This window comes from Cygnus olor, chromosome 1 (assembly GCF_009769625.2).
Source record: "Cygnus olor isolate bCygOlo1 chromosome 1, bCygOlo1.pri.v2, whole genome shotgun sequence".
Taxonomy (NCBI): domain Eukaryota; kingdom Metazoa; phylum Chordata; class Aves; order Anseriformes; family Anatidae; genus Cygnus; species Cygnus olor.
Window position 1 is genome coordinate 64,082,676 of NC_049169.1, and position 55,335 is coordinate 64,138,010.

The 55,335-nt window shown below is 38.5% G+C and overlaps 1 protein-coding gene across 1 annotated transcript; it reads left to right on the forward strand.

The window, feature by feature from the left end:
* The first annotated feature begins 3,762 nt into the window (after positions 1-3,762).
* Positions 3,763-55,109, forward strand: IPO8 (importin 8). The gene is made up of 25 exons (XM_040561881.1): positions 3,763-3,972; positions 11,884-11,965; positions 14,139-14,295; positions 16,523-16,681; positions 17,619-17,775; positions 18,841-18,930; positions 19,822-19,916; positions 20,565-20,649; positions 23,235-23,369; positions 24,180-24,279; positions 25,940-26,016; positions 26,881-26,997; positions 30,062-30,151; positions 30,752-30,917; positions 31,518-31,678; positions 32,094-32,219; positions 34,116-34,182; positions 34,768-34,893; positions 35,371-35,468; positions 36,508-36,603; positions 37,873-38,093; positions 45,657-45,862; positions 47,322-47,555; positions 48,033-48,149; positions 48,847-55,109. Exons 1-25 carry the CDS (start codon positions 3,889-3,891, stop codon positions 48,939-48,941), a joined length of 3,141 nt encoding a protein of 1,046 aa, XP_040417815.1. The 5' UTR covers positions 3,763-3,888; the 3' UTR covers positions 48,942-55,109.
* Positions 55,110-55,335: the final 226 nt, after the last annotated feature.

The following is a 55,335-nucleotide window of genomic DNA, read 5'->3' on the forward strand; positions in this document are numbered from 1 at the left end:
AAATATGATTGCTTGTTATAAATCCTTCATAAAGCTGTTGTTACAGTGCACCTGAAGAGTTTTGGAGCTTTAAAGATACTTGCTTTCTCTTATCTCCTCACCCCCCTTTTATTCACATCCTTTTTTTTTTCTTCTTTCTGTATTTGCATACTGGTGCAACTTGAATTTAATTTATTTGGTTTTAATTTCTTGGTATATTCCTTGCTTCTTTCGCATTGTGTCTTCTCTCAGCAGCAGTGTTAGGTAGTTGCCAAGAAAATCTCAGAATCTGAACTCAGGTTCCTAGATTTTTCAGAGTAGCAAAACTAGAATGTTTTTCAATCATTGTAAGCCAGTTCCAGATCCATTATTTTGAAGTAGATGACACCCAAAAAATTAACAGACTCTTCGCAATAATAAAAAGGCACATGAGTTCATAGAATCATAGACTATCTGGTGTTGGACGGAAACCACGAGAATTATTGTGTCCAACTCCTGGCTCTGCACATGACCACCCAAAAACCAGACCCTATGTCTGAGAGTGTTGTCCAAATGCTTAGTGAATTCCAGCAGGCTCGGTGCCATGACCACTGCCCTGGGGAGCCTGTCCCAGTGCCCGACCACCCTCTGGGTGCAGAACCTTTCCCTAACCCCCAGCCTGACCCTCCCCTGTCCCAGCTCTATGCCGTTCCCTCGGGTCCTGTCGCTGTCCCCAGAGAGCAGAGCTCAGCGCCTGCCCCTCCGCTCCCCTCCTGAGGGAGCTGCAGGCTGCCATGAGGCCTCCCCTCAGCCTGCTCTGCTCTGGGCTGAACAAACCAAGGGACCTCAGCCGCTCCTCATACGTCTTGCCCTCCAGATCCCTCACAATCTGTAGCTCTCCTTTGGACACTCTGATAGTTTAATGCCCTTATATTGTGGTGCCCCAGACTATAAACTGTACTCGAGGCGAGGCTGCCCCAGCGCAGAGTAGAGCGGGACAATCCCTTCCCTTGACCGACTAGCAATGCCGTGCCTGGTGCACCCCAGGATACGGTTGGCCCTCCTGACTGCCAGGGCACACTGCTGGCTTGTGTTCAAGTTGCTGTCAGCCACGACCCCCAGATTCCTTACTGCAGGGCTGCTCTCCAGCCTCTCATCCCCCAGTCTGTATGTATAGCCAGCGTTGCCCCATCCCAAGTACAGAATCTGTCACTTGCTCATGTTTAAATTTCATGCAGTTTGTGACTGCCTGGCCCTCCAGTCTGCCAAGATCTCTGCAAGGCCTCTCCACACTCAAGGAAGGGAGTCAACAGTTCCTCTCAATTTAGTGTCATCTGTAAACTTACTTAGCATGCATATGAGTCCTGCATCCAGATCATTTATAAAAGCATTAAAGAGAACTGGTCCTAAAATGGAGCCCGGGGGAACCCCACTAGCAACTGGACACCAGCCTGATGTAACCCAATTTACTAGAACCCTTTGATCCCGAGCCATCAGTCAACTGTTCACTCATTGTATTATCTACTTGTTAGCTGTATGCTGGACATTTTGTCCAGAAGGATACTGTGAGAGACAGTATTGAAAGCTCTACTAAAATAATAAAAAAAAAAGACATCTACTGGCTTCCATTGATCAACTTGATGGGCTACATTATTGTAAAAGGAAATTAAGTTCTTGATTTATATAAGATGGTACTTGCTCTCTGAAGTTCTTAATGTTATATAAGAACATTTCAACTAATAACATCATTTTTAGAACAACTGCCACTTGTTTTATGGTGGTTCATGTTTTGCAGAAAGAAGTATCAGGCATACATCAAACTCAGTGCACAGGTAGATGACAATGTTTGCAACAATAGTATCTGCAACTAAATCACTTGTGACATATTATAAAGGAACCAAGCATTATTGAACTGGATGTCACTTGATTTAGAGGCTTGGGGCATTGCCTCATTGATGGCCGTGGGCACAAAAACTGTCTAAAAAGTGAAATCTTAGGTGTAAAGTCTTTCCTTCTTTTTTTTTTTTCTTTCTAGTGAATGTTGTGTGGTAAAGTGTGCAGTTTTAAATAGCTTATAAGCAGTAAGTGTAAAAAAATCTGAAAAATATTTTCAGAGAATGTTAAAATAACATTTGAGTATATTTTGTTCATTGGTATGTTTTACGTTACCAGCTCCACAAGACTGAAGTCCTTTAAACATTTAAGTTCTTGTACCATGGATGAATACACAGAAACAGAATAAATCAGAACTACTTTTAAACTATTCATAACATGCCTATTTTGGAAAAGGAAGTAGAGCTGTAACATTCTAGTATTTCTTTTTTTTTTTTTTTAGTATGATAAATGATTCAAGATCTTTAAAAGGAGCAGTTTTCATTGTAGTCTTATTTACTATCTTAACCAAAATGCCAAAATGATGAATAATTCCCATAGTTAATAATACATACTTTTTACAATCACATTGGTTTTGTTTGATATATTTTGTAATTACTGATCACACTCTCCCCTGCTTTGAAGAGGAAATGGGAAGCTTGAAAGTACCTACAATTTCTTGTTAGAAGCTGTAGTTAGATGCATTACTGGAGAACAGAAAGTTCTTGAGCAACACCGATAAGGTGTTATACAACACTTCATGTGAAGAGCATCACAAGAGCACAGTGTCTGATTGTCTCTGAATGCTTGCTTGGTGTAACTCATTCTTACAGGTAGCTTCTTTTTTGATTCTAGGCAGATATATTATGAAACTCTTTTTTTTTCCTTTAAAATCCTTATAGTGTCAGATGTTTCAGCATTTTCCTTGTAACTAGTTTAGAACTTAAGTTATTTAGGGGCAGTAAAAGTGTTTTGGCAACTATTACCATATAGTAAACTTTGTTAGAGATTGGTATCTCCACTTTAACCAGCACTCCTGTGTATTCACCATTGTTAAGAATATTCTTTAGTGTGGGTCAGGTAGTACTTCCCCAATTGAGGGATGTACTGCTGCTTTCTTAATTGAGGAACAGTAATAAGAAATGGCATTTTATGCTGTAATTGCAATGAGCAAATGACATGCTGTCAAATTGTGTTCTTAAGGCATCTCTATGCAGCTATGGCAGGATCTTGTAATTGCCTTAGCATTTCACTCTTCCAAACCACAGGAAGCAGCCTTTCTGTTCTTTCCATCAGATAACAGCACATCTCTGTCTTGTAAATGCCACGTAAAACTTCACCTGCAGAAGAAACTGGACGACTTGACTCACTCAGTAAGATTGGATTAGTCATGAAGCTTGTTCAGCATGCTGTGGGGCTGTGAACTGCCCCTTCAGGAGCTATCTTACACCCGCACATATGTTTACATCTTCCTTGGCTTCACCTGTTCTAGGATTTAGGGGGAGGAACAGGAGGACAGAGGTGAAGAACCAGAGGGCAAATGCTCCTAGTTGGTGTGGTTTGAATATTCCTGAGCGGTTTTACACACAAACCGCAGTAACGCATGGCAAGCTGGGGTTCACCCGCTGACACAATGAGGACAGGGGCCAGAAGCACATAGCCGGGGGCACGGTTTGTACCCCAGCCGCACGTTTTGGGAAGCCCCTTGCAGCAAACTGCCCCTGCAGAGGCTTTGTCGTGCAGCACAACGCACCTCGGCGACCGCACCGCAACATGGCCGCCCCTTGCGGGCTCCGCATCTGGCTTCCGTCCGTACAACAACATGGCAGCCCCCGCGCGAAGCCAGAAGGCGGCGCGGCGGCCGTAAAGCAGCGCCCGCTTCCCGATGCCCAGCTGTCGCAAACCGGTGAATGGCTGTGAGCGGCGGCGGGGGGCGGGGGACGCCAGCTCGGTCGTGGTCGCGGTCGCGGTGCGGGGGGGGCGGCGGCGGCGGCGGCCCCGCTCCCTCCTCCCGCCCGCGGAGAAAGGGGCCGGGAGGGGGGCGAGCAGCGGGCCGACATGGACCCCAACAGGATCATCCAGGCGCTCAAGGGCACCATAGACCCCAAGCTGCGCATCGCGGCCGAGAACGAGCTCAACCAGGTGAGAGAGGGGCGGGCGACACGGCTCGGCTCGGTACCGCACGGCTCAGCACGGCACGGCCCGGGCCCGCCCCCGCCGCCGCCGCCGCCGCCGCCCCCCGGCCGCGGCTCCGCACGGGGCTGCCCGGCCCCCCCGCGAGGGGCAGGGGCTGAGGGGGTCGGGGGCGCCCCCTCCTCGGCGGCCGGGGACATCCCCGGGGTCCCTTCTCGGCTCCTCCCCCGACCCCACCGCTGCCCCCCGGGGGCTGGGTCGGCCGGGGGGGGGAGGGCAAGCCCCCCGGAGGCGGTGGGGGTGGGTTTGGGCGGCGGTGCGGCCGTGCCGGGGGCTGTGGGTGCCCCCCGTGAGGTGCCTCAGCAGGACAGCGGGGGGCGGCTGGCAGGGCTGGCTGCTGCGGCACGGCGGCTCTCCTGGCTGAGGTCAGGGTTTGGGCAGCTGAGTGCAGGGTTTGGGCAACTCCAGGCTCCTCGTGAAGCAGCCAGTCCTCCCCGCAGCCCTTGGGCAGCTCGGTTAGCTGGTCAACGGGCGTCGGGAACGCTCGTGCCCGCAGCTAGATACAACTGCAAAACTTCTTTCTTACTCGCCTGGTGGAGTTGCTGTAAAAATCCCACAGCGCTTACTTTTGTCCCTGTCGTTGAGGAGTGGCAGGGGAATTAATATCTGCCAGCAGCCTGTTGCACGGGGATCAAAACTAGGGGAATAAACCCCTGCGTGGCTGGCAGAGGTAGGACAAAGGAGCAGCTGTCTGCGTGCCTGGGTCCTGCTCCTAACGTTGCTGCTTTGCCATCACTGTTTCACACCGTGAAGCTCATCAAAAGTTAGAAAGTGTTTGGAGATGGTGATCCATAAAACCTTTCAATTACAAGCGATGGATAATGCAGTTTTCATGAAACACCCAGGTTTTACTTTCAGGGTTTATCAAGAATGGGTTGAAATACAGATTTTTATTTAAAATAGCTGACACGTTTCCTCTCTTCTGTTATAAAGAGCAAGTCCTGAAATTCAGATGTGCCTATTGCTGCACAGGCTTCCTGTTGCTAAATGAAGCGTGATGTATGTGACTGATAAAGCGCACCGATGCGGTGTTGGGGTTGATACGACTCTTGGAGGAGTGGAACAAAAGTGCACCTGAGGAATGTTGCTAACGTGGGCCTTTGGCATCTTGAACCCTTTCAGTGCTTTTGAAGCAAGACTGCAAAGTGACGTGTCAAGACTTCCACATATGTAATGGTAGTGCTGACACATAGCTGTGTTCCTGCGTGTACGGGAATCCAGATGCTGGTCTAGTTTTTCTCTTGTTCTAGCAAAGAAACTAACCAACCAGCCAACCAAAAAACCCCCCTTCCAACAATAAGCACTCGAAGTAGTAATACACTGCTTGTCCAAAGAGAACAGGGGTCACCTTCATTCTGTGCAATAACGTGATGCTGCTCCTGATAAACGCTAAAGGATACTGAAGTAAAACATCTTCTGTGCCACCCTGTCTGCAGTGTGCATTTGCTTTCAAGCTTGAGTCAAGGTAGTGACTGGAGTTTCCCACAGAGTTGAAACCCTTCTGTTACTGTTCTACCAAAATAGTGTCTCAGTGTAGATGCTTCATTGCTTGTACTGATAGAGAGCCCTTTAGCAACGATCTCCTAATGGTCCTGACTCTGTAATTCACTTACGTGCAGAATGGAGTTAAAATGAATGAAAACTTGTGTACCTGTCAAAAGCCCTGGGATGCCTGAAAGTGCTTCTTTCTCTTCTGTGTGTTCCTGCACCTGTATAAAGACAGAGCTAAATCAATGAAGTTGCTCTCTGCCTTCTGGATTATCATCTAATTGCATTTAGAAATGAAATCAAGGCTACATTTAAAAGTTACTATTTTTTTTTGCCTTTATTATTTTTACTGGAAGGCTGTTTGTGAGCTTTCTTCCTCCAGGAGCTAGAAACAAATGTCAGTTTCCAGCCTAAACTAAATTATGGCCCATTTAAGATCAATTTGTGCCAATGTTGGTTCTTAACTAGAACAGGTTTCTTGGTACCTACTCTGACATATTTGTCAGTGGCTGACCCCTACCAGCTTGTTTTCCTTTGCCTCAACAAGTTATATTTTCTTTGCCTTATCATAAAACTGGATTTTTGAAGTCTAATAACGAGAGAGCACAGCTCTTCTCTGTACTTCCCTTTGAAGTAATCTTTCTTGTGTAATCTGGTCATCTGTGTTTGCAGCGTGCCAGAAAGTCTCACACTCAATGCCATTAATACCTCATTTTATACATCCTAAAGCTACAATTATCTTCATGTTCAACGCTTAACATCCCTCTTATCATGTAATATACCAAGGCCCTTTTATCCCGTGGTTGTTCCTCACTAACAAGCCTCAAGCTTTTAGGAGAAATTCCTATTATGCCTTAGTGCATGGCCGTGTACTTTGTCCTATTACTCCATTGCATTTTTGTTGCAGCAGTTGTAAAGATAATTCAGTTCTTTGTAGGATTTTTCTGATCTTTCTCCTCTATTGATGTATGCTACTTCTGAGTCATCAACAAATTCCATTTCTCTCGGTGCCCTGAGCACAAAGCTAAGTGTGAGATTGGTCTAAAATGTGATTCTGGATAAACTGGAGCAGTAATTTCCTGCCAGGTCAGTCATGTCTATCACGTACCTACTGTCACTTCCCTGTTAACCTGTTATTTCTCTTAGTGTACACATCTCTCCAGCTCACTCTTTTTCTTTCTTTTTTATTTTCCATTTTTTTTTCCGTCAGCTCTGTCGCGGCATAATCGGCCTGCACTTTGGGATCATATTTTTCAATCACACTGTATTTATTAGAACAGTCAATTTTCACACCAAAGAAAGATACTCAATTTCTACACACCCTCTTGTTTGCAATGAGATTTTTTCATATCAGTTTTAGGCTCTTATTCTTTTTAGGTCTGTCTCATGAACTTTAGGGACTTTAATGACTAATTACTGCTTTCATGTGCCAGTTCTTGGTATAGCTACCTGCAGGGGGCCTACAAGAAAGCTGGAGAGGCACTTCTTACCAGGGAATGTAGTGATAGGACAAGGGGTAATGGCTTTAAACTAAAAGAGGGGAGACTGAGATTAGATGTTAGGAGGAAATTCTTCACTCTGAGGGTGGTGAGGCAGTGGCACAGGCTGCCCAGAGAAGCTGTGGCTGCCCAATCCCTGGAGGTGCTCAAGGCCAGGCTGGATGGGGCTTTGGGCAGCCTGGGCTGGTGGGAGATGTCCCTGCCCATGGTAAGGGGGTGGGACTGGGTGGGATTTAAGGTCCCTTCCAACCCAAATCCTTCTGTGACTCTGATTCTACGTTGTGGAATGTTGTTGTCTGATTATATGAGCATGTGGTATCATTTCTGACTGATTTCTGTTTATATAGGATCACCAGTACAATTCTTACGCATTAATCTTAATCGGCTCAATTTGCCGTAATACATTTATTTGGTCTGTGACAAAGTGGACAACGTGAATAGAACTGCAGGCATACAAGTGCTTGTTTAAATATTGAGGAAGAGTTGCAGAATTTGACTTTGACAGGAACTGAGAAGCGGTGCAGGGAGAAGAAAAAGAAGTGTGAGAAGATTGCCCAAAAGCAGAGAAGTCCTGACTAATGTTTGGCTTCCTTTCATTTCTTCCCTATCTTTGGTGAGTTGGCTGTCAAAGTATGCAGGGATCTTAAAGCAGTTGGCATTGAGCACCGTGTTATCAAGGGAGGAATCTCAGGTATTTTTATTGAGGAGCAATTTGATGAGGAAGTTGACTTGCATGAAGGCATGAGCCTTTCTGTGGAAAGTGGTTGACACTGGATGAATTTGGCAGTGGGACCAGCAGAGGAAAGCAGCTCGGGTAGGTGTTCTTGTACGTGTTTCTTTTCACTTTGTGTGGAGAACCCTGTGTTTTCCCCTCCCTAAACGAGGGCTTTGCATGTAGGTAAGGAAAGAAGAAAGTGTCTTTTGCAGTTCTAGTTTGCTTTAACAACCTGTGATTGCCAGCATAAAAAAAAAAAAAAAGGAAAGTACTATTAGCAACAGCAAAAATATGCCCAAGTGTGACAAATACTGATGGAGTTTCTAAGTAACGCATTTTAAGTGCAGAGCAAACAAAAAATAAAGCTTAGATAACTGAGCATTCAAATCAAATGCGTGGAAGCCTTAAAATAATCTTTGCAAACAGTTAATTGCATACATATTCAAGCTACAATTTTTTTTCTGCGTGTTTATCTTGCGAACAAAGATGTAGTGCCTTGATTTCTCAGTTGAAGGGATGAAAAGCAATTATTTCGTGCCATACTTGCATTCAGAGGAGCCGAGAAGGACGTGCTGTTTGCCACTGGTGGAGAAGGACAGCTCGCCTTGCAGAACCCGAGGGAAGGCTTGGTTTCTCCATGTCTCTTGTTCCAGAGCATCCCCCTGTTGTTCTGCAGGGGAAGAAATACCTTCCCATGCCACTCTGCACTCAGCTACTCTGGCTGCTCTCAGTGCAGCAGGAAGATTTACTGAAAAATGTGGCTATGGGGTTATTGCTTGTTGTGGGCTTTAAATGTGATGGCAAGCAAGACACAAGGGTGATGTTTATTGTAGTAAGTTTAATAACATGTAACGCACGATAACCTGGGGTCCCACGTGAAAGCTAGGTGTGAAGAGTACTTGCTTCAGTAGGGTCCATTTGGGGAAATCTTAATGCGTTTTTCCTGCTTATCTCTCCTTGTATTCTGGTTCTGTGAATGTAACTGTGTTCATCTTGCTGTTTTTCAGTGGCTTTTCTGAGGCTTTCTTGGGTGCCTTCTGTTCTATACCTAATCAAAAGGAGGAGGAAAAAGGCAAGAAAGGATGTGTCCTCTGATGGTTTGAGGAGTGGAGCAGTGATGCTGAGGTGGGGAAGAAATGCATGTTAGGGCAAAGGAGAAAGGACAAACAGGGGGCAGGTGGATGTACAGCTGCAGCGCGTGGATCCCGAGACTGGGCTCAGGTGGAACGAGGCGTATGGGGACGTGCACGTCTCCTTCCTTGGTCATTGCTGGAAGTTTACCCAGCTGTATCTTACCAGTGCTTAGCTGTATGCCTCTTCTGGTTAAGCTGCTAGCCTTGCACATCGTTGTGTCCCATCTTCTTAATCCCAATGGAAATGAAATGTGGGTAGCTGTTTGTGGTGTTTTTTTTTTTTAGTGACCTGTGATTAATGCAAAGGCTGTCAGTATGTTTTACACAGCTTTAAAATAGTCGTTGTTCTTTGTATTTAGTGAAAGTTTACTTTTCAAAAACTTCCTTTTACTTTACTCAGTTTGTAAAAGTTCACGTGCAGCTCTCACAAGTGTCTTGCTGAACCCGTCCAGCTCTGCGGACTCTTCATCTCCTTCCATTTACACAGAGCCCATCTAACAGTAGCTCTGCCCCAGCACACAGAGCACCTGCAGCTTCACCTGCTGCTTCCAGGGGCCTGCTGGATGGTTTTCCAGAGCAAGGGAGCGAAAGGATCGATCCCAAGATCACAGTTAGCATGACAATGAAACCAATGGGAATGTGCTGGTATAGGAAAAATGTTGCTGCGTGCGGCTTTTTCAAAAGTCCTCTGTTCCCAAAACTGCAAGCAGAGTGTTGTTTTCCTGACCGGTTTGCTGCTGCGCAAGTGAGCAGCGTGGTATTTGAGCCTCACAAATGTAACACAAGCAGGTGCCTTGTTTCTAAAAGGGACACACAATCTCTGTTCATCTCTAACATGTTCGTGTCTCTGATACCAAAGAGAAAACGAAGCTGTGTAAAAATGTGAATTGTGGGGTGCAGTGAGGAAACGAGCGTTTTTAATTGTCGCAATATAAAGGTAGTAGTATAGAACAGAAGGATTTGGTGGGGACTGGATGCTGTGCTCCTGTGATCTCTGGGGGGTGTCAGTATTTCGGGTGGCAGGAAGCTCCACAGCGTTGTGCCGGTGGGAGCGGGGCCTCCTCAGAGACCCTGCGCGGCCTGTCTGCGTAACGCGCCTCGTGTCGCGCCCAGCGCTGCAGGCCGCTCGCCGTGCGGGCCAAATGACCCTATTTGTGGATATCCTGGCCCCGTTTCAAGGCTAGCGGTTGTGTGCCAGCATAAGTGGTACCAATAAAGCTTCCTGGAGTAGCTGCGACTTCAGTGTAAATTCAGCAAAAGCTGTTTGTGCAGGGAAAGAGAAATAATTTGTGCTGTTATCACTGCGTCCATCCCAAATGTGATACCAGTGGGATTACTGCCGGAAAATGCAGCAACGACAACAAAACAACCCCCCAGAAGGCTGCATTCCTAGTCAATGTATTTTTAGTGGTACAAGCTGCATGTAGACTCCCGCTGCATGTAGACTCCCTCTGAGGACAACATATCAGCACTATTTAGAGGAAAAAAGCCTCTCGGAGCTCGCACGCGTTCTTGGTTTTCTGTGCTGCTGCGAGGCCTCGTGCTCTCCTCACGTCCCTGGAGCTTCCCTCAGCCCCGTGGTCAGAGCTCCCCGGCGCTGTGAGGGGCTGTCTGCTGGCAGTTAAAGGCCAGCCTTTGGCCTCCGGTGTACACTTAATACAAAAGGTGATTTTTGGAATCTGGTGTGCTTCAACCAGTTGGCATCAAAAGCTGGCGTTTCAGTGTGCCTGTAGATAAATGGAGCTCCTGTGCTGCCTGTTAACAGCTTTTGCTTTACTTCGAGCATTGCTTATGGGTAATTAAAGTTTACAGAGAAGGCGACTGCAGCAGAGTATGTTTCTGATTTGCCATTACTGCTTTTATTTGAGTGCTCAGATTGCTCTATAAACATCAAATGAGGCTCTGAACACAGAGTGGGTTAGAATTACACTACAATTACAATGAGTAAAACGAGGGCCACAAAGTTAAGTGATTTGGCAAAATTGTTGAGTTGTGCTGCTGCTGTTGCACTTAGGCATCGTGAAAGCACTGTAGTTTTACCTCATTATGGAGATGTCAGATCAAGGAATTGGGTACATGCACTGCAGAACGTACCACTTACTTCACAGCTTTCGAATGAGGCAAAGTTTCTGGGAGGTTGTAGTATACTTGCACTGAAAGCACTGCTCTGGAAATAACCACAGGACTGCTAGACGTAATCTGGTTGGAAAGAAATACTATAAAAGGTAAAATAAGAAAGTGTATGTCATCTAGCCCCCAAGAAACATCTCTCTTTGAACATCAAACATGGATCTGAGTGACGAAAGATCAGACCTACCAGTAACTACTGATGTTGCCAAGGCTTAGCGGTAACTGCACCATGCTGAGTCAACGATTCTTCACGTTGGAGGACCCCTGTCGAATGACAGCAGTATAATGCTATCAGATTTTCACATCTTTTAAATCTGACGTGCTTTGCTCAGAAGTGCAGTGAGCATTGTTTTCTCTTTGAATTTTTTTCAGCTGTGTGGTTGATGTAGTGTTTGAAAAGTTCCCAGGAAAGCTGTGGGTTTTGAAATGTTATCTGTCTACACTTGATTTTAATTAAAAATGGTTATTCCACTGTTTATCCTCAGTTGGTATTTTTCTGTTATGATGCACTATGCATCTAGTCTGTTAAAATATAGCTGTATAATAATACATGCCTTGTTTGACTTATGAGGCTAAGTTAAAGAATTCACTAGATGTATAGTGATTCTCATTATGCATTCTCAGAATGATTTAAATATTCATTATCACTAATATCTGTTAGAGAGCCTTGTCACATTATTTATTCCTCCCATGTGCCATTATTTGCTCAGCTTTTTCAAGTAATTCTGTAGAACACCGCTGATTTGGGTAAATCCGTGTGCTAAAACCTTTCATGCTTCATGAAGAGAGTCAAAGATTTCTACAAAAACCTTGGTTTCTGTTCTTATTCAGCTTTTGCTAATACAGTCTTCTTTAAACATAGTGACTTGCTAACTGTGTTTTATATGTATTTCAGTCCTATAAGATCATCAATTTTGCTCCAAGTCTACTGCAAATCATAGTATCAGATCAAGTTGAATTTCCGGTGCGTCAAGCAGGTGAGATAAAGTCCTTGTTTCATTTTCTTTCAATAGAAAGTCAGTCTGTTAGTTATTTCAACAGAGTATTGAGCTGCTGGAAAGTAAGAAAGTTCACATTTGTTCTGAACATGGAGATGGAAAAGTGCAGCAGGGAAACCTTTCTGTCTTTGCCACCTCTCTCCTGTATGAAGATCAGATAAAAGCATGGGTATAGGGTTGAGTCCTACTTTGGCTTCCTTGTGTTTATAGTGATCCCTACTGGAATGTTGGAATACTGATACTGAAAGAGAATGACTTTTGCTCAAAACTGAGTACCCAGGGAGCCTTAGATATTCTTTCTTCTGGTGGTGAAGAGATATTGAAGCCAAGACATCAAAGTATTCAAACAAAAAAGCGGATCTCATTTGAGTAGTGTTTCTGTATTTGAATCCCTTTTCCTGGAAAAGTCAAAGTTTCTGAAAATGAAAACAGTTTGTAGGTCAAAGGTAGCCACATATGCTTATTTGGTATCTATGGTGCCCACTCACAAAAATAAATGTGAAGGAAGGTCACGTTACTGCTAAGTTATAAATTTGTAGTCTGAGCATGTCTAGAAGGATTGCTTAATTGTATATGTAATTTTGGGTGCGGTGATGCAGTTAACTTTAGGGTATACATTTGTGTAAGATCAGTTTCTAAATTCTCATAATCTATTTTAACTACTCCTATACAATGTTTTCTTTTTTCTTTTTTTTTTTTTTTACAGAGTTGTAAAATACTTAGCTTTTTCCATAAATTGATGAATACTGTTTCATTCACTGCTCTGTTTCTATCCTATGGAACAGCATTTCCCATTGAAGCACAGTGGTGTTTTTTTTTTTTTGTACAGGTCCTATTAATCCCCTGAGTGTGTTGAGGCATGCTGACATACGCTGTTTGTCATGCTGGCGTGTATATTTTCAAAGATAATCCAACTTTGAATGGCATTGTTAAACCATTCTATGGTAAAGTGTGATGCTTAATCTAGGCTCCATAAGGTCATTTTCATAAATTAATCTCTCATTTTATTATCATTCAGGGAAAAAAAAAAACCAACAACCAAAACAACAAAAAAACACAAGTATGTAGAGTTTTTGTTGTTGTTGTTCCAGAATGGAGTTATAAAATAGAAAACATTTGAATTTAGTTTCTAAATCAACAGATTTCCCTGAAATTTTGTAAAAAGCCAAGAATTTGTACACTCTTAAGATCTATGGACAAAGTAAATTGAAGTCTTTGGTCTTTCTGGAGCTGTATTATATTTGAATGTTCTGGCGTTTCACAGTCAAATAATTGTTTTTCCTCTTGTTCCTATAAAATATTTTACAAACTGCATGCTTTCCTACTTTGTAACTTGTTATGACAAAAAAATTGTACCCAAGAATATCTTATTTATACTTTAAAACCCTAGTCAGTAATCAACCTAAATAATAAAGGGATAAGAGTCTATTAAGAACATTACTTTAATGTCTTACACCATATTTCCTATGTTTTCTAAAGAGTGCCTACAGGCATTTCAATACTGAGGCATAAATACTGCTTATTTTCAGTGGAAGATTAACTTTATTTTTCATGTTTTTCCATGTGAGACAGAAGGGAACAATTCTAAGGGATTATGGGAAATCCTAGTGGTGAGATAAAGCTTAGGGAATTCACAACACACGTTTCTGTCTGAATAGAAGGAAGGCCATATGCCAGTTTCATACTGGGCATTTCCCCAAGCAGAGGATTCTCTCTGCGTGCACAATGATTCGTTTACACGAGCCTTACAAAACTTCCCTTACTGAGCTTGAGTTGTTATTTTAGAGATGAGTAAAAATGAAGATGATGTTTGCTTGTTTAGAATGATAGTGTATTATGCCCATACACAAGACTGTTGTAGTAAGGAATGTACTCCAGTAGAAGTTGACTGAAATACTATCCTGCTCTGTTTGGGACCAGACACTTGAGCCCAGTCTTGTCTGTTATGATTAAAAAAATATATATATATAAATGTTTTTTTGTTTCACCTGTGCTTAGTGCTTAAAATTGTTACAAACCCATGCAGGAGGTTTTCAGTTGTCCTTTCTGGTCTTTGTTGTACTTTCAACTGTACTACATATTGAGCACAGAGTAATGTGAGGATACTTCAGAATTAAATTGAATTTATTATTTCCACATGGCTTATTTGCAGCTGCCATTTACCTGAAGAACATGGTGACACAGTACTGGCCAGACCGTGAACCACCTCCTGGAGAAGCAGTATTTCCATTCAACATTCATGAAAATGATCGTCAGCAGATTCGTGATAACATTGTAGAAGGAATAATTCGCTCTCCTGACTTAGTGAGGTATTTTTCTGCTATGTAGAGATATTTCTATAGCTCACGTTTTCAGATTTACCAGTCCAGATGTGTGAGAATCTCAATTTCTTGGGAAATGAAGTGAATACTTCTTTTGAAAATGTGATAATAATCAACTTTACCATATGTATGTGCACTTGTTTCTCAGAAATGTATTTACCTGGCTAAGAGCACTGTGATGTGATTTACTCGCTTACAGTGTAGTTTAAAGCATCTTCTAAAACTTGCTGTAGTGACAGCCTGTCTATATGGCCGATTCAGGGCAGATGTTATAGAGGGCTGTCTATAATACCGAATTACCTGTTGAGGCAAATACTTCTCAAAATCCATTTTTTTCTAATACCTCTTTTCTCAGTTACTTTTCCAATTTTTGTGCGTCATTCCAGCATTTAAATGCGTGTTGTTATTATTGGTTGTAAGATGTTAAAAGAATGAAAAGATGTTCTCTGTTTTTTCTGGAAGAATAAGTAAGTTTCACAGATTTATTACAATCCGTGATTGTTCATGGCTTTAATTAAAATGAATCTGGTAAGAGTAGGTTACACTATAGCGTATAGATGTGCGTCTTTGAAAAACAGATGAAATTCTTCCTCTCCTCTCCTTCTTTCAACTGGCTACGTGCCCGAAGATGTGTTTTTGGCCAGTCATCCTACCAAGAAGAGGAGTGATTGACTATAGATTGAAATTATGGTTAGGGAAAACATTTTATTAAAACAAACAAACAAACACTGGAATACATTAGGATGCTCTAGCGTTGCTCTCAGTGAATATCTTGATGAATAGATTAGACAAACACTTGACAGGTATCCTAGTATCTTGTATCCTGCACCAATACAAGCAAATGAACTAAAGCATTGTTTCCAGTTCAGCTTTTCTAAGTCTCTGACTTAGGTGATTAGAATCCCTCCTTAGAGAGCTCCTTGCAAGGGTTGTGCCACAGTGTAAGGAAGCTTATGTTGATTCTGTGATTGTGTAATAAGGGCGTGTAGTTGCCCACCTCATCATGTTGTAATTACCAAGGCTAGGTTTATACAAAAGAGCACAAAATAATGGAGCTTTGAGGAGTTTTTTTGCAAACTAGTTCAGGCATCTTTTCATAACATGATATTCAAAATATCTTGTCATTACAATGACCATGTACTTCTGAAAGGACTGTTGAAACTCCTCAGAAAAACACCTTGGATAACGTAGAGGGTTTCTAAATACTGACTAAGAACTTGTAAATTTGTCAAAGGTTAAAAATGTCAAAGACATTTACTAGAACTTTACAGACTTTAATGGAACTATTCTGATGCTGTGATACTGGTATTTTTCACTGTTTGCTTGTGAGAATAAGGGAGGAGAAGGAACCAAATCAGTAACAAGGACAAACTTCAAGGGCTTGAGGGGGAAGGTAAATTTGTACAAAGGTCAAAATATCAAAGGATTGAGAGCCCCTTATTGAACTACTTGGTGATAGTGGCTCCTTATGTATTGGACTGCAAGGAGCACCAAATATAAAAGAAACAATATTTACTGCAGACTTTTTCTTTCATTCCTTAGCAGAGTCAAGAGCAATTACAGTTTCTAGTTTAGTGCCTCTCAATCTTTTTAGTCACACCTCACATCAGGCAGTTAACAATCCTGTCTTGCCACACCATTTTGAGTGGCTTCAAAGACTGTGTGGAAGGAGAGGAATGATACAACATTTTACCGCATTTGCTTTGCCGTATGCTTCAGAGGTTGCGAGGTGCTGTTTGGGAAGATACCAGGAAAATTATCATTTGATGAGGACCCTCTGGCTTGGATCATAACACAAACCAGTTTTGTTTAATAAAAATGTTCAAATCTGTTCTTTTGTGGTTGCTTTCAACCTTGTAATTATTTAGAAGTATAACCACTCACTTTCAAAGTACAAAGCTAGCTGGTTTTCATGAACAATTAATTGCTTTCAAATATTGTCTGATGGCTGTAGAGAGTGAGGAGGAGCAGAGAAAATTAGTTAAAATATTCTGAAATTAGTTTCTTCCTTAAATACCATGAGATTTTTTTTCCTTGCTTTTCTTCTATCATCTTCCAGAACTCTTTCAGTGTTACCAAAATATGTATGAAGGTTATGATGCAATATGCATATTGTAGCCATTAAACTAAGATTTGGGATCTGTCCTTTAATGTTAAAGACTGTGCCATGACCTTATTTACTTTCTAAGGTGTTTCTTTTTCTCTCCTGCTATAGAGCCCAGCTGACGATGTGCCTCCGCGCTATCATTAAACATGACTTTCCTGGCCATTGGACAGCTGTTGTAGACAAGATAGGCTACTACTTGCAGTCTCAGAACAGTGGGAGTTGGCTCGGGAGCCTCCTGTGCCTATATCAGCTGGTGAAGACTTACGAGTAAGTTGACATCCAGAAGTAGACAAGGACTCAGTACTTTTGTTCTCAGTTGATTACTGAGAATGACCTTCTTAAGAGCACTGGCAGTTCTACAAGGAATTCAGCTAGAGGATGAGAATTAATAATTGTCGTATGCTTCCTTTGCTGTAAATAATTGAAAACTATTCATCATCTTTATATAATCAGTGAATTGAAAGCAGAGATTTCAGCAATAAATTGTATGAGTTTACTGATACTTTTTTCTTGAGGCTTTGTACTTCTGATCTGATTTAACCCATCTGTGGAAAAACTTCTTAGATGCTTATAACTTCTTTTGTTCGAAGATTCCCCAAATGCTGGAAATATGAATGTAAATTACTTTCCACTTTTATGTCATAATACAGTACCCTCTGTCACGTACTCCTATTGCATATTGTTATCTGTACCGTCCTCCTGATCATCTAAATCCAGAAAGCATAAATTAGCAGAAGTGTAGTGAACTGTCTCGTTTAGAAAAAAGTATCTGGTGTTAGGAACATATTTATAAACCACACAAAAGAAATGTAAATAGAAAAAGAGAGAATCTTACCAAAAGATTGGAGTTGTCTTTCCCTTTCAATGGCTGTTCACTCCTGTTTGTTCAGCATCCAACTTGGGTTTGGCATTGATACAAACGTCAGAGAAATCCAAGTCCCTGCTGCTGTGACCTTACAACTCAGTAGCAAAGAACATTTCTGTAAGATTCTATAACATTTGTTGTTTTTCACTTCTCTATTTATATATGTTAGAGATTTTCTGTAAATTATTTGAACTACAAGATGGGTGCTGGAGGAGGGACAGTGAATGAGTGAGTGCTGGATATTTTTTTCAGAGTACAGTAATTAAATTGCTGGTGAGGAGAAGGCATTAGAATCTCTGGTGTGTAGATCCTTGACCCACATTTTTGTTTCCTTTGCAGATACAAAAAAGCAGAGGAGCGAGATCCCCTCATAGCAGCAATGCAGATATTTTTGCCCCGGATTCAGCAGCAAATGATCCAGCTTCTGCCTGATAATTCCCATTACTCTGTACTTCTTCAGAAACAAATCTTAAAAATCTTCTATGCTCTTGTTCAGGTTGGCATTTGTGTATAAGAAAAACAGAATTTTTACGTTGCTTAGCACAGCAGTCCCCTTCAGTGCACTCATGGATGTAAACTCATTGAGTAAAAATACTAATTTGGTTGTGAAAAGTCATTTTCAATAAATAGCTTTTATAAAAATGTGATTTTTATAATCACATTAAGTAGATCTGTCTGCTTAAAAACTGGTCACATGATCCCCAGGATTACATTTTTAATGAACCTAAGTACTTCTGTGCATCCTGTATGTAAGCATGTTGGAGAAATATTTCTGTATTTATAAAGTCACACATAATTGATATAAACTGAGTGTCTTAACTGTGCTGTTTAGCCTCTGAAAGTGGCAGTAGTGCATATTGTGGTATGCCTATCAAATAGTGCACTTCAGGTGGTGTTTCTCACTTTCTTTCTTCATCATTTGGCAGAAATTATTTGCATTTATTATGCATTTTCAGAGAATATGAGTTTGGTGAAGAAGTACTTTCAGAGTATGAGAAACAAACTAAGATCCTACATTGTTACAGCCTGAAAGATCTTACTGAGCATTAAAAAGCTTGTTATTTTGTTATTAGATTGGGGGGGAGAAGGGAAGGATAAAAAATGATCCCAAGATCCTATTTTATTTTTCAAAAAAGTGCCTGAATATTGTCACTTTGCTTTGGATTTTATAGAGAGGTAGGATTTACTAGATAGTAATTAAAAGTACATTTCTCTTACTAAAATGCTCTTGGTTTCCCCACATCCTCTAATATAGCCATTGTTGTGGTCTGTAAAACTCAGCTGGACTATTTTGAAGAACAGGAGGAAACAAAAAGAATTAGCAAGTTCTCGAGCCAAGGAACTTTCCTCAAATAGTGTCCAATCAGAAGTTTCTCTGTCAATGATACCAAGAAGGTTGCAGTTTTAGTAGTAACGATATCTAACATAATTTAAATTTTACTTAGAACCTCATCTTCCTGGGAGTGTAACAACTATAGAAACATCTTCTGCCTTCTTCAGGAAAAAAAAAAAAATCAGTATTTAATGACCATGATGTTGTTGGTTTTTTTCCTTATTTCAGTACGCATTGCCACTCCAGTTGGTGAATAACCAGACTATGACCCAGTGGATGGAGGTCTTCCGTACCATCATTGATAGAAATGTGCCTCCCGTAAGGTTTAGTAGTGTAAAGATCTCTGATATTTGTGTGTTGGCATTTGAGGAACAGTCAGCGTAAAGATTTTCTCAGTGGTCTTTTTTTTAATACGTCATCTCATCTATTTGAGATTCTTATCCTTAGAATAGGTGTTGTTCTGACAGAAATGCAGGAGAGTCTTGTAAGCTATCAGAGTTTTGCTGTCTGAGGTAGTATTATTATGTGAACTCCAATCTGAGATATTTTGGAAGTTTCCAAATATTTTAGCCATTTTCTCTCAAGAAGAAAAAGCTCATCACAAATCTATCATTTGTTTCCGTTTCTCTTTTTCTTTCTTCTATCTTCCACGTCTCATGAAGAAAAGATGAAAAAAGTAATTAAATATGTGTGCATGCATGGGTGTCTGTACAACAACAACTGGCATTTCTAAAATTTTTTGATATTTATTTCACAAGTGTAACATTGCAATGCAAAAGCTATTAAAAATATGGTTAGGTTATATAAATTTGGAGGAGTAGTGTTAATTTTGCTTAATTTTTAAGCAAAAGTGCACACTACTGTGTGTTATCCAAGTATATATGAGAGTTTCATTTTTTTAAACATGCATAATTTTGAAAGTTAAAGTACAGGCATAATACAGCTATTGCACATACACAGTTTATATTGACCAATTAAGGTATTTTTAAGTTTCTGATTGTTATATAACTGTTAACAGAACCAAAGCTTTAGTCAATGCTGTGAATTTGTATTATTATGTATTATTTGTATTATTATTATTATTATTTGTATTATGTATTATTTGTATTATTTGTATTATATTAGCTTACTGGGTGAGGAATGTGTAAAACATTATTTTTCTCTCAACACTACACAGAGCTAATTCAAAATACATGTATTTATTTATAGGAGACTTTGCAAATTGATGAAGATGATAGACCAGAGTTGGTGTGGTGGAAATGCAAGAAGTGGGCATTACATATTGTAGCTCGTCTTTTTGAACGGTAACAAACTAATTAAAAATGGAGTTGGGTTTACAAATCTTGTTAACATTGCTTATGGTACTGTTAGACAAGACAGTGGAGCTGATTTAGCAATTGATTTAATGTGTTCACCAAAGAGATGTTTCTGCTGCTGTTCTCCACCTTGCACTGACACATGCAATGGTTTGAGGTTTTAGTGAGATGATTTGGCTTTCTAAGCCAGCAGGAAACTAGCCTGAAAAAGTATATACACATATATATATATATATATATGTGTGTGTGTGTGTGTGTGTGTATAATATATATATATATATATTGTTTTTGTACTGCGTTCAGCTACAACTGCGTGTATTCTTGAATACAGAGGCAGAGAAAGATTTGAAAAGAAGTCCAAAAACATGGAAGTTATAGAGCTTATGACAAAATGCATCTTTATTTACTTGACTATAATATTGTACCACCTGAGAATCTAAGAAAAGAAAAGGGAAGTGAGGCATTATATGAGGAAGCATTAAGTGAGGAAATAATGACTTAGTAGGATATCTGTGGAAAAGGATTTTTTGGGGATGGGAGGCTACTCAGAGTCCTTGGTGTTGTAGAAAGTACTCTGTTTTCTTGACACAGAAGACTCTTCACAATGTAAATATCTGTCTTCTCTTTGTTTTAAAGGTATGGAAGTCCGGGAAATGTGACAAAAGAATATTTTGAATTCTCAGAGTTTTTTTTAAAAACGTATGCTGTGGGCATACAACAGGTAAGCACAGTTCGTTTGTTTCTGAATTAGATCATTTTGGCTGAACACAAAGGTATTACTTTTCAATAAACAGTGTGTTCACAACGAAGTTCAGGAAACAAAACTGAACAGAGTAAGGCCAATTTTTCATTGTAGTGTTTGAGAAATTCTTTAGAACTCTTCTTAGTGTCATCTTTAACTGAGGTATAATAACACAAATTTTCAGCAATTCAAAAAAACCCTGCAGGAAAACTCTCATAAAAGGTGAGTGCTTATAAAACAGTGTTACCATCATGTATAAATATTCTCTGTGTAACTGAGAGAAAAGAAATGATGCATGGGTTTCACATCACAAAGGGATGTATTTTCAGGTCGCTCTTTAGAAAGTGATTTTGCAGCAGACAGCTTAGGAACACTAGAGTCTGTCCTATTTTATGTTAGGAAGATGTAATCAGATTAGAAGGCGTCTGGAGAATATCAGTAGAAGTTATTTTATACCTGGTAAGCATATTTTATGAAAACAGGGCAAAAATTCGCAGTTTACAAGAAAACTATTTTTGTTGGGGAATGCTTAGTATTTGTATTTAATGTGGCTTTCTGGAGACAGTTCAGTTTTGGTAAAGTTGCGCAGAAGAGAGGAAGTTCCTGTCAGAGTTTTTGCAATTTTTTGCCAGCTTAATTGTGGACATCTGGGAACATGGGCTTCCAGACTTCTAACATCTCCCTGGTTTGGTGGAATGGCTATAGCAATTGGGTGCTTGGAAGCCCCGCATGTGGCGGTTCACAAGATCAGATGTTTCTGGTACAGCTCCTGTTTCTCATCCAGCCTGCTATATACTGGATGACTGGGGGTGGTATTTCCCAGGCCTTCAACTTTTCAAATAAATCTCTTGAGTGTCCAGGCTTTCGGGTTGCATATTCCAGACAGACTTCTAAGAAGTCAGGAGAGTGCAGTACACTCTCCTGCTCATAGAACCATAGAATCTTTAAGGTTGGAAAAAAGCTACAAATGAGGAGGTATCGAAGACCTTACAAAAATCCAGAAAGACTACGTCCACCACCTTCTTTTTGTCCACCGAAAGGTTGACTTCATCATAGAAGGAGATCAAATTACCAAGGCAAGATTCTCCCTTTATGAACCCATGTTGACTATGCCTGATAATCAAGTCAGATTTAAACTAGCTTTCAAAATACAAGGATTGTCTGTAAAACAAAATTACTTTTCTCAATCCAGTTTGATGGAAAAAAAAAAACCACAAACCAGCCAAACAACCAAACAAAAACAAATAACAGTTTATCCATCAGTGTATCAATGCTGTATAAATACGTGAATGATAAGAACTAAAGGATGGTTTTGGTGAGAGTGTAAATATTAAATAAAAAGGAGGGGGAAGCAATCTAATATAAATTCTAAGCTCTTTGCAATGATTAATTTTTGAGTGGAGAAATAGCTTTCCATGGGCAGCTGTCATTTGTGATAGTTAAAGCTTATGTTTGATGAAAGACTACGACATGTAGCAGAGAGCCGTTTAGCTTGAAAGATAAATGGTCTGGAAGATCTGCAGATTTCTTCAATTTCTCTCTCATAAATGCTGATTTGCCACATTCCACTGCATAGTTAGTCTGAATGCTATTGTGAATATTACATTACTATGCTTTTGTTACTTATTTATCAGTTGTTCCGTTGTTAAATGTTGATATTGTGCTAGATTCCATATGAAATATAGACAATCTTTGCCCAAGGAGATTATTGTTTAACAAAAAAAAAAAAGACTAAGGTCAGACTTAGTTCCCCTAAGGGAAGGAATTATGTTCAAAATAAGATTTATTGTAGTGTTGTTGTTGTAAAGAATTCTGAAGTTGAGTTGTCCTTCTGAAAATACGATTCAAATATTTTGTCATGCATTTTACTTGATTTTTATTGTTATTCATGTATGTGCCAAGTCTTTACACTTACTAACATTCAGTAGTTCATTTGCCATTAGTCCAGATTAGTGGCTTTGTACTGTAAGATTTTCTTCGTGGATGAAGGCTTTATAACGAAGAAGCATTGTGTAATAGAGTTTGTAATAGCATGCGACATGACTCTGAGTGTTAAAACAGGCAATTGAAGTTAAGGTTTTTGCATCTCTTCCAATTAACAGGTTTAGGTGTTAAAATCTTACCACTCTTCTTCTAAAGTCATTTGTCTTCTTCAGGGGCCTGTCTGTTACAAATGAACACAGACACCATTTGATTTAGAAGCCAAACAGTTTGAAACTCTCACTGTTGTTTTACTGTATCTATTCCAAATTTTGCTCAGGCCTGTGTAAGCTGTGAGTCTGTGAATACTGAAGTATGTCTTTGTTTTACAGTCACAAGTGATCACATCTAGTGATCTAGTCTAGTGGTAAAATGTACATAAATGCTTGCATGATCAGGCCCTTAATGTTTAAATGATTTCTGACTTTTGAGTAAAAGGCCTTACAGCAATTACTAACACTAGAACTTCTGTTGTAAAACTGTTCTGTCCATGCTGGAATTCACTGAAAAGGTGCTTTGCATATCTGTGCAAGAGGGCTAATTTTCCGTCTTCATTTAAAAATATCAATTCATTATTTCCTTAGGTTCTCTTAAGAATCTTAGACCAATACAGACAAAAAGACTATGTTGCACCACGTGTTCTTCAGCAGACCTTAAATTATCTGAACCAAGGGGTGATACACTCTGTAACATGGAAGCAAATGAAGCCACACATACAGGTCAGTGCATAAAATCCAGCCATAAGCACTGCGTGTCGTCAGAGTGATAAAAGTATATATTTTTTTCAGTTTTAAATGTTTCATAAATCTTTCATGCAGTGATCAGCCTCGATGAAAAATAGCATTTCTACACTAATGCGGTTGTTTTTTACAGTATTATGACTAACTTTTATTGCAGATATTGTGAACTCAAAGATACTGTTCTGTAAGTTCTTATTTTGCTGAATTCTGCCAGAAAGTCTTAATGTTCTGGCTTTTATTTGTTATTAATGTTCAGAAATGACTATAAGTTTGGAAATTAATAATTGATTGCAGTACAAAGTCACCAAAGAGAACATCAACTACGAGGAGCTGAACTCTGTTTTAAGAGCATGTTTTATAAATATATGTAAGAACAAGTGAAAAGTGATTTTCATACTTTTTTTTTCATGTTGTAAGCTCCACTGTTTTAGTCACGTAATATCATGAACATTATGGGAAGGATGCTGAAACCCAGTCTCACATTAAATGTTGCACTGGTGAGATCCTTCTGTAGAAATCAGTGCTCTGCTATTTACAGACTATGTCCTGAAGTATATTTTGTGTGGTGCTGGATTATTATAAAGCTAGATTATATAATTACTTCTATCTTGTCGGTTGCAAAAGGAAAGTACGTGTATTGTAAGTTTATTTCTGTTAACCAAAATAAAAGAGTAAAAGAATTTTACTCTTCAGAAAAATAGGTCTATTAAGCTAGTGCACAATGGAGGGAAGCTATACTGGAATTTGATTTTCTATGTACTTATGTGTATTTGACTCCTCTAATATTAGAGTATAACAGAAGAAGTGATATTCTCCCTAATGTGCTACAAAGACGAGGATGAAGAGCTGTGGCAAGAGGATCCATATGAATATATCCGCATGAAATTTGGTAACTGTCTTTAGTTAGAATTTATTTTCTGCTTTCATCACAATTGTACACTATAGTCCCAAATATACCATGGCCACTATGATGTCTCTGTCTTCACCAGTGTCCTGAACAGTAGGAAGAAGAGATTTTTTTTTTTTCTTAAATCCCATGAATCTATAACTAAGAGGAAGGCAGATCAAATGAGTTTTGGCCATCTGCCTGATGCTCTTAAACTAATTCTCTTGACATCTTTTTCTACTTCAGATTTGCTCAGTGCAGCCAGATCGGCTTGCTCACCTTTTAATGCCAATTTCAGAATCCTGAAATGGAGATGTTGACAGCTGTCTGCAAGTTCTTGCAGCTCACACTTTGACCAGAAGAGGCCTGACTTGCTCTTTCTTTACTGAAAATTGTTCTTGTTTTCAGTATCTTTTGCCAATTGTTATTACTAAATTGTAAAACAATTAGGTACAAGTATTCTTTCAAAATAATTAGCGAAAAATCTTGGGAACTACACATTGGACCAAATTATGAGTAATAATTTGTATTAAAAGAGTCATCTCATTGAAAAAGGGAAGGGTGCTTAAAAATACAGCAATTTTAGCTGGAAAATTCCAGTAAGACAGGCACCACAGCGACATTTAGCATTTGGAAATTTTTAATTAGTTGCCTTCTTGTTAGCATATCTAAAAACAGAATATGAAAGATCCTAGAATACTTTAAAAAAAATAAAATAAAAGACACACAAAAAACTGGAAGAGTTGTTATACAGAAAATGGACCGTGATATAGCGCTGATCACTGGGGTACAAATACGTAGCTGATTTTTGGTATCTAAATTCAGTTCTTTCTTTGTAAGCAGTGAAGCCTTTTTTAATCTGTGACTGAGAGTTAAATACAGATTTGAAATGTATTGTGGAAGGTAGGAAAATAAAAGCATAGAAGTACATTTACTTTAAATTTTGTGAGAAGCATTTGCATTTGGAACAAGAATTCCAGTAGTCTGGTAGTATTTCTTAATCATGATTTATCTTTAAAATCTCAGGAAAGTTAATGTGTAATTTTAACCACGTTTTAAGATTACTTTACTTTTCTAGACCTTTACTTAATTCAATCTGTGTAGGGATGTTTGGATTAGAACATGTTTGGCAGCACAGATTTTTTTTTCAATATATAAATTATATTTTCAATATGATTAAAGGAGGTTTACTTGTAATGAAAGAAGTTAAAAAGCTTCAGCTTTCAGCAGATTTAAAACTACCCCCAGATCCAAGTATTTTTTACATTCAAAGAGTTCCCATGAGGTTTTAATAAAATCAAGCCAAAATTGTGTACATATGGTATACAGATGGCACTGGAATGCATTGTTGTTCTTCTTATAGTAGTTTTAATTAAAAAAAAAAAAAAAAAAAGGCACAATTTCTCATCTCTTAAATACATGGTCTCAAAAGAATTAATGAATAAATAATGCATTCTTAATAAAGAGAGTGGTGAGTGCTTAGTAGACTAGGAAGGCAAGAAGTAAATGACCTCGTAGGTGACATGAGCTTGGGTCTGACTCTTTAACCACGAAGTGAAGACAGCCATGAACAGTTTTGTGTCCCACAAACTCTAACCACTTTATTAAAATTTAATTATTATGTTGTATTCAGAAAGTGAGTTTATTTCTTTTTTAATATTAGATGTATTTGAAGATTATGCATCCACTACAACAGCAGCACAGAATCTTCTTTATACAGCAGCAAAGAAGAGAAAAGAGGTATGGTACTAGTGTTTTTTAATTTTTATTTGAAATTTTCTTAAAAACATTATTTTCCCTTAAAATTGAAGATGCTACAGGAAGCTAGTCTTGAAAAATCTACTTGCTGATGCATAATCGACCTCTTTCCTGGCTGAGTGCTATGAATTTGGGGAAAATTAAAATATGTATGTATTAATAAATAAATAAATGATTTCCTCTTGCAGATATAAAATTAACCTGCTAGATAAAAACTGGGTCAGAGAATAGATGTAGTGATATTTTCTCAAGTTTATGAACAGCCTCTGTCATGGCTGTTAAGAGCTTCTCAAATTGTAGCACGAGGAAAAGTGAACCTGATCCTTACTAATTTTCACTGACGCAATTTAAAATCCTGTTGACAACAATGAAATCAGGAAGAATGAAATTAATTTCATACAGCTGCTCTTTAAATAGGGAGGTAACTTTTCTGTGGACACTTTCCTTTCTATACTTAACACTGATATATGCAAAAAAAAGGATTTAGCCTAGCCCTGGAAAGCATGCATGTTTGCTAAAACTACTGTGAAATACTGTTTGAGCCTCTTTTCTCCTCACCTTTTTTGATTTGCCTCAAAACAACAAAAATGCCTTATTTACTATTACTAATATGAAATTTCAAATAAACTAATTCCGTTTTGTCAAGTTTAGGTGAAAAGCTGGACATGAACTTTCTAAATTTTAAACATGGAAAGATGCTACATGTAGTACCTCCCAGTTACTTTGGTCAGGATGAGATTTCTTCTTATAAAAGTCATGATTTTTTTTAAACTTCAACAATGCTATTGAAATAATTTGATTTAGATACCTCACTGACAGAAGGAGATTGTTTTTTGTCTTGTGTAGGTATTACCAAAAATGATGGCATATTGCTACCAGATTCTGACAGAGCCAAACATTGATCCAAGGAAAAAAGATGGAGCTTTGCATGTTATAGGATCCCTAGCAGATATTTTACTGAAGGTAAGTGGGTGAGGAAGTAAAACAGGTTTATATTTGTAATTCTTATTATGAACTCCCTTTTCCAATGGAATATGTTAGCTTTTTAAAGTATGGTTAGTTCATAACCATATTAACGAAGTCCGAGAGATTGCGTTGTGCAGTAAGGTTTGTTTCTTTAAAAATATTAACATTCTTTCCTTTTTTTTAATATTCCCATTTTATACACTGATTTTTGTTCCCAAGTTTCTCCAAAGCTCTGCTTGTTTGCTACTGCACCATCCTTTGTTCCTCTCATGCTTTACTAGTAAAATGGAAGAGCTTTAAAAAAAAAAATATACATTCCACCAGTAACGTTGCTTATGATTCTTCATCAAAATCCCCAACAGCTTGCACTATTGTGGGTTTCTGCTGGTTCCAGAAAAATGTTTACTAAACGTGTTGTAAGAATGTTCTGTCTAGCTTTATAGCCTTTAGACCCTAAAATACATTACTTTAAGTCTCATTTCATCAGCCCGTTGGGAGTTTTGCAAATAAGTGGAAAGAGTACAGGGTTTCTATCCTTCCTCCATGTTTTATGTGCGGTATGTTTACAATTTGAAGTTTTTCCCCCGAATTTGAGTGCACATTTAACCCACAGTGTTGCTGTCTAATATAGTAGTTGTTACAGTTTCCCTTACATTTTGGTAGACTGTGGAGTCCAAGTACGCCCTGTCTCCACATCAAAACTAACTGCCAAAAAGTTATAACTTTTAGAATGAAAATGGGGGTCTTGTGCTGGAGGCTTCCTTTTCAAGTATGCAAAAATGTATTTTATGCAAGTTGTCTCTATGTGCAGGATGTTTCTTCATACATAGCCTTGCATTCAACAAGGCTGAATGCTGGGTGCTGCACTTGGGTCATAACAACCACATACAGCAGTATAGGCTTGCAGATGGAGTGGCTGGAAAGTTACCCAGCAAAAAAGGATCTGGAGGTGCTGGTCAGCAGCTTGCTGAACAAGAGCCAGCAGTGTGCCCGAGAAGGCCAATGGCATCCTGGCCTGCATCAGGTATAGTGTGGCTAGCAGGGGTAGGGAAGTTCTTGTCCCTCTGTACTCACCGCTGGTGAGACCGCACCTCAAATACTGTGCTTGGTTTTGGGCCCCTCACTGCAGGAAGGTTATTGAGTTGCTGGAACATGTTCAGAGAAGAGAGCAACAAAGCTGGTGAAGGGCCTAGAAAATAAGAACTCCAAGGAGCGGCTGAGGGAACTGGGGCAGTTTAGTCTGGAGAACAGGAGGCTGAGGGGAGACCTTGTCGCTCTCTACAACTACCTGAAAGGAGGCTGTGGGGATATGGGGGTCGGTCTCTTTTCTCAGGTGTCAAGTGATAGGACATGAGGAAATGACCTCAAGTTGCACTTCAGGAGGTTTAGGTTGGATATCAGGAAGAATTTCTTCAGAGAAAGGGTTGTTAGGCATTGGAACAGGCTGCCCAGGGAAGTGGTGGAGCCCCCATCCCTGGAGATATTTAAGAGATATGTGTGTGGTGCTTAGGGACATGACTTGGTAGTGTTAGGTGATGGTTGGACTTGACAATCTTAAGGGTCTTTTCTAATGTAAATGATTCTATGGTTCATGTTACAAGGAACATTTTATCAACATACACCAATCTGATCCAAAATCCTGAAACATCAATAACTTCTGCAAAATTTTTGTAGATACAGTGGATTATAAACACTCTCCCTCATGTTGGAATATAACAGTGAAAGAGGAGGATATTTTCTGTGTTGTGGAAAACCTTTCGTATTGAATGGGGTTTCATTTATCTCTGTTCTGAGGAAGAAAATAAAGGATTTATTACACTCTACTGCTAGTATTTGAAATTTTCAGTCATGAAACTTAAAGTTACAAGGTATTTTATAAAAGAGTAGTAATCCCCAAACACTGTAGTCTCATCTCTACTCTGAATTTCTTGTGTTTGGCATTTAGCAGATGGAAAAATTCCATGAACTGTTTCTGCATAAAATACTTGATTTGTAAGTGTCTTCTGGCTGATGAGTTGACTGAGATATAGATTGTAAGTAGCTCATAGACATGATGACCCTGACTTATCCACATGGATCTCCACAGATGCTCCAGTTCAGTGCATGCAAACCTCTGACCTGTGTATACAAGGGAAAATTCTTTTCCCTTCTCTGTGTTTTTTTCCTCTCCTTAGTTCTTCATCTGCCTCTCTGAAGGTTTGGGAAACTGGGGGGGGAAAAATGATGAATGGATTAGTGAAGTAGGAGTCTGATCAGTTAAGATATATTTTGTATTGTACGTTCCCTTTCCCCACTTCTCACCTTAGCCACTCAACCATTCGTTTAGGTCGTAACACAGTCCCCAGTGTGTATCTTTTCTCATATGCTGGGATTATAGGTTGTAGGAAAGTCCCCAGTGTCCATGCTGGTGGTTCTAGCTTTCTGTAAATGTCTTGTGATTTGCCAAATTTGGAATATTGAAGAATATTTTAAATTAAATCTCTCTTGCCAAAGAGATTTCTTTCACTAAAGACTTACCTTTTTCCACTGATAACAACATTATTAGCAACATTAATAAACATATAAAACGATGTGAGTTGTAGCATGTAAAAGAATCAGCTTTAATGTTTATAGTAATGACAGGTCATTTGATACTCAAATCTATTTCATGCTAAGCTTACATTTATCTTAAGCTATGTACGTACTTCTTTGTGGGAAGACTGGAGGGAGGTACAAGGTTCTTCATCCTAATTATTTTTTAGGAATACAAGTCAGCTGGAACTAGTGCTTTAGAAACGAAGAAAATTCCAGGTATAGTATTGTAAACAGTAGTGTAGAGTTGAATATTATATGTATGATTTTTTTTTTTTACTTAAATGGCTTTGAACTTGCAACGCTCATTAGGTTTGCTCAGTTTAAGACACATGATTCAGATCTCTTCATGAGACAGAGTATATCTGTATTACTTGGACAAATAATTGCATTTTTCCATGGACTTCAAGATAGTTAAAATGGATTGCTGGCTAAAATGGAGTATATAAAGTGAATGGTCTCAAAAATTAATTTTTATTTTCACCAACAGAAGAGTGTATTCAAGGATCAAATGGAGCTGATGTTACAGAACCACGTATTTCCCTTGTTCATGTCTAACCTGGGGTACCTCAGAGCTAGAGTAAGTTCGCCAATTATATCAATTTCAGTATTTGGTATGATTCTTTCCTTTGCAGTTTAACTTCTTTCTGAATGTCAATGAAAGCAATAAAGCAAATACGTAGTAGAATTTGTAATAACTATCTTGTACAGTAATTTTTCAGCATTTTGATTTTAAAAATGATTTGTCACTTAAATGAATTGATGAAAGATCTCTGTTACGTTATTGTTTATTACCTCAATCAGACAGGGGAATTTGAGCAGTGGTTGTGACCATTTTTCATTAGCAGATCTCAGTAACTAGAGCTGTTGGACAGCTGTGAAGAATAGGTAGGATTTCCACAGGTAGGTAATGAGACTTTGAATGTAGTGTGAACAAAATTCAAGTGCCCATATGAGTCATAAACAAACAGTTAATTTTCTTCAAATTCTTTTCTGATTTTTTTTTGTCCCTAGGAGGACCAAAACTGTGAATACCGATTATGTACATACTGGATTTATTGGAATTTGAGAAAGGAAAATACAAAAATCTTGAGTGCAAAAACTGTGTCATGTGTTACTGTATGAACACACTGTAATCAAGAAAAAAAATAGCCCTAAGTTGCTTTTTTTTTTCATGCAGTCCTGTTGGGTACTTCATTCATTCAGTGCTTTGAAGTTTCACAATGAGCTGAACTTGAGGAATGCAGTAGAGTTGGCAAAGAAGAGCCTGATTGATGATAAGGAAATGCCTGTTAAAGTAGAAGCTGCCATAGCTCTTCAGACGTTAATAAGCAACCAGGAGCAAGGTATGCTACAGTGATTCATCAGTTGTATATACTGATTTATTTATTTATTGATAGAGATGAGGAGGTTTGTGCAGATTTATCTGAACATTTCTGCCATTTAAAGACACAGATTTCAGAACACTTCATCATCTTTTGACAGCTTCACTCACTTATTAGATACTGTATACATCGCAGAATTCTGACTTCAAGCTTTATGGAAGGTTTCTTGCACAAGAGTCAGTATCAACATATTTCATTTAATAAAGTGCATAGTATCTGTCTTTCATTTTGTTTAATGAAGTGAAATAGTGAATAGCTTAAGAATTAATGCTGCTGATGTATGAGGGCATGTATTACCCTAAAACAGTGGATAATTTTTGTAAATCGCTTTTCGTTATTGGAATGAATGACATGGTGGTGAATGTACATTTGATTTACTTAGCCTACTAGTTACAGGCTGTAAAAGTGCCGTGGGTAGGGTTTTTAGTGCATGTATACGTGAATTAAACTTTTAAAAAATATTTCATTCAAAAGTAGTCAGTTATCTAGTAGTTTTCAGCTATTATATATTTATGTTTAAGGATAGTTAATTCCACCTAATTTCAATATTATTTTTTTTAGCCAAGGAATATGTGAAGCCATATGTAAGGCCAGTTATGCAAGAGCTCTTGCACATTGTTAGAGAGACAGAAAATGATGATCTTACTAACGTAATCCAGAAGATGATCTGTGAATACAGTCAGGAAGTAGCTACCATTGCTGTTGACATGACACAACACCTGGTAAGAGACAATATTAAAATCACAGTCCAGTCACAAGCACGTGTGTGGTTTGTTAAACATCTTAAGAACTTTACTTGAAGTGCACACTGTTTAAAGTAGTCCCTACAGAATTCATCTATAGTGTTCATAATACTATATTTTTTTTCAGTCTGAAGCATCTTTAAAACCTTTTAAGCTTTTCTGAGATACTGAATTTTGTCAATGATTTTAATGAGTCAAGCTCTGACTATTTAACATTTCAAATGTCTTAACATAACCAGACTTCACAAAAAAAAGCCTAGAAAGACCTCCAAACTTTCAAAACTAAGTAGCATATTTTTCATCAATGATGGCTCTTACAGATAGGGCAGATTGCTGTTTTTGCACTAGCTATCTTGGTTTTGCACAGAAAAATTAAAAATGTCTTTTTTCATAGGCAGAAATATTTGGTAAAGTACTTCAGAGTGAGGAGTATGAGGAAGTGGAGGACAAAACAGTTATGGCCATGGGCATCTTGCACACAATTGACACTATCCTGACAGTTGTGGAAGATCACAAGGAGGTGAGATACATACATACATCTTACATACATCTTCTGCTTTCCCTGATGCCTTTCCTTCATGATGACAAGCAGTTCTATGTATGTGTTGCATCACTTGATGGACATGAGTGTGTATTTACTATAGCAGGATGGTGAATTAGTACCAAGTGACCTCTGACAAATCTGAATTTAAAGCCCAGTTTACTTTTGTGATTTCTTAATTATTTAGCTCTTAAATTTGCAGGGTATTTCTATCATGAGGGTAAAATATTGACCCCTTACTGTGGTGAACACTTCATTGGATAATTATTACAGACTATTAAAAGTAGATTTTGAGGAGTAATATTTTGTATAAGCATGATTTTTTTTATAATGGTGACTGTGTTTTGTTGTTTACCTAGCAGTTTCTTGGATAGAATTCCTAGGAACTGGTCTTTCTGTTGTAATGCAAGTCTACGTTTCACGTATTCAGAGAAAAAGAGATTCTTTATGCTCATAGAACCTGAGCTGGCTGAGGTAGGAAGGAGTTCAGTGACTGAAGAAAGGGGCAAAGTCTGCCAGTAACTTTGAACTCAGTTGACATAAAGCACAAAAATGCTTTGCCCTAGATGGCTTTGCTTCCTTTTGATTTACAATGAGAAGGTTTCATTGCAAAAGTGGAATCTTAATATTCTAATTAATGTATTCTAAGATTATAAGCTTCATAATATTTTCTTGTATGACCATTGTGTGTTCGAATTTGAAAACATCTTTCATTCCTTTATAAGAACCCCTTTCATCTTTTGAAAGCTAACATGATGTCTGTTACCTCTCTTGATGCTCGGTTTAGCTTATCTGAAGTAGATCTTCAGGTTTTACCCTTGGGGTTTGGGGGTATTTTGGACATAAATTTAGTAGCTTGTTTTTCTGTTATGTGAAGCACAAACTGAAATACTGTGCAGAATACTCTTCATCTCAGAATCTCATGTGATTTTAGAAGTGATATAAATTATACACAAATGATACACAAGGCTGAAAACTCCTTAGAAATTCCTTTCCTTTTCACCATTAACTATGTAGAGCTTAGGGGATGATCAGCTTTAAGCCATGTGTCTGAATGTTTTGCTTGAGGGTACATGGATGAATCTGTGATCACATACTTAAGCCCTTTGCTGGAAGAAACCCAGGAAGCCTGACATCCTGCAAGACTTTGAGTTTAATGAATGACCAGTGGTAATAACGTGAAATGCCTATGTCTGATGGTTTTACTTAGACTTGCAATGTGTCCATATAAGTCTCCTTGCAATTTGGTTTCCTTCATAAATGTCATCTCTCTGACCAACATCGCAAGGCTGAATAAATTATCCTCTCCCTTGCCCACCTCAACAGATAGCCACACAACAACTTTTGTCTGACTTTTTAGCACAGTTGTATTCTCCTAAATTTTACACGTGGTCTTCTTGCTGGGCCTGTTTTGGGAAGCTCTTCACAGATCTTAAGCAAAAGCATCTCTTTCTTTCTTTCTTTCTTTCTTTCTTTCTTTCTTTCTTTCTTTCTTTCAACCCATTCTACTTCAGAGATTTTGTACTGAGGCCTTACCTCAAAGTACAGTGTTAGCATCACCTTTTGCTTTATATCCAGAAAGGACAACAGAAACAGTTTTTCACAGGATCTGCAGAATAACTCTGGAATAAGAATTTTTAAAATAAACAAAAATGCTGCAAGTGACATGTTTTAAAAAGCAATACTGTTTATTGAAAATTTGGATACTTAAATTGGTGAGACCTTATTTCATAATCTTGTGGTCATTAAATCAGAATTTAGAAAGTGATAAAAATACCTGTTTGCTTCGAAGAACTTAAACTGAATTAATCAAGTACATTGATCAAATTACTGTCTTTCTAAATTTTTAAATAAACTTTGTTTTTTTAATTTCAGATAACTCAACAGCTGGAGAGCATCTGTTTGCAGATCATCGGCCTTGTTTTGCAGAAACATGTTATAGGTATCTCTTGGAGCTAATTTTTAGAAACACATTACAGGTTTTTGCATGAAAAATTCTTGAATTATTACAAACAATACTGTCTTCCTGGACAGAACTTCATCTTCTGTTGTTGTTGTTCGCTTCTTTAAGAATTAAAAACAGAGGATGCAGTTCCTTATAGTTCTAGCACCGTATTAAAGGACAAAATCTATATTTACTATTTTATGGACTTGATGTGCAATTAAATTACCTCTTTATCAGTTTCCTGCATTAAAGAGCTGCACAGCTTTGTGCTAAGGCATTTTAAGAAAAAACAAAATTTGAGAAAGTAAAAATATTTTGCAGTAAGTCATTAGAAGCAATGCCTTTGATGCACAGGTAATGCATTTTTCCAGTGCGTGTTTATTATAAAAAGCAATGTATATTGTTGCAACTGTAGCCAACATAAGACCTTAAACAGTCTTTTCCAGTTTGTATTATTTTTATTCATCTTGATATAATTAGTAATTGCCGTCTTCTAGTTGTTTTATAACTCAGGACTTGAGTTTCAGATTTCAAGATCTTTGCAAGCGATTTTTTTTTTAAACAAACTTTTCTTCTTTCCAGAGTTTTATGAAGAAATTCTTTCCTTGGCATACAGCTTGACATGCCAGATGATTTCACCTCAAATGTGGCAGCTTTTAGGTGTTCTGTATGAGGTTTTCCAGCAGGATTGCTTTGAATACTTTGCAGGTATTACCACTTCTATTCTCTTGATGTTTCAGCTGTTTGGGAATTCATCTCCAGAGCCCGTCTTACAAAGGTCACTTCCATTTAGTGTCTTGGTGTAAAATGATCGTGTACTTTAGTCATGCCCTGACCATCTGTTTAGTGTGGGAGTGTAACAGGAGCGTATTTAGCTAGAGAAGCATGTTCAAATCTGTCAGTATGATCAGTTATCATTGGAGGTCCTGAACTCAAAGAAAGTTGAAATATACAAAGTTAATGGGAAACTACAAATTCCTAAATTAAACTGTTGTTCTATTCTGTTTCTTCTCCTGAGAATGCATTGTGCATGGTGCACTTTATGAAGTAGACTTTTGCAAAGTTTCAATTTCTAACCATGTCCAGGAATCTGTGCTAATGAATCCCATTACAGGACTACAGCCTCACTGGATAGCACTTTAAGGATTGGTTTGCTTTTTTTCTCTTTATTTCTCTCCTCTGCAGATATGATGCCTCTCTTGCATAATTATGTGACCATTGACACTGATACTTTACTGTCTAATCCAAAGCATTTAGAAATCATTTATGCTATGTGTAAAAAGGTAAGCATTCTGATTCTTACTGTTATGCTTATCACGGGTACCTAACAAACAGGTTAAAAGTGACCTGAACATGCCAGGTGGTAGCCAGTCATTGCAGAATAAAATGAAGTTTGGTCTCATCTCAGTTCCAAGTAGTCATAGCACCTTCACACTTTCAAGTGATATACTTTTTAAAAAAACTGTGCACAAATGTGTGGGAGAAAGTTGCTGTGCCGTTGTTTGCCTTGACTCTCTTCTATGAACAGCTATTTTGGTAAGCAGAGGAATTAATGAAGCCTGATTTCCTTGGGTTGTATATCTTGTGATTGGGTTCTTTAGTTCTCAGCTAAGGTGTAAACTCATTGGAAGTACTTCCCACATTTTCCTGTTTCCCTTTTATACAGATTCTGTCACGTATAATAAAGGACAAGATCACACTGCAGCCTGTGTCTGATTTGGGGCATTATTAAGTCTTAGGAACCTATCTACTTGCTTATTTTTAAGAGACTTATGGGGATTTAATGTGTTTGTGAATTCTACTTCTTTGTCAAGTTTGATTGACACTAGCTGTAGGGTTGAAACATACTGAGAAGAAACAGTCAGTTTCGTGCATATGTGCATGTACATAGAGTGATTACATACATCTCGGTTTTAATCTGAAACTAGCCTGGAGATAGGACCTCACTTTGCCAGGCTGTTAATCTGCCAGTGTTTATTAGAATTGAAGTCAGAAAATGGAAACAGGATGTGGAAAACATCAGTGATTCTTCCAAGTAACATTACCTTTGAAAAAGGGAAAGTGATAAAGGACGTATAGAGGATACTAACATTAATAAAGAACAATAGCAATTTCTTCTGAATTTTTAGATTCATTGTTAGTCACCTATCCTGATTTATATCCTGTAGAGGTAAGTTTTTTATCTTTCTTAATTCATCAGAAAATACAGCAGTAAGGGACTGAAAAAATGTAGAGTTTTGATGTATGCAGGTACAAGAGCACTTGCTTTCATAGTTGACAGTGATTAATACTGATAAATTAAATTGCCTTTTTGATTGTTAGGTATTAACAGGAGATGCAGGAGAAGATGCAGAGTGTCATGCAGCCAAACTCCTAGAAGTAATTGTTCTTCAGTGCAAAGGACGGGGTATTGACCAGGTGATACACACTTAACAGGTTTTCCCTTGTAAAGGTTTCCAATGCTATGTGTATGATTCCTGAGAAAAGCAATTGGAATTGGAGAACCTGGGGGAAGATGCAAAATGTAGGAATGGGGAGAAGTACGGAATTGTGGTTGAGAGGTTAATTACACAAACACAGCTGTTGAAGTTTTTTTCTCCAAGCCCTGTCCTTTTTATGAACTTGGTCCTTTTTGAACCACACACTATACTTGTGAATAAAGAATTTATAAGTGCAGCTAGATTGTGATTGGCAGGAAGACCATAATTGCAGTTTTCTGTAATTGTGTACAACACATTTGTAGAACGTGATTTTTTTCTCTTTTTTCTTTTTCCCCCCATATTAAAAGATAAATTCTGGTCTCACATTTTACATAATACTCCAGCCTCTAAATTACTTTGTCTTATCGTGTTTGATGTTTGCGCAGTGCAATCCATGGACTTCAGTGAATAATTTTCAGTTAATTTCACTGAAATCAATATAACTTTACCATTGTAAATCTGAAGTAATTGAAGATAAAAGTGTTCCCTTCCAGATTTTATTTTTAAAAGGAATCTGGAAGGGATTAAAGTGAATTATATGCATTTACATTGAAATAAGGGTGTGGTGGAAGGCTGAAATGAGCACCACAACTCTGGGAATTAAAATAGTTGTACTCTGAACTGAAACTCATAAACTGAAACATTCATAATGCTCCCCAAGTTAATATAAAGCATAAACCTGCATATTGAAATATATGCAGATGTTTATTTCATTGTGTAGAAATATGTGCATACTGTTAGCTGAATAAACTCACTCATTGCAAACTTCTTAAAGAAATTTATCACTTTACATTTATTAGGAAAAACTTTTTTTTCTTGCAGATTTAGGTCCTCTCAGTTTTTAATACCTGTTAGTTTTTTAAGTTGTTGGATATCTTTATTCAAAGATGAGAAAGTCCTTGAGTTCTTTTCAAAACCTTTTATTCACACCAAAACAAATTCTGCCCAGCTAGCTCCAAATATTCTCCTCTGTGCTGAGAATAACATTGGCAATTTTTAGCTCATAGAATAGTTGTTTTGGGGAAGGTTTGTAAGCATGTAAGCAGAGGCTTAAAATGCTTTTATATTAATCTAACGTATTCTTAGGATATACCTGGACTTCAGTTAGCTCCGGGGATCAGTTCTGGTAAATGTGTTTTAAACCTGTGCATAATACGGCAACATGTATAATAATACTTGCTTTTTTTCTTCTTCATTATATGCCCAGTGTATTCCACTCTTTGTGGAGGCTGTTCTGGAGAGGTTAACAAGAGGAGTTAAAACAAGTGAACTTCGTACCATGTGTCTTCAGGTTGCCATAGCTGCACTCTACTACAATCCTGACCTACTTCTGCACACCTTAGAGAACATCAGGTTTCCACACAATCCTGAGCCCATCACTGCACAGTTCATAAACCAATGGATGAATGACACAGACTGTTTTCTTGGGCAAGTATTGTCTTTTTGTCTTTCAAAAGTCCCTGTTTTTTTCTTTTTCGCTTCTAATTGTATCTCTAGTCATGTTGAAGCAAGTGATTTAATTCCTTGGTTATTCCATACAACAGTAATCCACACCACGTCTAATTGCAGTGATACTAATGAAGGTGGGTTATGTATATTTAATTTTTCTCAGTCTGTTAAGCTATATGCTGAGTCTTCTGTGTTGTAACAGTACAAGAGTACAATACATATCATATTTCAGAATGCTTTAGTTTTTTTAATCACAGACTATCAGAGTAGATATTAGCAAAAATACAGACAAGATATTAGGAAAAATATCTTTACCGTGTTGGTGGTCAAACACTGGAACAAGCTTCCTGATGAGGTGGTTGATGCCCTATGCATGTCAGTGTTGAAGGTACTTGGATAATTCCCTTGCTAATATGCTTTAACTTTTGGTTAGCCCTGAAGTGATCAGGTAGTTGGAATAGATGATCTTTGAAAGTCCCTTCCAATTGAATTATTCCATTCCCTTTCAAACTCTTTTCTTCTCCAAGAGATGGCACAGTTTGCACTGAGGGTAATACTTGGAGCTGACCAGCGGGATTTCAGGGAGATGTTAACTTTTTTTCCTCAGATACAATGTGTATGTATTTTCTGTTCTGTATTTTATAAAGTGTTTAACTGCTTCATTTAATGTTCAAAAAACATTATTCTGTCCAATGAATCCCATACTTTGATTTTCATTTCTGCCAGTTATTCATGATCAGCTTTGCTTATTTAACATTGTGCTACTGATGTACTCCTTAACTTAAACTTCATTCAGACCTGCCTGTAACATGCATGTATGCTACACGAGGGTGCGCTAAGGCAGAAGCTGAACATTTATAAATGAAGGTAAATGGAAGTGGACAAAACCTGTCATCACATAACAAAGTATGCGCTTGATGCTGTGGGGATGTGAAGTTCAGTACAAAACAGCCAGTGCTTGCCTCTCAGCTGAGATGTGGTGTCTGGCTGTGAGATTCAAATCCACTTAAGGGCAAAGCAGACACTCAGATGTTGTTAACAGCTACTGCTCACCTTCCTGCTGTGAGTTACGTTTTGTCATTGAAGGCATGACTTCTGACTCCAGATGTACAGATAGGATTAGAACATGTCTTCTCTGTGCATAATATGTGCCAACAGACTAAGTGAAGTATCAATGTGCTAGGAGTCATGCAAAAAATGAGCACAGGACCAAGGCAGGCAGCTCGTGACCCATAGATACATACCTTATCTTCAGGTTGTCATTCTTTTCTACCTGTTTTTTGTACAGTCTTGTCTTTCTAATTCTAAAGAAGTTAAAGTCTTTAGAGTTAGTCTTGTAAGATGCTTTCTGCACTCCCCAATCATCCATGCAACTTTTCTTCATGCCAGTTCTTATTTGAGTTTACCTTTATTGAGCAGAATTATATGCCATCTTGGTATAGCTGCATTATTGTCTCATTGTTCATCCTGTATTTATATTGTGTGGTGCATTGTAGCACTGCATCAACTTTTTAATAACTGTAATAAAATATAATGATTTAGTCAATCAGTGACCACCTAATATATGTGGGATTTGCTCTCAGCATGTCCTTTGTAGTATTTTTAAAACCCATACCAAATGTATGTGATAAAAACTGTTCTCCTTCCTCTTCTGTCCTAATTACACAGTTTAGCAGGATCAGGATGAAAGGGCATTAGTTTAAAATCATAGAATCATTCAAGTTGGAAAAGACCCTCAAGTTTGCAGACTTGCAGCACAAACTACCTTATTTCTGGTCTACGTGTTAATTCTATCTGTTTGACTAAAATAAAAACCACTTGGAGGTGCAAGAGAAATTTCCTTCTTTTGATATATGTAGGCTCTGTGCATATTCCCACTCATGTCTGTATTTGATGGCATTACCATAGTAGTCTCTCTTTAAAGATTAAAAAAAACAAACCTGACAGCCTTCAAGAGGCATTTGGACAATGCCCTCATTAATATGCTTTAACTTTCGGTTAGCCCTGAAGTGGTCAGGGAGTTGAACTGGATGACCTTTGTAGGGATGTTCCAACTGAATGGACTTCCAACTGTTCTGTTCTAATACATTAAACAGATAAATGTGATAAATGAAAATCTCTTCTTCATTATAACAAATCCAGTTTATTATCACAAGCACTCTGACCTTTTCTACCCGATATGTATAGGAAATGTCTACAGCACATCCTATATTATGTATTAACATAAATACACACTTTATCATTTAGAGGGGTTACTTGAGTTAGTGACAAAGTAGGCATAAAGTACCCAGTGTCCCTCATTTTTTATGGAGTCCCAGTGGCTGAAAAATGGCACCTTGAAGTTTGCATCTCCCACATCTTGTGGTAATACTACTGTTCATTTTTTAATTATTTTAGTTTCTACAGACTTTTTACTAATTTTTTATGGCTGTAGAAAAGTTCTTGATATTCAGCTCTTTGTGCTGCCATTTTTTCTATTGCCTATCAAATGCTGAAATCATGCAGAGGCAGTACAAAAGAACATATTCCCTATAGGTGGTAAACTTGTCATTCTTTTTAGAAGAAATAAAAAATGAAAGAGATTTATAGCCTTAAACAGTTCATCCTGGAGCATTCAGTGAGAAACTAGTCAGATCCAAAGAAGAAAAATACTGCCAACCTGAATAGGATCCAACCTCAAGTACTTCTGTAAGCTACAGCTTAACTTTCAGTTCTTTTGTGTTGCTTTTCAAAAAGCATCAGCTTCTGTAACTACTGCTTGACTAAGTGCTTTTTCAGGGCTGAGAAAAAAGTTGACAAAGCCTATGAAAATGAAGCAGAGATCATCAGGCTAGATTCTGCTCCGGCTATGCACTTGAACAGCAGCTGAAGATTAAAATGTCTCTCTTTGATGTGCTGCTATGAGCAGTGAAATAAATAACTGTAATGTTGCTTAAATCTAAAACTTGTTTTTCCTTCACTGTTGTCTTCTCAGTATGTGGCTTCCAGGCATAGGGCTTTTGCTATAGTACTGCTTGTCAGGCACTGTGATATGTTTTAAATGACTTCCTCCCTTTCCTTCCTTCCTCAGAAGGACAGGACTGCTTCTAGAAGACCACTTCATTTTAGTAAGGGTCGTCATCTGAAGAGGCCTTAAACGAACAGGATAAGGCAGTTGGAAACAAAATCTGGCTTCTTTGCTACCCTTCCTCAGGCCCACTTCTGCAGACTTCTTTTCATCAGTGAAGACACTAGTGGGTGCCCCGATCTGTACAGTTCTTCTCACCTGCTGTCATTCAGTGCTGCTTCAGTTCAGAGTTAGATGGCTTTCCAGCAAGAGGCAGTTTTAGGTCTAAATTCGAGTCAGTTGGTGTGCTCACAGATCCTAGAGAAACTGGAGGAGAACGAAGGAGATCCACCTCCAGGTGTGAATCTCACTGCCATTTTTTCGTTAGCCCTGCAGACAGTCTGTGCTTTGCTGGTAACAGTGGCTGTTCAAGCTACTCTCATGTCCCTCTGCCCTTCTGTGATTCTGTGATTCTGCTGCTGTGAAGTCCTAGTGCCCAGAGATCCTGCTCTGCCAGAAGGGCTGAGGGGCAGGGGGTTGTGTGCTGGTATGTTCTTATGCTGGAGCCAATGGTGTTTGCCAAAAGAATGCAGTATTTCTTCAGCAGTACTTGTGAACTCTTGGAATGAAATCCATGGGACTAATACATCTTGCGAGGCGAGGGGTGGGAGGGGGGAAGTGGCTGGGGTACAGTAAGTAGCTGTTCTTCCCTGTTATTAAAAATATGGAAACTATTTAAAACTGTTTAGAAATTTGGAATGTTAAAAATAATCAAGGCAAGGAGAGCTCAGAACTCACTGCAAGGCTGCATAAATCCAGTATGTTGTTGTGGATATTACACATCTGTGGATGTTCGCCTGTATACCACAGTATACTGTACTTATTTATTTCTAAACATGTTTTCTGCAATTACTTCAAACTGAAAAAGGGTAAGGGACTGAAAAAAACCACATTTGTAGAAACATTTGTTCTTTGCTGCTTTACACCTTCTCTCTGACAGCCTGACGTTTGGGTGAGACTTTGCACGACTTATGCTTACTCTTACACTAAAAATTCTTCTGTGGCAATTGGGGTGAAAGGAAAACCTAACTTGCTTCAAAAAAAAAAGTTGTGGGGAAAAGAAGTTTTTTTGGACTAGGAGGATTTATTTGATAGGAGTGTAAATAGTTAGAAATCCTAGTATATAAAATCCTAATCTTATACAGGAAAACGAGGTTGGTTCCAACTTTGCAACTAGAAGGAAATGGCTAATTATTTGCAGTTTGTCCAGGAAGTGGATTAGTGTAATAGAAAGTAACTTGATCCTAACATAAAAGGAGCACAGCACACCAATAAAGGAAAGGCTTAGCCATTTTCCTTTGAAATACTTTCAACCTGGTTTAAAATACAAAAGATCCTTAAGTCTTTTCATCTTGTGTTGGAAGAAGTGTATTAGCTACAAAAGGTCCCGCAGATTGTGAAGAACACAGAGCGTGTTAGAAACAGCCTTGCCTAGAAGTTGTGCGTTGCACTGCCGTGCGAGACTGACTTTGTATGTTTAGCACGCCAGGCTTCGTATGCCTTTGAGGAAGCAAGCAGAGTGCGTGATTGCTGGGGAGGACTATTGTGTGCTGCTGGGCAGATAAGTAAAGATCTTGAAAGACAAAGCAGTAAGGAGAATTGTGTCCAGGCAGCTTTGTGCAGACAGAAGAGTGCTGAAGTAACGAGCCTTTTGATAGCAAAGGAATAGTCCTGAAACCATTCTTTGCCATTACAAAAATATGTAAATGACGTAAAACTCTTGTTTTCGTTGTTCAGTCCTGTTGGTGTTTGATACAGCTGTGGCATTGAGTGCTGAACTTCAGGCTTGTCCTGCTGTTTGTGCTGACAGGTGGAAGAAACAAGCTTCCTTCTGGCCCAGGTTCACTAAAGATAGCTTGATGCTGGATTTCTGCTGTCCTGCTGGGCCTTCTAATAACATGTGTTCCAAAGGCATGTGCTCATTCTTACAGCTTCTCTCATAGATGCTTGAAAATGGAGTGTGACAAATATACTGTAATTTTTGGCTATTTGGGCTACTTCCTAATGATGATTCCCTTCTATATAACAGTGTCTGAGTCTTCCGTTTTCATTTGCTGTCCAGAAAAGATAATTCAATATGAAGCTAAGCCACTAATTGCTGTATTTTTCATTATTTTTGTGTTACATTTTGCAATTGGCGTTATGTAACAGTAGCTTTTTCAACTCTATAATAAAAGGTAGTACCAAGTGTCATTAATGACCCCATTGCACCGACACTGGAATTGTTTTGTTACACATTATGGGCCTAAAGAAATTTCATGGCTTCCCCATGTCAAGATGCAGGTTAGAAATCTTGTGCATGGATTACAGAGCTTTGGTCAAGCCCACATGAAGGTGCTGGCAGAGAGTTCTTTCCTTTTGTACTTGCAGTAAGAACAACTGTTCCTCCAAAAGCAGTGCTCAGTTCATAGATGGCATCGTCTGTAGGTAGAATTTATGCTTCGCAGTGTTGGCCTGTGAGCAAATGGTGATGGGTCCGTTTTCAAGGCAGGTAAAATGGGAGGTAGTCCTCCCAGTTTTAGTAAAGGGTGGGGTTAATTTTTTTTCATGTAATGAAGGTGAAAGCAGACTCTGTTCCACTGACTCGTGGTTAATTTGTATGCCCTCTTTTGTATCCAGTTCCTTCTGAAAAGGAAGCATTGCGGTTTGCGGTGATGGAAGGACACTCTGTGCCCACTTGCATTTTGGTACATTTTTCAACACATGTAATGGAGCAGCCAAAGCCAACATGACAGTGCGTCATTTGATATGCTAGCTGACTTCATATTTCTTGGGAGGTCTTCTGTGATCATAATGTTAGGCATGGCTGTATTTAATTTATTGTTCTTGTCAACTACTCTGAGAATGGAATCACTTTGCTACATCCTAACACAACTAACAAAGTAGGAGCTATTATGAAATCCCTCCAGATCCACAGCCTTGTTTAAACATACAGAGTTCAGGAAGCTGTAAGACATGATCACGTGTATTACTTGAAGAATATTATGGCTTAGTAGCATATTATATGGGATCTTTGGTAACGAAATTGTGATTATTTTTAGAATTATATTACTATATTAATTTTTGAAGCGATGGATTAAACTGGCTGTTCACCTGTAAGCTTTATTGTAGTCACTGGTGCACATCTTGTTAGTTTCTTCTCTCTCAACTTGCATCCTCTTCATTCTAAAGTAAAACCGGTTCTGTAACAGAATTATCTACAGGGAATCTGGAGGATGGATGTTTTCTCCCAGTTGGAAATATTAAAAAATGCTAAAAGAGAATAGCTTTGGTGTTTATCCCTGCTGCAGCTGTGCTAGTAATGCCATGCTACCACATAGATAAAAGACTGTGTAGGATCACCTGATGCACAGCCGCAGGGAGAGAAGAGCCTGCACAGTAGCCAGCTCTAGAGATTTGCTTTGTTTCTGTAGGTCTTGCTGAAACTTTTTGCTGGAGCTACTTGCCCTGAAGAAAGTTTGGACAGAAAATGCCAGCATCAAATTGAATAGTTCAAACAAAATGAGCTTTTCTCACACCCTTGATTGAAAAATATCATGTTCGAGAAAAGCAGAACACTACTAGTGTTTCCAGTAAAGAAGGACAAAAGACTTTCTGTAGAAGCAGTTCAAGATTTTTCCCTGTATTATTTGCAAATGATTTCAATTTCTGGAAGTGAAAATAAATTATTTCTTTTAAGAGCATAGGTTCTTACCTAGTTTCCTAGGCTGGGAGCACACAAAAATCTTTCTGATGTTAATTCCATATTTTTATTTCCCTTTAATTACCTATAGTGTGTTTTCCTGGAAGTCTACTCATTTGCAGGTTGTCTGTTTAAGTGTACTGCTTGCTATTCTTGATGTACAGTTATTTCCCTGCTTTCTCTGGAGTTAGCAATGTGCCTCAAGTTAGTGTTGGAAATGGAATGTATATTACAGCTGTTCTGATGGACTCTTAAAAAAACGTGCTTAAATACAGCTAGCCCTGTGGCACTCCATAAAAGCACCCTGCAATTCAGTGTGTTTCTGCTTGCCATTATTCTTAACTAATAGTATTTTCTCTAATTTCAGTGCCTGCCACAGTACTCCTATTTAAGCCAAGGGAAATTAATTTTCCACTCTGTTGAGTGATGATAATGTTTATCAAATGGTTTATTAAAGACATTCTACGTAATTATTAAAGTATTTTTTTTAGCATTACAAACTTTGCATTTGGTAATCAGAAACAGTTCTTCCAGGAATTTGGTCATTGCTTGAAATATACTTAATTGTTTTTGGACAAGTACTTTCCAATGGGAAACTCACATTCAGAACAAAAGAAATACGTGTTCAGGATCCTGTAACATAGACTTTATAAACATTGTGTTCTGCCATGTCAAGCACCAGGACTTTGATGCTCTCTACATATCCTTGCGGTGAAAATATGTTTTTCTGTCTAATGGTTGTGTGTTGTTTTAGACTCCATGACAGAAAGATGTGTATAATAGGACTGAGCATCTTAATGGAATTGCAGAACCGTCCGCCTGCAGTGGATGCTGTGGCTGCTCAGATTGTCCCTTCAATCCTCCTCCTCTTCCTGGGCTTAAAACAAGTTTGCGCCTCGCGAGAACTCACGGAACATGAGGACCATGCTAAAGATGACAAACACGTTGCAGAAGATAATGGTAAAATCTCCCCTTTTCACATTGTGGATTTTGTCTGGATTTAATTTAAAGGGGGTAAGAAATTGCAGTTCGTTTCTAAGACTCATTAGTCTGCTGAAAATAGCTAGACTTATTGGGTGCTTGAAAGATCACCTTAGGAATTGATTTTTACTCCCAAAATGTAATCAAAGTGTTTCAATGTATAATAGGTAATACTTTGTGAAAGGGAAGTTAGGAAGTAACAATAAAACTTGCAAGTCCACTCTTGTGAATGTACTCCATCTTCTCCATAAGCAGCAGGTGTTTTCCATGACTCCCCTGGCTTTGTTCTTGATTCCTGGAAAGAAGCTGTTCATAGTACCCAGCTATTTAAAAGACCTATTCTAGTGAAGTTTAAAGGAAACCCTTGCAAGTCACCTTTGTCCAAATGGAAAATGGCATGCAGTGATTTTCAAAGTGGAGTTCGAGGCAGATAAGGATCCTGGAGTAGAAAGACTTCTTATTGCTGTGGCTGGCAGAAGAGAGAAAAATCTGAAGAATACGTTGCAGTGGGAACTGTGGGGAGTGAATTTTGTACAGTGTTGCAGGCAGATACGTGTGGCTGTTACTTGATTTGGAAGAGGAAATAGATGGTTTGAGGCCTGAAAATTAGAATGGGTCTAAGCAGAGTATGTAATCCATTAAAATTTCACACAGTTGTTCTGTAATGTATTTAGAGATTTTTTTTCTCAGTGCATAGGAGTACACTATGGAATCAGCACAGTAATTTGAAATCTCTGTCCTGTGAGTCAGTCTTTCTGCTTGTTGCAGATACGGTCACTTCATTCTTTTTATCCTGCTAACACAGAAAGAGCTGAAGGTTTGAAACTGGAGGGGATTTAAAAAAAAATCTCAGTTAAGAGTCAAAAATATTTTTCCTTAAGTGAGAAATAGCAATGTTTAGAATTGCATGTTGGAATTGCATTTAATTCAGGTTATAATCATTGTTTCATAAACAGAGTGGAAGGTAAAACTAAGCAAAAGACGATATTTTAACTTCCTTCAAATAAAGGAGCACTCTGAAGAATAGCAGACAGACATTAGGCATACACCTGTTTTTCTCTTTGTTTTGTGTCAATTTGAGAAGCCTGTGCCGGTCTTTTTTTTTCATAATTTAAAAAGCATAGTGATGGGACACTTCGTGAAAGACAAATTTGCTCAGAATTTTTGGATCCTATAATTATGCAATGATAGCGTACATGAAAGAAGAAAAAAGCTTCACATTCCCCAGGTGTTCTTAGAAACAAAAGTTTAACTGATCTTGAGTGTAGAAAACATTTTCATAGCTTCATTTTTCTTCCGAGTTTTTGAGGGAAGGATGTTAACAGAGGATCATCTTTTCGACCAGAAATTAGATTGATTCGTTATTCTTAATTTGAAAGCCACTTTTTCCAAATACTTTTAAATGTTTGTTTTACAAAACACATCAATGCTTTTGCAGAAGAGATACCAAGTGATGAGGAGGAAACAAATGAAGTGAGCCAGGCAATGCAAGAGAACCATGGTGGAGGTGGTGGCGGTGGCAGTGGAGGTGGAGAAGAAGAGGATGATGACGACGACGATGATGACTGGGATGAAGATGCATTGGAAGAGACTGCTCTCGAAGGATTCAGCACACCTCTTGACCTTGAAAACGGGGTTGATGAATACCAGTTTTTTACGCAAGCACTTTTAGGTATGTGTGTGCTAGTGGACAGAATGCTATGAAATAGTTTGGAGATGGTTGTGAGATGGTTTGGAGTGAGAGTTGGTCACTAGAGGGACTCCTATATATAAAAATGTTTGTTGTTTTCTAGATGTTAAAAATCATAGTGGAAAAAATGTTTTCTCCCTTTCCTGTTTGACTAATCCCGTTGCTTTTAGTTGTGATATGAATATTCAGTTAAAAGATTCACTTCATTGTTGTCCATGGATAATTGGCCACATTGTTAACTTTCTGTTTCAGAAAGCAGAGGATGTATTGAAGTTCTCCCAAAATGGGTTGTTTACAGGGGGGATTCTGTACTGAGAAACTGACAGGAATTCCGAATCTGTTTTGCAGTGCAAATTCGGTTTGTTTGTTTTAACCAAACCAGGGATTTAATTTTGTTTGTCTAAAATTAACTTGCAATGTAAGATGATAATCGCTTTCCATCCATTCCCGTTCTGACAGCGGTGCAGAGCCGAGATGCTGCCTGGTACCATTCGCTGACAGCACCGCTGAGTGAGGATCAGAAGAAACAGCTGCAGGAAATTTATACAGTAGCAGAACACCGGCGAAATGCTGCAGGTAAGTCACTTCTCCGGGGCCACTTTATTTATTCGGGGATGTTGGAACCACATCTAATCTGTAACAACAGAGAATAAATCTCTGTGCTAATTAACATAAGTCTTACAGGAGGCCTGAGAAGCGTCAATAGGATATTGTGCTGTATTATTGCTTGCCTGGAAGTGTGTGTTGTTCAGATTACTGTTATTATAATTAATTGCCCTCTCATTGACATATGCTGCTGTTAGAGCAAGCTATGAACTGGTTTTGCACAACCTGACATTTGAAATGAAGAGCAAATTAAGGCAATATCTAGCTGTCAGCCAGTCATCTGATGGAATTTACTATAGATCATTATGTGTCTAATAGCATTATGTGTTGAACTGCTAACGTTGCCTTCACAGATGGTGTGAGGTTTTGGGCATTTAGGACACTGGCATCATGGAAAATAAATTCAGATTTAATCAAGAGGCGAGCAGAATAATGTAGCATACAATTGTTCTGTAGAGGATTAATTTCTCCATTTTGTTGTAGAGGTGTGTTGTGCTTGTTCGTTTAAGGAAAATATGAGTGTGATTTATTACTGTCACTGCATATAGAGAATGAGAGTTTTTTCCACAACTTTGCTTTCTTAGCTGAATGGTATTATGGTATTATTTCTGGCAAAAGTGTTCTCTACAGGCTATTTTTCATATCCTTTCCCTTCTTTGAATTCTAGAGACTAAGACAATAGAACAACAAAGTGGCTACACATTTGATAACAAAGGACTGATCACAGCATTTAACTTTGGAAGTACTCCTGGTGGAAACTGAAGGATCATCTACAAAGGTCAATGGGAAGGGTTTCATCATTACTTTTTCTTAAAATCGTCATGACTTCTGAGTGATAGGGGAGGGTAATTCAATGCTGCTGAAGGTTTTCTGAAATGTAGCAGTGTGCTTCCCCCACCAGAATGCTTTTTCTAACCAGCTACTGTAATGTACAAATTCTTGTGGTGTTTTTATAATTTGATGGACTGAAAAGGAAACATTTGTCCTCAAGGAACCTGAATGACTGGGAGGGGCCAGGCTGCATCTAATTGAGTTGCACTTCTCAGGTTTTTGCTGTGCAGAATTGATAGATTCATATGGATAACAGTGCCTTCTGTTGTACATGGATTGCCTGAACAAATGGATTTTGGAGTGCATTATAATTTTTTTAAGTGTAAGGACATTTCTTGATACACTGTAAGCCTTGGTTCCATGTTTTCCTGTCATCTGCTTTTTACTACATGGTTTAATTGTTTGTTGGTTGCATACATATTGCTGGATTCAGAATATTATCTCATCTTCCCTATTTGGTGCAGACCAAACGTGCATAGGGAAGTGTCTGCTGGAGTTGCGAAGCATACACTGGTTGTGTCAGAGTGTCTTAACAAAATTGCAGATTTTCCCTTGATGTAGTAGTCTTAAATTATTTCTCTTAGCCATGAAATCAGCTCACTTGAGTTACAATGGCACATGTGGCAGGTGGATATCCTAAATCTGTATTGACGTTACCTCCTGCCTGCACAAGTGGCATGGCCTTCAGATGTAGATGTTCTACACGACAGCTTTTTATTTCCACTATTTTTGCTGAATATTGGATTTTACTGGGTTCCTATAACCCGCCTTTGTTTTTATTCATTCATTACCATTCCAGTGGTAGTACTGAATAAAGTGGTACAAAGTATTTACAATATTTTATTTATCTTGATAGAAGAAAAACAGCTCTGAACTTGTTTCTTCTTACTGTTACACTTCGGTGATTGAATTTCTGGTCTGCATTCCATTTGGCTGTTCTTGTTCCATACTGAAATTTTGCTATCTGACAGATTTTTTTTTTTTCCTGAATTTCAAAGACTTGTTTCTCATAAATTGGAACATATATATAACAGGTTTTTAGTGAATACGTTTGTTTAGTGAGAAACTTACCATTATGAGAAACTGATAGCAATACTAATTTGAGTAGGTGCCCCTTCTCTCGATCTTTTGGGATCTCAGTGATGTAGCCAAAATAAGTTGGGGTGCTTTAGAATGTGAAGTTTGAATTGGAGATAAAACATTTAGTCCAGATTTTGTCTCTGTGTTAATTTCTTTAAGACGCAAAAATATTTACCAAGCAGTTTAAAGCACATACGGATTATATATTTCTGTAGAGCAGTGCCCCAGCTAGAAAATCAAAACCCTTCCCATACCCTATCAGATTTTCAAGGATTGTAGGTAATTACAAATTGCTGGCCCCTTCAGTGTCCTGAAGCGCCGTTTTTTTTTTTTTTTTTTTAATATGTAAGAGTCATAGTTCAGTCTGATAAATCCGAAGCTCTCTGTGCCTTGGCATCTGGAAGAGGCCATAGTGTTGCTGCCTATTCCTTGCCCCATACCCTGGAACTTTCTCAGTCTTGCAGTCATGGGGCAGAAGGTTCCCCACCATTTTTCTTGTTTCTGCACCTTTGTGTGGGACTCACTCCAGCACTGCTGCTGCCTTTTTTTTTTTCTTCCCCAACAGCAGATGCAGAGTAAAATTGATTCATGCAGGTTTTTCACTGCTCTTATTCACATAGTAGCAATGGTGAAAATTTCCCACTTTTAGCTCTGGTTGTCCATATGGGAAACTGGGAGAATTCCACGAATTGCATTTTCAAAAATGAAAAGTACTGCATTGGACATTTTCTTACAGATCAAATAACAGAGGGCAGAGAGGCCATGAAAATCATAGGTCACTTTTGCTAATTTAGGCCTGGGGATGTGTTTACTGAAACAGCAGGAAGGTATTACATCCAGTTCGTTGGTGAGTTTCTCAGAAGCCGTAGAAGTTTTTGAAACAATTACAAATTTAAGAAATTTTTTTTGGAAGTTTAAGGATATGAATGACTTCTCTGATAATTGAGGTTAAGTATTAGTCAGGTAAACTGTTTAAGATTTCTATTATTTTATTAAAAAAAAAAAAGAGAGATTGTTGACTGGGATTTCTTTCAAAGCCCATCTTCCTCCTGTACACTGGCATGCAGAGTAGAAGGGGGATTTATTTTTCTTCTGCTAATAAGGTTGCTTGCACAATCACAAGTTAGTATTTAGGAGATAATGTGTTCAAGGAAAAATCTGCTTTTGCATAGCATCATCTTTGTGTTGCTCAGCTGAACTGTGGCTGCTCCCTAGTTCTGCTGCTTCTATACTTTTCAAGTCAACTGCCAAGAAAATTTCATCCAGATGTTTCTTACAAGGGGTTTAATCAGCAGCATGGAGTCGGGAATCTTTGTTGTCTGCTTTGCAGTGGGAGTCAGATATCTGAGGGGATGGCATGTAAAAAGGTTAAATGCCCTTCTCTTCCCAGGAGATTCATGAGCAAATGTTTCTACTGGCAAAAACAAATGTTAATTATTTCATTTCTTTTTTTGAAAAGGGATTCCATCCAAAAAGATTTATTGGGCTCTAGCCTACACTTTAACATATGGTTCTCTTTTAACATGATAAATATCCGTTTGTACATGATCGTAAATAGGTAATGGATTTTAGGGATTTCTTTCTGAGTTGTGTCCAGCTTTGTACTGCATTAAAAGGAGAGTAACACAAACATGGATTACTGTCTGACTTTGAGGCCAAGGTAATCATGGGATATCACATACCGGCATTGGCCATCCAAGCACGATGTATTTGCCACTGAAAGTACAGAGAATCGTGAATGTATTGTAAAATAAAACAAAGACTGATAACCGGTGACCTGTGTTACCCCATGCCCATGTTCCCAAAGTGTGAAGGTGACTCATGGGCACCATGAGGGCTTTACGTATGAAATTAGCATTGTGTTGGTTATAATAATGTCAAATGTTAACTTAAATGATAAGTTTATTTTCTAGATTAAATTAACCCATGCTGGGTATTGAATCGCATATACTGTTTGGTCACTCTTAAGAGGAAAATAAGGATGACCACGTGTTTTGGCTGCTTCTTTTTGCTCTCTTTCTTTCAAAGTTGAAGTATTTGTTTTGCTTTTGTAACAAAGCAAAATCCGTCAACAAAATGGCCAGCTCCGGGAAGAGAACAGAATATCAAACTAAGAAAAAAATCCTAAAAAACAAGCAAAAAAAACCAAACCCCCTTGTGCACACAGTCAGTTTGAAGTAGATGTGCTTTGGGATTGTAAATCAAAATATGTAAAGAATGTTACACAAAATGATATCGTGAGATCCTTTATTTTAAGGGGAAAGGGTGCCTGCAGGGTGTCAAGGAGACATGAAACGAAATGCTTTTTGGCTATGAAGTCCAGGCAGCTTGTGACTCTGGATTCCATTATACATTGAGGAAAGAAGGTAGGACAGTAGATGACTTTTTTTCTTTCTCCTGTAAAGCAAGAGTCTATCTTGAGACTTGTAAGCCAAAGGAATTGTAGACAGCATGAATGATTAACTGTCCTTTGTTTCCACGATACTTGTTAGTCTTTTTTCTTCCCTCCTTTCCTTCCCTTTGCCAACCACTGTTACTAGGTATTTCAGGGATACTCAGAATATCTGAAAAAATAAAGCTTAAACAAAATTTGTTAAATCCCATTGTTTCTGAAGCAGTGGAGCCTATCCATTGCATTTTTATCTATAGAAGAAAGTCTCATTTAACATGTGCAGGTGATGCAAAACTACAAAACCCCTTTGCTTGTGTCTGCAGTTTGAGAAGAACCTTTCTGTGATTTACTGCTTCAAATGGGTAGGTCCAAAAATGGTACTTGAAATCCCTGCACCTTGTACTTAAATTTGCTCAAAGGGTAGGCAAAAATACACTGTATAATTGGGGTACTTAGTCCTAGTTCTTATACGTGCCATAGTCAGTCTTTTGATATGTGAGTTCCTCAAGGATCTCCAGCTCTGAATGAGGATGTTATTCAAGTCCAAGAGTCTTTGCGTCTTTGCAGCTGGACAGAGAATCATGTTTCCCTCACCACAGCAAAGCATACAGCAAGTATGGCTACCAATGTCTTGACAGTGTGAGTGAAAATAGCACTCTTCTTCTCTCAGTTGTCGTATCTTAACCCAAATGGATGTTCTGAGTTTGCTGGAGAAAGCCAGACACTGTGCCAGGTAGTAGAAAGTCTTAGCATAAAACCGTATCATGAAGGGGATGTATGAACAGGCCAAGCTGCTTTCCTTTGACATCTCTTCCACTGCTGGTACTTCTGTAAACAAATAAACAAAAAAGCCCCACCCCATAAAACAAAAAATAAAACAACAGTGTAATATGAATGAGAACTAAAGCAGTGCTTGTGCATTTCTCTAGTCTGCAGATCTAATCACTACTCAATTCAAATGCACGGAGATACTTTTAAATATGCAACATCTGTCCAGATGTCAGTAACCTGAATCTGACAGTCATTAATATGAGGTAAAGATTTTGTGGGATTTTCTCTAGCAGAGAAAAGATGCATCCCTTTAAAAAGTCTGAAAACATCTTGTCTTGGCTGAAGTGCAATCACCAGTGGGAGAAACTCAGTGGGATTACAGCTTTTCTTAAAAGTTGTCAACATACCTCCTACCAAATTGCTATGTCAAGGGAGCTGACTGACCAACTATTCCCTGACTAATGAATTTTGGGGAACAGCAGTTCAAAGAGAATCTGCAGGCATATGCAATTGCGATGATGTAGGAATCAAGAAAGCATCCATTTAAATTGAGTTGATGTGTTTGATATGATCCTGCACTGTTCGAGTGTTCAAGAACTTTATTCGAGAGAAAGGCATAGAACAAGAATGTGCTTGACTTCTTGGGCAGCCCCAGATTTGGTGCAATGCTGTGAACTCAGGATCTGAAAGCAATCTTGATTACAAATGGGTAATTGTTCATACCAGGAAAAAAAAAAAAGAGGCGGAAGTGGTAAGTTAATGCTAGGATTCTCTTCACAGGCTGTACAGAGGCTCACAGTTTTAAGTGCTTGGCTATGTGCATGGTGGGGTGGGAGATGTACTTTCAGATGGATTGATTTCTCCAATGTGAACGGAACTGTATCAGCTCCGGGGTTCACCTGAGGTGAATGGAGAGGGTTGGTCAGAAGTTGCCTACTGGCACATCCTGGATTATGTTATATAAAGCGAAGTGCAAAATCTGAAAATGGTTTACCAGTTGAAGCTGCTGAGCAACAAAAACTAGTGTTTTCTTGAAAGGAGATTTTAATATGTTCAGTTATGTTTCAGCTTTTTTGCCCTCACTGAAAATGCAGAATTACTGCCTGATGTGTAGGCCTATCGGTATTTCACAGGACTGTTTACTATTCAAGGTGATTTTCCAAGAAGTTTTCCTCATTCTTTTTGACATGTTTGTGTGAGTAAGGTTGCACGTATCCCTCTCTCACTACTTTCTACGCACAGAGATCTTGGTAATGGACCTCAGAGGAAGAACAGTGCTTTGAAAGGACAAGACTGTACATAAGCAGGTTATTTTTAGAAAACGGAAGAACTATGGCCTCTGAAGAAAGTATGAAACAATAAATATTTATACAAAAGTGCATGAGGTAAAGAAATTTATATTAAACAATATAAGTGAGATTCTGTTCTTTGATCATGGCTGTAATGTTTTTTGTCATTGCCAAACTTTGTGTGAAAACTGCTTTGAATTGCATGTGCTGCTGGTAATATGCTTAACATAAATCACCTGAAATATTTTTTTGGATCAAAAAGAGACCAAAGAGGCCATGCAGATTTCTTTTGATTATTAAATGCAAAGATATGAGCCCATGACTGCAACGACTAGAGGGAGACCACTCTGTGTAACATTTTCAGATTGGATGCAGGATCATCACCTTTGTAAGAAACCTAAAGTACTGCACTGTGGGTTGGCTTTGAGGGCAAGAATTGACAAATGCAAAACATGCATTGATGACAAGAAGAATCTCTTTCTAACTTGAAGAATTCTGTACAGTGTTCTCATAAGCTGTGCTGAATTTGCTTTAAAAATAGTAATAAATCTTATTGCTTAGGTCAAATGTTACATCTGTTGTGCATTTATATGGAAGGAATAATATTTCTTAAAAAAAATGTAACATGCCACCTACCAAGGAGCCCAATCTCAGTTTATAGCCTCTCTTCATACAGCCATAAAACTTATTTACAAGAACACCCCAGAATTAATTTTAAACAAATGTGCGTGTTATCCAGAGTTAATGTGCATTTGTGTAGCAGTTCGTGTTTGTTAATCTCAGGCTTGCAAAG

Coding starts and splice junctions, on each gene's coding strand:
- IPO8 (XM_040561881.1), top strand. CDS start 3,889: ATGGACCCCAACAGGATCATCCAGGCGCTCAAGGGCACCATAGACCCC. Junction 19,917..20,564: donor GTAGCTCGTCTTTTTGAACG/GTAACAAACTAA, acceptor TTTGTTTTAAAG/GTATGGAAGTCCGGGAAATG. Junction 35,469..36,507: donor TTTATGCTATGTGTAAAAAG/GTAAGCATTCTG, acceptor TTTGATTGTTAG/GTATTAACAGGAGATGCAGG.